The sequence below is a fragment of the Triticum aestivum genome, chromosome 5A, assembly GCF_018294505.1.
Source record: "Triticum aestivum cultivar Chinese Spring chromosome 5A, IWGSC CS RefSeq v2.1, whole genome shotgun sequence".
Taxonomy (NCBI): Eukaryota; Viridiplantae; Streptophyta; class Magnoliopsida; order Poales; family Poaceae; genus Triticum; species Triticum aestivum.
This window is the reverse complement of record NC_057806.1, coordinates 686689258-686761346: the sequence shown is the minus strand read 5'-3', so window position 1 is coordinate 686761346 and position 72089 is coordinate 686689258. Positions and strand designations below refer to the sequence as shown.

The 72089-nt window shown below is 45.8% G+C and overlaps 2 protein-coding genes across 2 annotated transcripts; one reads left to right on the top strand and one right to left on the bottom strand.

The window, feature by feature from the left end:
• Positions 1 to 49317: 49317 nt before the first annotated feature.
• On the top strand, positions 49318 to 52237 carry LOC123105998 (riboflavin biosynthesis protein PYRD, chloroplastic; the record flags this gene model as incomplete). The annotated part of the gene is made up of 3 exons (XM_044528193.1): positions 49318 to 50070; positions 50740 to 51038; positions 51448 to 52237. Coding segments are annotated over 3 exons (1641 nt in total), but the record flags the coding sequence as incomplete, so codon positions are not given.
• Positions 52238 to 53544: 1307 nt separating this feature from the next.
• Positions 53545 to 54566, bottom strand: LOC123105997 (xyloglucan endotransglucosylase/hydrolase protein 31). The gene has a single exon (XM_044528192.1). The coding sequence runs from the start codon at positions 54428 to 54430 to the stop codon at positions 53687 to 53689; it is 744 nt and encodes a 247-aa protein (XP_044384127.1). The 5' UTR covers positions 54431 to 54566; the 3' UTR covers positions 53545 to 53686.
• Between the last annotated feature and the right edge of the window lie 17523 nt (positions 54567 to 72089).

Here is a 72089-nt window from a genome sequence, read left to right as displayed (position 1 = left end):
TAGTATTTGGAAGACCGAGTTCGGGGCGCTATCCATGCCTTGGCCGGACAAAGCCGGTTCCTCGCTCGAAGCAGCATAAGCCTTTAAGGACTCGAAAAACCTCTCGAACAGCGACCAGTCTCTCGCCTCATCATGACAGTCTGTTTTAGCTTTCTCCACTAAGGTGCTCGGCCCAGCTCAACTGGGGCACAATCGCAGTGGTTCTCCTAGTGCTACCTTAGCCGATATAGCAGAACGTAAGGCACCAAAACATAGGAGCCGGGCAAACCCAACTATTGACCCAAATCATGATTCGGAGCCGATGCATATAGTGCTATAAGTTCGGGGTGCCGCACTTGTGAAAGTGGACGGACTTCTCACGCCATATTGATGGGTACTGAAGCCCCTGGCGTATTTTGCCGTACCACAGTGTACGGATGCAACATGTTATGAATAAACATATATATAAAAAGAGGGTAATGCAAAAAATAGACAAAAAGCTATGCATTGTTTATAGAAAGGCTGCTATGAAAGCGGAACGATACAAATAGTGCGATAAGAAAAATAAATTGGACTATTTAACATGTCCTGGCCGGGGGCAGGCCGCTGAATTGTATTAAAAAATAGGTATACTGCTCACAATAGAGACCACCTGGGAGTTCCATAATGCGGCGTGGCTTGTGTGCTTCCCTGGATCTTGCATCGTTTGTGCGGCAGTTGAATTGCCGAACGGGTCGTCCGACGTATGGAGTCCTGAGAGTAAGAGAAAAAAGAAGGAATCCGGCAGCCCCTGGTGCGGTTTAAGCCGTATTTCAGGCGTGCCGTGATAGTGCCCCTTCCCCTATGCCCATGGTATTTCAAGAGCGTAGTTATGTACGCGAAGCGCTGGTTTCGCTATATCGCGAGGGCTAGGGTTGGGGCCGCATTGCTACGCTAGCTCGGAACGTTCCAGGCGGTCTTGTTGTAGGGTACTCCGGGCGCGCTTGACAGTGTCCGGCTTTTTGAAGGCCGAACTGGAGAACTGCCTAGAGAGGCTGCTTTGTACTTCTGCTGTGAGCACTGCCGTGTGCTCCTCCGTTCGGAGGGAGCGTTCAGTGTTCCCATTGACCGTGATTACTCCCCTAGGGCCTGGCATCTTGAGCTTAAGGTATGCATAGTGTGGCACCGCGTTGAATTTTGCGAATGCGGTTCGCCCGAGCAGTGCGTGATAGCCACTACGGAACGGGACTATGTCGAAGATTAACTCCTCGCTTCAGAAGTTATCCGGAGATCCGAAGACCACTTCCAGTGTAACTGAGCCTGTACAGTTGGCTTCTACACCTGGTATGACGCCTTTAAAGGTCGTTTTGGTGGGCTTGATCCTCGAGGGATCTATGCCCATCTTTCGCGCTGTATCCTGGTAAAGCAGGTTCAGGCTGCTGCCGCCGTCCATGAGGACTCTTGTGAGATGAAATCCGTCAATGATTGGGTCTAGAACCAATGCGGCAAAGCCGCCGTGATGGATGCTAGTGGGGTGGTCCCTTCGATCTAAGGTGATCGGGCATGAGGACCATGGGTTGAACTTTGGGGCGACCGGCTCCATCGCATATACGTCCTGTAACGCACGCTTCCGCTCCCTCTTGGGGATGTGGGTTGCGCATATCATGTTCACCGTCCGCACTTGCGGAGGAAATCCCTTCTGTCCACTATTGTTCGGCGGCCTGGGCTCCTCCTCATCGTCGCTATGCAGCCCCTTGTCTTTGTTTTCGTCTCTTAACTTTCCTGCCTGCTTGAACACCCAACAATCCCTGTTGGTGTGATTGGCTGGCTTTTAGGGGGTGCCATGTATCTGGCACAAGCGGTCGAGTATTCGGTCCAAACTGGACGGGCCCTGAGTTTTTCTTTTGAATGGCTGTTTCCGTTGACCGGATTTGTAGCCTCGGAATCCGGCATTAACTGCCGTATCCTCGTTGCAGTCGCTGTTAACGCGGCGCTTTTGTTTGTTCTGACGCGACCTGTCACTTTTGTCCTTGGTATTTTAATTACCAGTGTTCTTGGTTAAGTTATTACTGCGAGCTAGCCAGCTGTCTTCTCCCGCGCAAAAGCGGGTCATGAGTGTCGTGAGGGATGCCATAGATTTCGGCTTTTCCTGTCCCAGGTGCCGGGCCAGCCACTCCTCACGGATATTATGCTTGAAGGCCGCTAAGGCCTCTGTGTCCGGACAGTCGACTATCTGGTTTTTCTTTGTTAGGAACCGTGTCCAGAATTGCCTGGCCGATTCTTCTGGCTGCTGAATTATGTGGCTTAGGTCATCGGCGTCCGGTGGTCGCACATAAGTTCCCTGGAAGTTGTTAAGGAATGCGGTTTCCAGGTACTCCTAGGAACCGATTGAGTTTGCTGGCAAGCTGTTAAGCCAATGCCGGGCCGGTCCCTTAAGTTTGAGTGGGAGGTATTTGATGGCGTGTAGATCATCGCTGCGGGCCATGTGGATATGAAGGAGATAATCCTCGATCCATACCGCAGGATCTGTTGTGCCATCGTACGATTCGATGTTTACGGGTTTGAAGCCCTCAGGGATTTTATGATCCATTACTTCATCTGTGAAGCATAGTGGGTGTGCGGCGCCTCTGTATTGAGCTATATCATGACGCAGCTCGAAGGAGCTTTGTCTGTTGAGTTCGGCCCGGCCGGATTCATTGCGTCCGGAGTGACGATCACCGTCACGTGCCGTGGGGCGCCTACGCGATCCATAGATCGATCTTGTTTGCCTTGCCTTGTCCTCCAAGGTGTCGCGCAGGTCGGGCGCATTTTCCCGTGCCTTAGTATGCTTGACACGGTGCCGGGGCATGGCTTGAGTGGAGGGCCAAGAGGCCTCTCTGTCGTGGCCACGAGGTGGCCGGTCGGCCATGTCATGCGCTAGTGATGTAGGTGCTTCCTCCTCTAGTCGGGGTAGCAGCCTGCGCTTTGGGTAACTCTTGGAGGGGCGTTCGAGTTCATACTCTTTGGCCGCAAGGACTTCAGTCCATCTGTCAGCTAGCAAATCCTGATCAGCTCTAAGATGTTGCCGCTTTTTCTTGAGGCTGCTTGCCATGGCCATGAGCCTGCGTTTAAAATGCTCTTGTTCAGCAAGGTCCTCTGGCACAACGAACTCGTCGTCGTCGAGGCTTGCCTCGTCTTCGGAGGGAGGCGTATAATTATCGTCCTCAACCTCTTGGTTCGCCGCCCTCTCGTGAGGGTTGGCTTCTCTGTCCTCCTATGCCGAATTTTGCTGGAGGGGGTGTTCTTCGGCGCTATCCGGAGTAGTATTATCTCCTGTGCCGGAATCACCATTTTGGCTTTGGCGGGACTTAGAGCGGCGCAGCTGACGCCGGTGCTTGGGCTGTTTCTTAGAGGTATCGTCCACTGCTGTTCCATCGCCATCTCCATCCTTTGGAGTGTCCACCATATATATGTCATATGACGAGGTGGCCTTCCAACGCCCTACAGGTGCTGGTTCTTGTTCGTCTCCTGCATCGTCGTCCATGCCGTCGATGTCTTCGGAGTCGAAGTCAAGCATGTCGGTTAAGTCGTCGACAATGGCTACGAAGTGGGTGGTGGGTGGGTTTTGAATTTCTTCATCGTCCGTATCCCAACCTTGCTGACCGTAGTTCGGCCAGGGCTCTCCTGATAAAGAGAGAGACTTTAGAGAATTCAGGATGTCGCCAAAGGGCGAGTGCTGAAAGATGTCCGCGGCGGTGAACTCCATTATCGGCTCCCAATCGGATTCGATCGGCGGGGGTGCGGGGGGCTTGGAGTTCGGAGAGGAATCCGGCTCCTCGGAGTCACGGGCCATGCGGAGTGCGGGGCTGGAGTTCGGCTCGATCGCCTCTGAGATCGCAGCCCCTGAGGCAGCGTCCAACCGCTGATCCTCGATTGGCGCAGTGCGCTCCGAATCAATGGTCGGAACCGATGCGTGTGTGGCCTCCAAGGCGCTGTTCGGCAGCAGAGCTATATCATGCCCATCGAGACAGTGTGGAACGCTTGGCTATGGCTCGAATCCGTCAAAGATCAAGTCCCCACGGATGTCAGCCGTGTAGTTTAGGCTTCCAAACCTGACCTGATGGCCAGGGGCGTAACTTTCGATCTGCTCAAGGTGACCAAGCGAGTTGGCCCGCAGTGCGAAGCCGCCGAAGACGAAGATCTGTCCGGGGAGAAAAGTCTCACCCTGGACTGCATCGTGGTTGATGATCGAAGAAGCCATCGGGCCTGAAAGTGACGACACAGAGGAACTCTCAATGAAAGCACCAATGTCAGTGTCAAAACCGGCGGATCTCGGGTAGGGGGTCCCGAACTGTGCGTCTAGGCTGGATGGTAACAGGAGACAAGGGACACAATGTTTTACCCAGGTTCGGGCCCTCTTGATGGAGGTAAAACCCTACGTCCTACTTGATTAATATTGATGATATGGGTAGTACAAGAGTAGATCTACCACGAGATCAAGGAGGCTAAACCCTAGAAGCTAGCCTATGGTATGATTGTTGTATGATGAAGTTGTCCTACGGACTAAAACCCTCCGGTTTATATAGACACCGGAGAGGGTTAGGGTTACACAAAGTCGGTTACAATGGTAGGAGATCTTGAATATCCGCATCGCCAAGCTTGCCTTCCACGTCAAGGAAAGGTGATTATATGGTTGAACACTTGAGTGATTATATGGCTAGTGTTAAAGGTGAACTTAAACTTATTAATAAACATGCTTCTATGGTTACCACTCAAGTAGAACAAGTACTTAAAGCTCAGAATGATTTGCTCAATGAATTGAATAGTAAAAATAATGACTTTGCTGTTAGAGTTGCAACTAGAGGAGGTAAAGTGACTCAGGAACCTTTGTATCCCGAGGGCCACCCTAAAAGAATTGAGCAAGATTCTCAGCGAACTAATGTAGATGCACCTAGTCCTTCTAAAAGGAAGAAAAAGGAAAATGATAGGACTTTGCATGCTTCTAGTGTACCTGTTGTAGACACTCCTGAGAATCCCAATGCTATTTCTATTTCTGATGCTGAAACACAATCTGGTAATGAACATGAACCTAGTGATAATGTTAATGATGATGTTCATGTTGATGCTCAACCTAGCAATAATAATGACACTACTAGAAAAAGGGCTATAGATGGGATTGACACTAATGACGCACCAGACAAGCGGTACACCATTAGTATATACTAATGGCGCACCACCTTCTGATACGCCATTAGAGTTGAAACTACTAATGGCGCACCTGGCCCCGGGTGCGCCATTAGTATCAAATTTTTTTTAACTAGTGCACCTGTCCAAACATACTAATGGCGCATCCAGACACAGTGCGCCATTACTAGTTGTAACTAGTAATGGCGCACCTGCCAGAAAGTGCGCCACTAATGTTGTTTTTTTATTATATTTTTTATTCCCTTTTTTGCAAAACTACTAATGGCACACTGTTCCACCGTGCGCCATTACTAGTTTAAACTAGTAATGGCGCACTGTGGGACAGTGCGCCATTAGTATTTTTTTTGCAAAACTACTAATGGCGCACCACCAAGAGGTGCGCCGTTAGTAACCTGGATTACTAATGGCGCATTTAGAGTTGGTGCGCCATTAGTAAGTGGGCAGCAACAAGATATTTTGGACAGCCTCTCCTACCCACACTCACTTTCTCCCCACTTCATTCTCTCCACCTCCTCCTTGTCTCGGGTGCCTCCTCTTTTTCACCTCATTTCCACCATAGATTCATTCAATTTAAGTGGTTAAATTACCTTGTTTTGATAGGTAAGTAAGGGGGGAAGCTATATTTATGTTGTTCTCCCTACAACAATGTGCACGTGCACTTTTTATGGCCTAGCTAGATCTATGTATGTTCGTGGTGTTGCATATGTTTGTGGTGTTGCATATGTGTTTGTGTTTGGAGGTGTACCGGTATTTGAAATTCGATAGTTGCCAATATTTTGCCGGAATGTTGATTCATTTCCGTTTCGGCGAGAATTTTGGCATTAAGCATTCTTTTTGGTCCTATTTTTAGGGAAAGTCATGCCAAATTTTTTCTTGGTTCTAAAATATCGTTTTGCTCTACCCCGCAGGCGACCATGGTCCGCATGATGACCGAAGGCATCGTGAATAGGTTTTTGAGGTCCGCGAAGGCCGAGATGCTTCAAAAGAACGAGACGGAGATAAGATGTCCGTGTCGAAGATGCAAGCTGAAGAGCCTTATTGCGGACCCGGAATCCGGGCAGGTGCGGGACCACCTGCTCTTGCATGGTTTCATGGATGGCTATCGGTGGCAAGGTGATGAAGATGACTACAAAGTAGTCCATGGGGGCCGGGCAAGAAATGAGGAAGGGCAGCAAGACAACCACCGCGGCTCGGGCGGGCGAGAAGACGAAGAATCCCAGGAGATGATCACGACGGTGATGCTGTACACAGTCATCATGTAGAAGATGCAGGACATGATGATGAGGAAGATGCCGGAGCAGACGACGGGCATGATCATGAAGATGATGATGCCGGCGGAGCAGACGACGCTGGACCATCGATGGGCTGGGTGCAGGACCCTCATATTCAAGAGCTGCTTCTCAAGCAGACGGATAACGCAAGAGCTGCCGCCCGAGAGAAAGCCAAGATGGATCAACTTGAGTTAGACGCGGTTACTCCATTGTATGAAGGATGCAGGCCCGAGGATACCCGCCTGAAAGTAACGCTCATGGCTCTGGAGATGAAGGTAAAACACAAAATGACCGACGCATGCTTCGACGAGAACATGTCATTCTGGCACGAACGTCTTCCCAAGGGGAACAAGTGCCCGACCAGTTTGGAGGAGGCGAAGAAAATCGTGTGTCCTCTGGATTTACCGCACGTGAAATACCATGTGTGCATGAACAATTGCATCATTTATCGGGACGAGCACGCGGAGTCTACCATATGTCCGGTGTGCGGCGTCACTCGATACAAGAAGAGGAAGAAAGCTCCTCGAAAAGTGGTGTGGTACTTTCCGATCACTCCTCGTCTGCAGCGGTATTTCGCGGACCCTAAGGTAGCAAAGCTCCTGCGTTGGCACGCGGATAGGGAGGAGAAGAAGCGAGAAGATGACGCAAATGATCCGGAGATAGATAAAAAAGACAAGATGCTGAGTCACCCTAAGGATGCGAGCCAGTGGCAAGCGTTGAACTTCGAAGACCCAGAATTTGGGAACGATCCAAGGAACATCGTGCTGGGCGCGAGCACCGATGGAGTCAATCCGTTTGGCAGCCAGAGAAGCACACATAGCACCTGGCCTGTGTTTGTGTGGATGTACAACCTTCCCCCCTGGTTGTGCATGAAGAGGAAGTACATTCACATGAGTATGCTAATTGAAGGACCGAAACAACCAGGGAACGACATCAATCTGTATCTGGGGCTGCTGAAAGAGGAGCTTGACACGCTGTGGAAAACGCCAGCCAATACGTGGGACGCCGCAGAGAAAGAATATTTCCCTATGAGAGCCGCGCTGCTCACGACGGTGCACGACTATCTCAGTTACGGATATGTCGCGGGGCAGGTGGTCCACGGATTTTCTGGATGCGTCAGGTGCATGGATGACACAACGTATCGCCAGCTAGATAGAGATCCCGGGTCTTTGAAAACCGTGTTCATGGGACATCGAAGGTGGCTTCGCGACGATGACCCGTGGAGAAAACGCAAGGATCTGTTCGATGGTGAAACCGAACCCAGAGGACGCCCGCGTACGAGGAGCGGCGAGGAAATAGACGAGCTGTTGAAAAATTGGAAAGACTGCCCACTGCCGGGAAAGAAGCAAAAGGCGCCAGAGCCGGGAAAGAAGCGAAAGGCGCCAGAGCCGCTGCTGAAGGTATGGAAAACGAGGTCTGTTTTCTGGGACTTGCCGTACTGGAAGATCCACCGTGTGCCTCACAGCCTTGATGTCATGCATATCACGAAGAACGTGTGCGAGAGTCTGCTTGGTACCCTGCTCAACATGCCAGAGAGGACCAAAGATGGGCCGAAAGCAAGGGCAGACTTGAAATCAATGGGCATCAGGCAGGAGCTTCACGCTATATATGATGATGATGATGATGATGATGATGATGATGAGGCGAAGCAGGACACGGAAAGTCGTCGCAAAGGCAAAAAGGCCAAGAAGACCGGAAATGACTACCCTCCCGCGTGCTTCACTCTAAGTCAGGAGGAGATCGAGCAGTTTTTCACCTGCCTCGTAGGAGTAAAACTTCCTTACGGTTACGCGGGGAAGATAAGCAGATACCTAGACCCAGCGAAGCTGAAGTTCAGCGGGATGAAGTCTCACGACTGTCACGTGCTGATGACGCAGATACTTCCAGTTGCAATCCGTGGGATCATGGACGCGCACGTCCGTGAAACCCTATTTGGCCTATGCAACTTTTTCGACGTCATCTCTCGGAAGTCTGTTGGCGTGAGGCAACTCAGAAGGCTACAGGAAGAGATCGTGGTGATACTATGCGAGCTTGAGATGTACTTCCCGCCCGCATTCTTCGACGTTATGGTGCATCTGCTGGTCCATATCGTGGACGATATCATCCAACTCGGGCCGACGTTCCTGCACAGCATGATGCCGTTCGAAAGGATGAATGGTGTCATCAAAGGATACGTTCGCAACATGTCACGTCCAGAGGGAAGCATAGCCAGGGGCTTTCTGACCGAAGAGTGCATCTCCTACTGCACGAATTATCTAGGCATCGAGAACCCCGTTGGTCTGCCCGTCAACAGGCACCTCGGCAGGCTCGCTGGATGGGGTCACCGTGAGGGTCGCCGCGAAATGCATGTCGACTTCGAGGGTCGACTCGCCGACTTTGAAAGAGCAAACCTAGTCGCGCTACAACACATAGACGTGGTCGATCCTTGGGTGGTACAGCACAAAACCTTTATTAAGAAGACGTACAATGACCGAGGCCAACAGAGGACGGACGGAGATATACTCAAAGAGCACAACTCATGTTTCACGCGTTGGTTCAAGCAGAAGCTTCTGTCGTACCCTTTACATGAGGATTCTTCCGCGGAAGAACAACTCATATTCGCCTTGTCACAGGGCGCCGAGCACAACCTGATGACCTATGAGGCATACGATATCAACGGCTACACATTCTACACCGAGGCCAAGGACATGAAGAGCGATGGTTATCAGAACTCTGGGGTAACGATGGAATCCTACACCGGTAACGACAAGGACAGATACTACGGAAGGATCGAGGAGATCTGGGAGCTGAGCTACGCTGGAGAGAAGGTCCCGATGTTCCGTGTCAGATGGGCCAAGAGCGTCCTAAAAGAAGACCGGTATTTCACCACCATGGTTATACCCGAAGCCAAATCCAAGACCGCGGGCGCAAACGTCACCGCGAAAAATGAGCCATGGGTACTGGCTTCCCAAGTGGACCAATGCTTCTTCATTACCGACCCGTCAAAGCCCAGTCGTGTTGTCGTGAGGAGAGGCAAAAGGAAGATCATCGGAATGGATGGAGTAGCCAATGAGCAAGACTTCGACAAGTACGGCGACCCGAGGATCGAACATGACGACGATGATGAAGTAGCAGCATACACCACAAGAAGAAGCAGGACCACCCTACCTAAAGGACGTCCGTTCCACAGAAGAACTCCATTTGCGAAAAAGAAGGGCAAGAAGATTGTGAACAGATAGCTAGCTAAGATCGATTGTATTTAAATCGTAGCCTTCATTTCTCGATTGTATTTCATGGGCACTTTTTGAACTATCATGAATATTTTTAAATTTCATGGACACTCGATCTCGATCCCCCTCCATCTCGATCGCTATCCCACCTCGCCAGATCCGGTCCCCCTCGCCGCCGAGCACCCCCCGGTCCACCGGCCGCCGCCGCCGACCCCCCGCACCCTCGATTCCCCTACTCAACCGCCGCGCCGACCCCCCGCACCCCTCCCCTACTCAACCGCCGCCGCCGACCCCCCGCACCCCGCGCACCCTCCCCCGCTCCACCGGCATTACTGTTTGATGATATTTTTAAAAAATATTACTGTCTTATAAAAAAATATTACTGTACTGTCTTATAAAAAATATTACTGTTATGATTTAAACAAGTTTAAAAAATTATTACTGTCTTATAAAAAAAATACTAATGGCGCACCACGGTGAGGTGCGCCATTAGTATGGATGTACTTATGGCGCACCGAGGGGTGGTGCGCCATTAGTATTGTGCCATTGCTATAAGAAAAAAAATACTAATGGCGCACCACGGTGAGGTGCGCCATTAGTATGGATGTACTTATGGCGCACCGAGGGGTGGTGCGCCATTAGTATTGTGCCCGGCCCCATCCATATTCCCTCCCCGGCCCTCCCTATCCCCTCTCTCTCCCTCGCCCTCGCCCTCGATCCCCTTCCCCTCTCCTCTCCGACGCCGCTGCCCCGCCGCCTCGACGCCCGACGCCGCCCCGACGCCCGACGCCGCTGCCCCGCCGCTGCCCCGCCCTGCCCCGACGCCGCCTCGACGCCTCGACGCCCCGCCTCCCTCCTCCGCTCCTTCTCCTCCCAGGTAACCCCCGCTTCCCCGCCCCTCTCTCACGCGCCGTTCCTCTGCCTCGCCGCGCCGTTTCTATGATCGGTGCTGTTGGGTGTAATGAGCAGGGGAGGCTGAGGAGGTCCAAGAACGGCCGCTCGTCGCGGCTGGTGGTGCGCGCGGACGCCAAGGAAATCGCCTACGACCAGAAGTCCTCACTGCGCCGTCCCCGACGCCCTAGCCGCCCCGACACCCCGCCGCCCCGGTGCCTCGGTGAGCTTCCCCCTGTTTAGGATGTTAGTTTACTCGTAGATTTTGTCTCGGTGGTCCCTTAATTGCCGGCCTCACTTCAGGCATCGAGCAACATCAACTTCCCCCCAACACAGTTACCATTTTTTAACTGTACATGGTTGTTCTCTCTGAAAAACACTAGTAGGCCTTGGAAGCGGTTGTGTATAATTCAGCAGTTACATAGTTTATAGTTTCTGAATTTCTCAAATCTGGTTCTTTCTGTTTGTGTTTTGACTGTTACGTATAGTTTCAGCAGCTAGTCATTGCGATTAAGGAATATACTTTGAGAAGAACAAACACCAGTTATAAACATTGTTTCATTGCGTCGTCAATGACGGGTGAGATGGCAGCACCCATGGAGTTCATTTGGTTCAATTTCTATAGTGCAGTTAAGAGTATTAGTGCTTACCGTTATTGAGTAAAAAAAGGAAAAGACAAGCAATGTGAAAGAATCAGATTACGTGTGGTAGAGAGAAGTTCCTTCATTTTTTTCTAAGTGCACTGCAGTACTTGTTCCTTTGTGCACCATAAGTAAAACTAGCTAATTTTATGAAAATGTATCATGTCACTGTCCGTGACTCTCTCTTTTTAAGTCCACATTCTGTTGGTGGCTCGGTTAACTCCTAGGGTTTTAGCAGTTATGTATAAAAAACATAGAAAAGCCCGGCGGAATTAACTTTGGATTTTCTGCATTTAACTAAAAAACCCATAAAGAGTACAGTTCATTATTGAATAAAATGAAATGGCAGTTTATTTAGAAATTTGGAGCAGTTGTTCTATGGTTTTTTTAGCACAAAAAGTCTGATTATATAAGCAAAAACAATTGTTAGCTTTTAGATGTTGTGGTGGTTCACTTGGGGGTATGTGTAGCAGTTAGCAAAAACAGAGGACTAAAGTGCTCTGTTTTGGCAAACCAGTGCATGCATGCCTGTTTCCCAGTGCTGTTTGGAGCTATGTTCAGAGACACTTGGGGGTATGTGTTTCACTTGGGGGTATGTTTCACAGTGCATGCATGTTCTGCTCTGTGAACTGCTATGTGGTGCTGCTCATGGATGATGGTAGGAATTTATGCAAATATTCAGAGACACAAAATATTGAAGTTGCTGTAACTGATTACTTTCCCAAGTGAGAAAAATACATTCTATTAAAAACTACCTTTCCTGAAACTACCTTTCCTATAAAAACTACCTTTCCTGAATAATGCCATTTTTTATTTTTACTAGCATGTTACCATTAAAATAGTGGTGAAAGTATTGCTTGTTACTTAGAGTAGTATAAAAGACATTTTGGACCAAAACAAGTTTCTGGTATAGTTAGAAGACGCCTGACCCATTGCTTGAGCCTTGTATTGCAAGTTGATGAAATTCGATTTGTTAGTGACTAGCTAGCTCTGGATGCTACCATTGTATTTGCATAGAGGAAATATTGATGGCCTATCTGTCCTGCATATTGTGCTTTGGATGTGCTTTGGCCTGATTGTTCACAGCAATATATATATACTGTGGTAATACTAGTGTAGGCTTGTATAGTTGTATAGTTTCAGATGTCTCCTGTTCTGGGTCATGGACTTTGTGCCATGGCCACATTGGTTTTCTGTTTGGCCTCAATTTGGCTGACAAATGATGGTCTACTAGCTGGTCTACTAGCTGGCAAGATGTTTGGCAGAAGTTCGGAATTGTTATGCAGTGTTGTGTTCAGTTTTGGCAGGAGTTCAGAACTGTTAGGCAAAGGTCATGTCTCCGACCATCGTGTCGTGATGATCTTGCTCTGTTCTTGCTCCTATTATAATTGCAGAGGCCTTGAGTATTTTCCATGTTGTGATGGAGGCCTTTTTTGCCTTGTCCACCCGAGAGGCCCTTGAGTTTGCTGGAATGTCGATTAACTTCCGTTCCGGCAAATTCGGGTACTCCATATGTCCTATTTTCAGCAAAGGTCATGCTGAAATTTTCCGTGAATTTTAGCATGACTTTGCTAAAAATAGGACATATGGGGTACTTGTGACTAATGCATGGGCCGGGGTATCTTAGTAGTTAATTAAGTAGGATCAAGTGCCCCGGCGTACTTGTGACTAATGCATGGCTTTTAGGGTGCCTCGGTGTCGATAAAAACCGAAATGATGAAAGCTTAGGCTTTTAGGGTGCCTCGGCGTCGAAAAACCCTCAATGATAAAAGCTTAGCTTTTAGGATGCCTCGGTGTCGACAAACCCTAAATGATGAGACCATGATCTTGTTCCTTGACAATAACCAACTTTTTGACCAAACTTTGTTCCTATTTATAGAGAAACATGGCCAACAACGATGAGGCCGGGGGTTCGGGCGGCAAGAAATTCTGGGAGCTGTCCCAGGAGATGGAGGAACAACCTCACTTGTATGAGGACGCCGCCTTCCCCACCGATCCTGAGACCACTGATGGTACCGCCGAGGATGACCCCACTGATGCCACCACTGATGGTGCCGCCGAGGATGCCACCACTGATGATGGCGGCGCACGCACAGATGGCAGCCAACCGAAGAGGCAACGGAAGGACCGGCGCCCGACCGTGCTCCGCACCCTCAAGGAGGAAGTTACTGAAGTGGACTCCGACGGGAATCCAACGGCGCCCGAACGAATAGTCAAGGGGTACTCGCTTCAGCTCGGGTGCATTCTCCGGAGCACCGTCTCGATCAACACCGAGAACCTGAGGCATCCTGACCGAGGGAATTTGCGCAACCTCCTCTTCACGAAGCTGCACGAACGATACAAGTTCCCCGCTGAATTTGAAAACACAAGCCTCAAAGGGAATAAAGTGAACAATGCTGCCCTCACGAAGATGAGCAAGGCCCTGTCTACTTGGAAAAGCAATGTGAAGAGAATGATCGAGAAAGGTGAGAGTTATGAGAAGATCAAGGAGAAAAATCCTTCGATCACCGAAGATGACTACAACGACTTCAAGATCAATTGCTCGAGCACCGCAAACTCCGAATCAAGTAAGTGGGGGAAAGAAATGCGGGAGCTGAACTTAGGGGAACACACACTCGGTCCCGGCGGTTACAGAGTGGCGGAGCCTATATGGGACAAGGAGGAGGCGGACCGTGCCGAGCAAGGCCTACCGCCCCTCTTCGATAAATACGGTGACAAGCAGACCAGGAACTTTGTCAGGGCCCGGTACAAGAAGGACCCGAAAACAAAGGAGCTTACCACGGATCCGAAGACCAGGGCGCTTGAGCTTGTTCTGGTAAGGAATACACCCCCGCGTAATTAGCTCCATATGGTTGCATTCTAATTAATGAAGCCAAATTTCTAAATGGTTCACATTCCTTCCGCAGGCGACTGAAAGCAGTAGCGCGGGGTCGACTAAGAGCAACCCTTGGGACACCACTCTAAATAGGGGTTGAATGTAATGAAGAACAAGGATAAGCTCAGTAAGCCGACGTCAGCTGGTCGTGTGGCCGGCAAAGGCTTGTCGACAAAATGGTCGTCATACTATAACACTGGTGGGCGAAAGGAGAAAAAGACCAGCTCGGAAAGCCAGGCGCGCGAGGTTCAAGAACTCAGGGTACAGGTGGCGCGGATTCCGGAGATTGTCCAAGAGCAAGTGCAACAACAACTCGGAGCGACGATCACCGCCATTGTGCTTACCTTGATCCAGGGGATTAGTGCGTGGATTGCGGGCGGCCAACAGGGGCCGCCCCGATTCCTAGCTTCACGGCCAGCAACTCGCAGAACGCGATGGCGGGCCATTGGTGTCTCCGGCGGAGGCGGCATTGGTGTCTCCGACGCCGGCACGGGAGCTTAATGCACCCGGGTGTACGTCGGCCGGCACCTCTGCAGCAAGCGGCCCCTCCGTCCAACTGCACGCCCGCCGTTGGCGGTGCCTCGACATTAGCCGAGCTCGACGCCATCATCACGGTAACTAATTAAGCCTCTCTCGGCCGAGGACTTCATCTCCTTGCCTTTGACTGGGCATCCCTGACGCCCTACATGTTTTCGCAGGGCGCCGCCGACGTTCCGTGCACTCTCCTGCACTTCGTGAACAACGAGTTGGTCGATGTCGCCAAGGGCAAAATCGTTCAACCGGGCAACCCCTTGTTCCACGGTACCCAGATGCCACCCAACTTGTTTAGGGTTCAACTGGTTCGGGTGCTGCCAGGCTGCGACGAGTTGTTACCTCCGATTCGACCCGTCGGGGCCGACGATGATGACGTGATGACCCTCAGCGCCTGCCTGAGCTGGCCCCTGCTTTGGCCGAAGAGCCAGATTCGTTTGGGGGCGGGGGACACCACCCCAAAGACAACACCGCCAGTCGTGCCGGCGCCAAGTCGGCCCCATGGCAAGACCGCCGCAACGGTGCCGGACATCCCTATGCCACTGGATCCAAACATGCATATGGCACAGGATCAGAACGACGACGACGACGATACATTTGCCAACGTCGATCAGTACTTTGCCGATCATGGGTACGGTGGCGACTTCATGGGGCCTCCTTCTCAAGAACCCAACCCAACAAAAGACGTGCGCGATCTAGCTGGTACCGCGGAGAAGCCAAGTTGCAACAGGCGTCGTCTGCAGTTCAGCTCTCAGGAGACGCCTCCAGCTGCCGACTTCACCGAGCCTCAGATAGGCGAGGTGCGAAATATGATCAGCCCCAACACACTCAAGAAGGCGGTCTGTGAGCAGAACTCGGTCCCATTACAGGAGAAGAAGAAGGCACGCAAAAGAAAGACTAACAAGGGTGCGGGCCAGCCGGCACCGAGTACGATCCGTGCTCAGGACGGGCCACCTTCACCTGAGGATATCTCGAGGAGGGTGCATGTGGCGGGTAGGCCGATGCTACCGAGAAATATGCTCGATGCTGCAACCGGTGCTATGCGGAGTCTGCATGACAGTGTTCTTTCTTTGGAGAAGCGGCGTCTCGGAGAGAAGGATGTGGCATACCCGGTTTTCGCGGCCAAGGTGCCAGAGGGCAAGGGCTTTGTGGATAACTCCATCGGGGGTACGATCGTCCTGCGGTTTGATGACATCCACGCTATGTTGAACCTTCATCCGCTGCACTACACCTTCGTTCGGCTATTTTCGCTGAGTATGGAGATGCGGATCATTCGCGACAAGACCCCGGACATCGTGATAGTCGACCCCTTCTACATGCGTGCCAAGATCTTGGGCAGCGCTGGGGACCGGCAAGTCGCGAGTTCTTACCTCGAAGGCGTCATTCTGGCAAACCAAGATAAGGATAACTTCCTCGTGCCTTACTTTCCCGAGTAAGTCCTCCCCTCAACCGCCCCGTAACATATGAATTCTTAGATTTCGATCGTTTTTCTTTTAACATTCCGTGTTTTCTGCAGTGACACATGTTGCACGCTCATCCTCCTAAGCCCCAAATATTCCATGGCCACGTATTTCGACCCGGACCGTCAGTCGAACATAGACTACACAAATGTCAAGAAGGTTCTTGATGATGTTCTCCCCGGCTACGTCAAATCTGGAGGCACCTTCACCAGGCCTATTCATAAGTACGGCAAGCACGTGTTCTCCCACAATACGACGTTCTGCTGCGTCAAGCAGCCGCCTGGCGGTCAGAAGGGTGCCTACTACGCCATCCATCACATGCGGGCGATCGTACGGGACCATCATCAACTTCTGCTACCGAGTAGACTCAAAGATTGGGCCGCGAGCGTGTCGGCAATCCAGGACGCGGACATCAGACAAGAATTCTTTCGCATCCAGTCGGAGTTTGCGGAAATCATCCATCAAGATGTCCTTCGTACCGCGGGGCAGTTCTACCTCAGAAATCAACCATCCAACAGTGACATCGACACAATCCTACAAATGCAGGCTGACAACGCCCGTTCTTTCATGACTCCCACGATAGACGGCGGCTTCATCCACGCTCCGGTCCCTTGAGTCGAGTCGAAAGTAGTGATGCTGTGTCTAGTTCTGAAACATCGATTGGCTCATGTTGTAATTAAACTTTAATGAACTTGTAGTATGTCTCTTTGGTTTCGAGAGTCGTTCAACTTAAGATGTAATCGATGCTATTAATGTCTTGCTTTTCTCTTCCGATCGTTCTGTTGCATACTTATATATTGCTTATGTATTGTCTGTGAATTGGTACTAACGTTTCGTTTGGCTACTGCATAGCGATGCCGTGGTATGTCGTGTACAAGGGTAAGGTTCCCGGAGTCTACGACGACTGGGAGGAGTGTCGGAGACAGGTTCACCGATTCAGCGATAACAGTTACAAAGGGTACGCCACTAGGGCCGAGGCCAAATCTAGATACGCCCGCTATCTACCGGGAGAGGGGAGGGAGCGTTGGAGGAACTGAATGAAGACGAGTTTCATCGTGATGATGCTCATCGTGATGACCGCAGCTCTCTTCTATGTGATGGTAGTTTAGATGATCGATATCGAGTTGTAATGTGAAGACAAACTCGCGGTCTCGAGACTTGTAATATAATGTTCTATCTTTGTTCGGTGTTTTCAATTCGGAGACTAATATGATGACTTGTATTCGAAGTCTAAAATGATGAATTGTATTCAGAGACTAATCTTCTATTGTATTCGATGAATCTGTTGTTGATGTGTGCTGTCTATATTTTGTCCAATTATACATTTTGTAACCTGTGCAAAAAACAGAAAATAAAAAAATAAAAAAACCCTAATATTCATACTAATGGCGCATCACATCATAGTGCGCCATTAGTATGCCAAAGGATACTAATGGCGCATCATTAAACAGTGCGCCATTAGTATGCCGAAGTTACTAATGACGCATCTTGCTGTCGTGCGCCATTAGTATGCCAAAGCACCTGGGTATACATGGCCCCCTGGGAGGCATACTAATGGCGCACTGTTGTATATACTAATGGCGCATCGGTTGTGCGCCATTAGTATACCAGATACTAATGGCGCACCTGTGGTGCGCCATTAGTAAAATATACTAATGGCGTGCTACTAATGGCGCACCACTAATGCGCCATTAATGGCCAAATTAGGTGCGCCATTAGTAGGCCTTTTCCTAGTAGTGTGATGTAGAAATTGAACCTTCTGTTGATCTTGATAACCCACAATCAAAGAATCAACATTATGATAAGAGAGACTTTGTTGCTAGGAAGCACGGTAAAGAAAGAGAACCATGGGTTCAGAAACCCATGCCTTTTCCTCCTAAACCATCCAAGAAAAAGGATGATGAGGATTTTGAGCGCTTTGCTGAAATGATTAGACCTATCTTTTTGCGTATGCGTTTGACTGATATGCTTAAAATGAATCCTTATGCTAAATATATGAAAGAAATAGTTACTAATAAAAGAAAGATTCCGGAAGCTGAAATTTCCACCATGCTTGCTAATTATACTTTTAAGGGTGGAATACCAAAGAAACTTGGAGATCCAGGAGTACCAACTATACCATGCTCCATTAAAAGAAACTATGTTAAAACTTCTTTATATGATCTTGGAGCCGGTGTTAGTGTTATGCTTCTCTCTTTATATCGTAGACTTGATTTGAATAAGCTGACACCTACTGAAATATCTTTGCAAATGGCTGATAAATCAACTACTATACCTGTCGGTATTTGTGAGGATGTGCCTATTGTGGTTGCAAACGTTACTATTTTAACAGACTTTGTTATTCTTGATATTCTCGAGGACGATAGTATGTCTATTATTCTTGGAAGACCCTTTTTGAATATGAAGGGGCTGTTATTGATTTCACTAAAGGCAATGTCACTTTTCCTGTTAATGGTAATGAGCATACGGTACATTTTCTGAGGAAACAACCTCAAGTCCAGAGTATCAATTCTATTGGAAAAATTTCAACAATTACTATTGGAGGTTTTGAATTTCCTCTTCCTACTGTCAAAAAGAAATATGACATTCTTATTGTTGGGGACATGCATATCCCCGTTGAGGTAACCTAGTGTTATTCGAAAATTCTCCGGTTTCATGTTATTCGAAATGAGTTTATTAACAAGACCTGATCAACCTTGTTAGTGGATTCCTTTTGATGAGCATGAGATGGATGAATTTAGAAAACACAACTCTCTGTACCCTCTTTTTACTTTCTATTATTTATATTAAATAATGCAAAAATAGTATTTTTCTGTTTGTTTTCTGAATTATCTATGCAATAAAAAATACCCCAAAAATAAAAGTTCTCCAAATGCCCTGAAATTTAAATATGATTTTTCTAGAATATTTGAGAATATCTGGCACTGAGAACACAACATGGGGAGCAAGCACCTGGCCACGAGGATCCAGGGCGTGCCCCTTGCCTCATGGGCCCATGGTGGCTCCCCTCCACTTATTCTAGCCACCACACACTCCTTCCTCCCAAAAAAAATCGCCAACTAGCTCAAACATGAGTTCAAGCTCATCTTGCTGCCATTTTCGATCTCCTAGCTCAAAGCTCCATTCACTAAACTGCTTTGGGGGGTTGTTCTTTGGTATGTGACTCCTCCAATGGTCCAATTAGTTTTTGTTCTAGTGCTTTATTCATTGCAAATTTTTGCTGCTTAGGTGACCCTGTTCTTGAGCTTGCATGTCAAATTTATATGGTCAAAAGTAGTTTTAATGCTTGAAATAGTCTCTAGGCACTTGTGGGAGTAGTTGCTATCAATTTTGTTGAGTTCGGTTCACTTTTAATTTGAAGTTACTAAAAATTTCAAAAAAAAATCAGAGGAAGAAATATGTTTAGGAAAACGTACCAAGGTGGTTCTTCAAGAAAGCAAGGATCAAGGCCCGCAATACGTGATGCGGACGAGGAACCACCAAGAGAAGCTCAAGTGCGGTCTTGTGAATGGCCGTCAGACGATTTCATGGTTCGAGCGGGAATTAAGGAGAAATTTGATGCATATGTGCGTAATGCTGAACTCGAGGGCTTCATTCTAGATAAGTGCCCTCAATACTATCACCTAACTGATTCCTTTGTAAAAAGGTTCAAATTTTCATCTTCACGTAATTCTCACCCTGTCCTATTTGATCTTTATGATAAATCTTATACCATAGACTTAGAAGATTTTAATACTGCCTGCAAACTCCCACAATGGGGTAGTGCTAGTGAACCTAGCAAATCTTAGCTTAGAAATTTTCTTGCTAGTATTACAGTGGGGGAATCGAGAGATATAACACAAGCCACTATAGGGAGCATTCATTTTCCTGCTATACATTATTTTGCTCTTTTCGTAGGAAGGTGCATAAACGGTAAAGATGAAGCATGTCACATGTGTGTACCTAATTTTAGTGTTCTCAGGAGCGCTGTTTTAGGAGATAGACAATATAACTTGGGGGCCATTGTTGCACGTAGGTTGCATAATAATCGTATTCATGGAGATTTCTTTGGTGGAATTTATGCAACTCGTATTGCTATCTTTCTTGAGATACCCATACTTGGATATGATATTGAGTTGCCTCTTCTTTATTTATATTATGAGGCTATGGTTCGTCATCAGTTTGTTGAGAGGAACGATCAGTTCCTCCAGTACTGACTAATCTTTGACAGACGACACACCTATCACGTCGCTCTCCCTGCCCCTACTTTCTTTGACTTTCAGGCAAAGGGGAGATATTTTATAACCAGGGAGGAGGCGACCAAGTAATAAAGAAGGGCGGAGACAGCTCGCCTCCAAGCTGTAGCTCATCAGGCAATTGCTGCTGCATCTCAGTACGACCCCAACTACAACTTTGGATATCCGCCAGGCCAGCCGTGGCCATAGATCAACTTAGGCTAAAAGCCTAAGCTTGGGGGAGTACGTATTTCTCACCGACATTACATTCATGCTCACACAATCATGCTAGTTGTCGGTGCTCATACTTTTTCATTGTGATATCCATGCTAGTTTATTTCCCTTTTTATGCTTCCTTCTTGTGTGTTCGATAAACCTTAAGAAAAACAAAAAATATTAGTTGTAGATTTTAGTTAGTTTACTTTTCATGCTGTAGTAGTAGTTATTAAAAAGAAAACCCAAAAAGATTTCTCGTTCTTCTTTTGCTTGTTGGGAGCTTTCCCGTGTAAATAATTTTGTTTCTTTTCTTTGGGGGTCGAGAGGAGAAAACCATGATGAAAATGTTGAGTGGCTCTTATATGCATTATTGTTGATCTAACAAAGAGCCCATATTACCTTGCCTTCTCTCTTGAATTGAATGCTTGCATATTCCAGCTTAGTCCAATGCACGTGCACTATTATTATTATCCATACTATTCGGTTGTGCAAGTGAAAGGCAATAATGATGATTATATGATGAACTTATTGAGATGAGAAAAGCTGGTATGAACCCGACCTCTCTTGTTTTTGTAAATATGTTTAGTTCATCGTTCCTGATTCGGCCTATTATGAAAGAAACATATTTGCAATGACAATTAGAGATTGTAGTTGCTTGATAACCCGCAAGTATAGGGGATCGCAACAGTTTTCGAGGGTAAAGTACCCAACCCAAATTTATTGATTCGACACAAGGGGAGCCAAAGAATACTCTCAAGTATGAGCAGCTGAGATGTCAATTCAACCACACCTGGAAACTTAATATCTGCAGCAAAGTATTTAGTAGCAAAGTAATATGATAGTAGTGATAACTGTAACAAAAGGTAACGGTAGTAAAAGCAATGTTTTTGGTATTTTGTAGTGATGATAGTAATAGCAACGGGAAAGTAAATAAGCGAAGAACAATATATGGAAAGCTCATAGGCAATGTATCGGTGATGGAGAATTATGCCCGATGCGGTTCATCATGTAACCGTCATAACCTAGGGTGACACAGAACTAGCTCCAGTTCGTCAATGTAATGTAGGCATGTATTCTACCTATAGTAATTCATGCTTATGGAAAAGAACTTGCATAACATCTTTTGTCCTCCCCTCCTGTGGCAGCGGGGTCCTTACGGAAACTAAGGGATATTAAGGCCTCCTTTTAATAGAGTACCAGAACAAAGCATTAACACATAGTGAATACATGAACTCCTCAAACTACGGTCATCACCAGTAAGTATCCGGATTATTGTCACTTCGGGGTTAACGGATCATAACACATAATAGGTGACTATAGACTTGCAAGATAGGATCAAGAACACTCATATATTGATGAAAACATAATAGGTTCAGATCTAAAATCATGGCACTCGGGACCTAGTGACAAGCATTAAGCATAGCAAAGTCATAGCAACATCAATCTCAGAACATAGTGGACACTAGGGATCAAACCCTAACAAAACTAACTCGATTACATGATAGATCCCATCCAACCCATCACCGTCCAGCAAGCCTACGATGGAATTACTCACGCACGGCGGTGAGCATCATTAAATTGGTGATGGAGGATGGTTGATGATGACGATGGCGACGGATTCCCCTCTCCGGAGCCCCGAACGGACTCCAGATCAGCCCTCTCGAGAGGTTTTAGGGCTTGGCGGCGGCTTCGTATCGTAAAACGCGATGATTTCTTCTCTCTGATTTTTTCTCCCCGAAACTCAATATATGGAGTTGGAGTTGGAGTCGGAGAGGCAACAGGGGGCCCACGAGGTAGGGGGGCGCGCCCTAGGGGGGCAGGCGCGCCCCCACCCTCATGGAGAGGTGGTGGGCCCCCTGGCCTTCATCTTTTGCAGGTATTTTTCTTATTTTCCGAAAAGTGGCTCCGTGAAGTTTCAGGTCATTCTGAGAACGTTTGTTTCTGCACATAAATAACACCATGGTAATTCTGCTGAAAACAGCATCAGTATGGGTTAGTTCCATTCAAATCATGCAAGTTAGAGTCCAAAACAAGGGCAAAAGTGTTTGGAAAAGTAGATACGACGGAGACGTATCAACTCCCCCAAGCTTAAACCTTTGCTTGTCCTCAAGCAATTCAGTTGATAAACTGAAAGTGATAAAGAAAAACTTTACAAACTCTGTTTGCTCTTGTTGTTGTAAATATGTAAAGCCAGCATTCAAGTTTTCAGCAAAGATTATAACTAACCACATTCACAATAACGTATAGGTCTCAAGTTTACTCATATCAATAGCATAATCAACTAGCGAGCCATAATAATAAATCTCGGATGACAACACTTTCTCAAAACAATCATAATATGATATAACAAGATGGTATCTTGCTAGCCCTTTTTGAGACCGCAAAACATAAATACAGAGCACCTTTAAAGACCAAGGACTGACTAGACATTGTAATTCATGGTAAAAGAGATCCAGTCAAGTCATACTCAATGTAAACTAATAGTAATGAATGCAAATTACAGCGGTGCTCTCCAACTGGTGCTTTTTAATAAGAGGATGATGACTCAGCATAAAAGTAAATAGATAGGCTCTTCGCAGAGGGAAGCAGGGATTTGTAGAGGTGCCAGAGCTCAGTTTTGAAACAGAGGTGAATAATATTTTGAGCGGTATACTTTCATTGTCAACATAACAACCAAGAGATGGCGATATCTTCCATGCTACACACATTATAGGTGATTCCCAAACAGAATGGTAAAGTTTATACTCCCCCTTCCACCAACAAGCATCAATCCATGGCTTGCTCGAAACAACGAGTGCCTCCAACTAACAAGAGTCCCAGGGGGAGTTTTGTTTGCAATTATTTTGATTTAGTTTGCATAAAGCATGGGACTGGGCATCCCGGTGACCAACCATTTATCTCGTGAGTGAGGAGCGGAGTCCACTCCTCTTGAGAATAACCCGCCTAACATGGAAGATACAGACAGCCCTAGTTGATACATGAGCTATTCGAGGATACAAAACAGGATATTTATTTGAAGGTTAGAGTTTGGCACATACAAATTTACTTAGAATGGCAGGTAGATACCGTATATAGGTAGGTATAGTGGACTCATGTGGAATAACTTTGGGGTTTAAGGAGTTTGGATGCACAAGCAGTATTCCCGCTTAGTACAGGTGAAGGCTAGCAAAAGACTGGGAAGCGACCAACTAGAGAGCGACAACAGTCATGAACATGCATTAAAATTAATCAACATCGAATGCAAGCATGAGTAGGATATAATCCACCATGAACATAAATATCATGAAGGCTATGTTGATTTTGATTCAACTACATGCGTGAACATGCGCCAAGTCAAGTCACTTAAATCATTCAGAGGAGGATACCACCCTATCATACCACATCATAACTATCTCAATAGCATGTTGGCATGCAAGGTAAACCATTATAACTCATAGCTAATCAAGCATGGCATAAGAAACTATGATCTCTAGTTGCCATTGCAAACATGTTTATTCATAATAGGCTGAATCAGGAACGATGTACTAATCATATTTACAAAAACAAAAGAGGTCGAGTTCATACCAGCTTTTCTCATCTCAGCCAGTCCATCATATAACATCATAATTTCCTTTCATTTGCACGATCGAATGATGTAAATAATAATAATAGTGCACGTGCATTGGACTAAGCTGGAATCTGCAGGCATTCAATAAACAGGAGAAGACAAGGCAATATGGGCTCTTTTGTCAGGTAAACAATAATGCATATAAGAGCCACATCAAAAATTTAATTATGGTCTTCTTCTATCGACCCCCAAGGAAAAGAAAAGAAATAAAACTATTTACACAGGAAAGCTCCCAACAAGTAAAAGAAGAACAAGAAATCTTTTTGAGTTTTCTTTTTAATTACTACTACAAGCATGGAAGGTAAATTAATTAAAAGCTACAACTAATTTTTTTTGGTTTTTCTTAAGGTTTATTAAACACACAAGAAGAAAGCATAAAAAGGAAAATAAACTAGTGGATGATACAATGAAAAAGTATGAGCACCGACATCTAGCAATGAGTGTGTGAACATAAATGTAATGTTGGTGGGAAATACGTACTCCCCCAAGCTTAGGCTTTTGGCTTAAGTTAGTCTATGGCCACGGCTGGCCTGGCGGATATCCATCATAATAGTTGGGGTCGTACCGCGATGCAGCGGCTATCGCCTGCTGAGCTGCAGTGTGGCGACGAGCGGCCTCCGCTCTCCTCTCGTACTCATATGCCTCCTCTCTGGTAATGGTATATCTTCCTCTTGCCTGATAATCAAAGAAGGCAGGAGCATGGAGAGTAATACGGACAACACGACATCTGTCAAAGATTAGTCGATACTAAAGAGGTGATTCGTTCCTCTCGACAAACTGGTGGTGAACCATAGCACTAAAATCTAGATAAGCAGGAGGTAATTCAATATCATCTTCGCGTATGGCTATACCAAGAAAATTAGCTATGCGGGTTGCATAAATTCCACCAAAGAAATCTCCATTAAGTCTATTAAGATGCAACCTACGTGCAACAATGGCTCCCAAATTATATGATTTGTCTCCTAACACATCACTCCTAAGAATACTAAGATCTGAGACACACATGTGACATGCTTCATCTTTACCATTAATGCATCTACCTATAAAAAGAGCAAAATAATGTATAGCAGGAAAGTGAATGCTCCCTATGGTGGCTTGTGTTATATCCCTAGATTCTCCCACAGTTATGCTAGCAAGAAAATCTCTAAATTCAGATTTGCGAGGATCCCTTTATACTACCCCATTGTGGAAGTTTGCAAGCAGTGGTAAAATCCTCTAAGTCCATAGTGTAAGATTTATCATAAAGATCAAACATGACAGTTGGAGAATTACGTGAAGTTGAAAATTCAAACCTCCTCATAAAGGTACTGGTGAGGTTGTGATATTGGCTGCACTTCTCTTCCTCGAAGCTCACAAGATCAGCGTTACGCAAATATGCATTGAATTCTTCCTTAATTCCCGCTCGATCCATAAAGTTCTCAGAGGGCCATTCACAAGGACGCACTGGAGCGTCTCTTGGTGGCTCGTCATCAGCATCACGCATTGCAAGCCTGGGTCCTTGCTTCCTTGAAGAACCACCTTGGAACATTTTCCTAAGCATATTTTTTCCTCTGAAAAATTATGAATTTTTTTAGTAACTTCAAAATAAAGGTAAACCGAACTCAATAATGTTGGTAGAAACTACTCCTACAAGTGTCTAGAGCCTATATCATGCATCAAAACTACTTGGAACCATATAAATTTGACATGCAAACTCAAGAACAGGGTCACCTAAGCAGCAAAAATTTGCAATGAATAAAGCACTAGAACAAAAACTAATTGGACCAATGGAGGAGTCACATACCATGGAACAATCTCCCTAAGCAGTTTTGTGAGAGGTGCTTTGAGCAAGGAGATCGAAAATGGCAGCAAAATGAGCTAGAACTCGTGCTTGAGCTGGATATTCGTGTTTGTGGGAGGAAGATGAAGTTTGTGGGTGCAGGAATAAGTGGAGGAGGGCCACCGTGGGCCCACGAGGCAGGGGGCACGCCCAGGGGGTAGGGCGCGCCCTCCACCCTCGTGGGCAGGTGGTTGACCCCCCTGCTGTGTCCTTAGTGCCAAATATTCTCAAATATTCTGGAAAAAATCATATTTAAATTTCAGGGCATTTGGAGAACTTTTATTTTTGAGGTATTTTTATATTGCACGGATAATCAGATAATAGACAAAAAAATATTTATTTTTATTTTATTTAATATAAATAACAGAAAGTAAAAGTGGGGTACAAAAGGTTGTGCCTTCTAGTTTCATCCATCTCATGATCATCAAAAGGAATCCACTAACAAGGTTGATCAAGTCTTGTTAACGAACCCATTCCGAATAACACGGAACCGAAGAAATTTCGAATAACACTATGTTACCTCAACGGGGATATGCACATGCCCAATAATAAGAAATCATATTTCTTCTTGACAGTAGGAAGAGGAAATTCAAAACCTCCAAATATAATCGATGGCATTTTTCCAATAGAGTCGATCCTATGAACTTGAGGTTGTTTCCTCGGAAAGTGTACCGTATGCTCATTACCATTAACATGAAAAGTGACATTGCCTTTAGTGCAATCAATAACATCCCCTGCAGTATTCAAAAAGGGTCTTCCAAGAATAATAGACATACTATTGTCCTCGGGAATATCAATAATAACAAAGTCCGTTAAAATAGTAACGTTTGCAACTACAACAGGCACATCCTCAATAATACCGATAGGTATAGCAGTTGATTTATCAGCCATTTGCAAAGATATTTCAGTAGGTGTCAACTTATTCAAATCAAGTCTACGATATAAAGAGAGAGGCATAACACTAACACCGGCTCCAAGATCACATAAAGCAGTTTTAACATAGTTTCTTTTAATGGAGCATGGTATAGCTGGTACACCGGGATCTCCAAGTTTCTTTGGTATTCCACCCTTAAAAGTATAATTAGCAAGCATGGTGGAAATTTCAGCTTCTGGTATCTTTATTTTATTTGTAATAATATCTTTCATGTACTTAGCATAAGGATTGATTTTGAGCATATCAGTTAATCGCATACGCAAAAAGATAGGTCTAATCATTTCGGCAAAGCGCTCAAAATCCTCATCATCCTTTTTCTTAGATGGTTTGGGAGGAAAAGGCATGGGTTTCTGAACCCAAGGCTCTCTTTCTTTACCATGTTTCTTAGCAACAAAGTCTTTCTTATCATAACGTTGGTTCTTTGATTGTGGGTTATCAAGATCAACAGCAGGTTCAATTTCTATGTCATTATCATTACTAGGTTGAGCATCATTATGAACATTATCATTAACATTACCACTGGTTTCAGGTTCATTACTAGATTGTGTTTCAGCATCAGAAATAGAAATATCATTTGGATTCTCAGGTGTTTCAGTAATAGGTTCACTAGAAGCATGCAAAGTCCTATCATTTTTCTTTTTCTTCTTTTTAGAAGAACTAGGTACATCTATGTCATTTCTCTGAGAATCTTGCTCAATTCTCTTAGGGTGGCCTTCAGGATACAAAGGTTCATGAGTCATTCTACCAGTTCTAGTAGCCACTCTAACATCATTATCATTATCTTTACTATTCAATTCATTGAGCAAATCATTTTGAGCTTTAAGTACTTGTTCTACTTGAGTGGTAACCATAGAAGCATGTTTACTAATAAGTTTAAGTTCACCTTTAACATTAGCCATATAATCACCCAAGTGTTCAAGCATATTTGAATTGTATTTCAATTGTCTACCAAAATAAGCATTAAAATCTTCTTGCTTAGCCATAAATTTATCAAACTCATCTAAGCATGGGCTAGCAAATTTAGTAAATGGGATTACAGCTTTATCATATCTATAGAGAGAATTTACCTTTACTACCTGTGTCGGGTTATCAAGACCATGAGTTTCTTCAATAGGTAATGGATTAAGATTATATGTTTCTTCAACAGGCGGTAAATTAAGACCATGTATTTCTTCAATAGGAGGTAAATTCTTAACTTCTTCAGCTTTAATACCTTTTTCTTTCGTAGATTTCTTTGCCCCTTGCATATCTTCCGGACTGAGAAATAGAATACCCCTCATCTTCGGAGTTGGTTTAGGAATAGGCTCAGGAATTGGCTCCGGAGGTGTCCAATTATTTTCATTTGTCAACATATTATTCAATAGAATTTCAGCTTCATCTGGTGTTCTTTCCCTGAAAATAGAATCAGCACAACTATCCAGGTAATCTCTGGAGGCATCAGTTAGTCCATTATAAAAGATATCAAATATTTCATTTTTCTTAAGAGCATGATCAGGCAAAGCATTAAGTAATTGGAGAATGGGACTAACATATTGATCCAGTGCCCAGTGCCAGTTCCTGTCTGTTGCATGTTTTTGATTTCGCAGAATATCCATATCAAACAGAGTCCAAACGGGATAAAAACAGACGGAGCTTATTTTTGGAAAATATGGAAAATTCGGAAGGAAAATCAACACGAACCAGTGCCCGAGGTGGTCACGAGGCAGGGGGCACGCCCCTACCCTTGTGAGCCCACCGTAAAGCGGTTGACGCTCTTCTTTTTCCGCAAGTAAGCTAATATTCGGAAAAAAATCACGGCGAAGGTTTCAGGCCAATCGGAGTTACGGATCTCCATATATATACGAAACGATGAAACAGAGCCAGCACAGAACGCAGAAACAGAGAGAGAGAGAGAGAGAGAGAGAGAGAGAGAGAGAGAGAGAGAGAGAGAGAGAGAGAGAGACAAATCCAATCTCGGAGGGGCTCTCGCCCCTCCCTTGCCATGGAGGCCATGGACCAGAGGGGAAACCCTTCTCCCATCTAGGGAAGAGGTCAAGGAAGAAGAAGAAGGAGGGGGGGCTCTCTCCCCCTTGCTTCCGGTGGCACCGGAGTGCTACCGGGGGCCATCATCATCACCGCGATCTACACCAACACCTCCTCCATCTTCACCAACATCTCCATCACTTTCTCCCCTCTATCTACAGTGGTCCACTCCCCCGCAACCCGCTGTACCCTCTACTTGAACATGGTGCTTTATGCTTCATATTATTATCCAGTGATGTGTTTCCATCCTATCATGTCTGAGTAGATTTTCGTTGTCCTATCGGTGGTTGATGAATTGCTATGATTGATTTAATTTTCTTGTGGTTATGTTGCTGTCCTTTGGTGCCCATCATATGATTGCGCGCGTGGATCACACCCTATGGTTAGTTGTATGTTGATAGGACTATGTATTGGAGGGCAAGAGTGGCAGAAGCTTCAACCTAGCATAGAAATTGATGCATACGGGATTGAAGGGGGACCAATATATCTTAATGCTATGGTTGGGTTTTACCTTAATGAACATTAGTAATTGCGGATGCTTGCTAATAGTTCCAATCATACATGCATAGAATTCCAAGTCAGGGATGACATGCTAGCAGTGGCCTCTCCCACATAATACTTGCTATCGGTCTAGTAAAGTAGTTAATTGCTTAGGGGCAATTTCGCAACTCCTACCACCACTTTTCCACACTCTCTATATTTACTTTATTGTTTCTTAATCTAAACAGCCCCTACTTTTTATTTACATAATCTTTATTATCTTGCAAACCTATCCAACAACACCTACAAAGTACTTCTAGTTTCATACTTGTTCTAGGTAAAGAAAACGTCAAGCGTGCGTAGAGTTGTATCGGTGGTCGATAGAACTTGAGGGAATATTTGTTATACCTTTAGCTCCTCGTTGGGTTCGACACTCTTACTTATCGAAAACTGTTGTGATCCCCTACACTTGTGGGTTATCAAGACCTTTTTCTGGCGCCGTTGCCGGGGAGCAATAGCGTGGGGTGAATATTCTCGTGTGTTCTTATTTGCTTTATCACTAAGTAATTTTTATTTGCTGTTCTTAGTTGTCCTTTATCTTTAGTTATGGATATGGAACACGAAATACCCAAAAAAATAGGTGTACTTTCTGCTCATGGAGATGGGGAACCTCCTAAAACCCTGGATGCTGGTTATGTGAAAGATATTATGTACTACTTTAATAATCCTGAGAAAACCCCATTCAATTATGTAATGGGAGTAACGTTGGATCAACGCGAATACTTTAGGGATTATCGCTTGACACAAAAGGGAAACTATTATGGGATCAAATTTATATATTGAAGTGGTATGCTAGACAACTATGCTCGGAATATGATTATACTTATTGCTCTAGGATGAATTCTCCACACCTCCCCTTTTCATGCAAATTTAATGATAATGAAACCTTGGCTTCTTATGCTAGAGGTATATATGATTACTATGATGTGGAACAAATAGAAGAATTTGTTGCTTTTATGGGTGCTTATGAAATTGAATCTATGTTTAAAGAGTTTGATGATATTGATGATGCTTGTTATAGATCTGAAAATTTAGCTATCCTCAAATATTGCTATGAGAATTATGAATACAATTATGAAATTAATGCACTTATTAAGAAAGTCTCCGCTGTCCAAGAAGAGACTAATATTTTGCAGGAATCTCTGGAAGAAGAAGTTGATGACACTGTGAGCTCATTGGATGAAAAAGATGAGGAGGAGAGCGAAGAACAAAAGGAGGAAGAGCGGATTGATCACCCATTCCCACCTTCTAATGAGAGTATCTCTTCAACTCATACATTGTTTAATTCCCCTTCGTGCTTACCGAAGTATGATTGCTATGATGACTGTTATGATCCCGTTGATTCTTTTGAAATATCCCTTTTTTGATGATGCTTGCTATGCTTATGGCCAAGATGCCAATATGAATTATTCTTATGGAGATGAACTTGCTATAGTTCCTTATGTTAAACATGAAATTGTTGCTATTGCACCCACGCATGATAGTCCTATTATATTTTTGAATTCTCCCGATTATACTATATCCGAGAAGTTTGCACTTATTAAGGATTATATTGATGGGTTGCCTTTTACCGTTGCACATGATGATTTCGATAAATATAATATGCATGTGCTTGCTGCTCCTACTTGCAATTATTATGAGAGAGGAACTATATCTCCACCTCTCTATGTTTCCAACATGATAAAATTGCAAGAAACTGTTTATACTATGCATTGGCCTTTACTAGGTGTGCATGAATTGTTCTTTTATGACATGCCGATGCATAGAAAGAGAGTTAGACTGTGCCATTGCTTGATATATGTTGCTTTGTGCTCACTACTAAATGCCAAATCATTGTTAATTAAAATTGGCTTTGATATACCTTGGGATCCGGGTGGATCCATTACTTGAGCACTATATGCCTAGCTTAATGGCTTTAAAGAAAGCACTGCCAGGGAGACAACCCGGAAGGTTTAGAGATTCATTTATTTCTGTTGACTTCTTTCATATAGTTTAAAAACAACAAAAATAAAGAGGGGAACCCAAAGCTTTTTCAAAAAGAAAAGCGAAAGTGAGAAAGACTAGCATTGTTGAAGTGGGAGAGCTCCTCGAACTTTGTTCATGCTCACTAAAACTTTGTGAATCTTGATTACAGAAACTTTTCAACAAATATAATTACCCCCTTTTACAATTCCATTGTATTATAAAAATAATGTGCTAAGGTTTGCCTTTAGGATGTATACATTTGCTTGATGGATTGTACGGTGCAGGACATAAACTTTGGCTGTAGTGAATGATTTTACATTTTTAGCTGGCACGTCAAATAGTTCTGATTCTTTTTGCACTGTATTCCTATACAAATTGTTTATTTTTCGTAATTTTGGTAGAATTTTTCAAGTATCATAAGTATGGTGAATGTTCAGATTATTATAGACTGTTCTGTTTTAGACATATTCGGTTTTTGATGCATAGTTTGCTTGTTTTGATGAAACTATCAATTTATATTAGTGGATTAAGCCATGAAAAAGTTATATTACAATAGACACAATGCAAAAACAAAATATCAATTGGTTTGCAATAGTACTTAGAGTAGTGATTTGCTTTATTATACTAACGGATCTTACCGAGTTTTTTGTTGAAATTTTGTGTGGATGAAGTGTTCGATGATTGAGAAGGTCTCGATGTGAGAAGAAGGAAGAGAGGCAAGAGCTCAAGCTTGGGTATGCCCGAGGCACCCCAAGTAAATATTCAAGGAGACTCAAGCGTCTAAGATTGGGGATGCTGGGGAGGCATCCCCTCTTTCTTCAACAAATATCGGTATGTTTTCGGATTCGTTTCGTTCATGCGATATGTGCAAGTCTTGGAGGGTCTTTTGCATTTAGGTTTTTATTTTTCTTTTTATGCACCATGCTGGTATGAGATGGTCCTTGGTTGATTTATATAATGCTCTTTGCACTTCACTTATATCTTTTGAGTATGGCTTTATAAAATGCTTCATGTGCTTCACTTATATCATTTGAAGTTTGGATTGCCTGTTTCTCTTCACTTAGGCAACCGCCATTTGTAGAATGCTCTTTTGCTTCACTTATACTTGTTAGAGCGTGGGCATATCTTTTGTAGAAAGAATTAAACTCTCTTTCTTCACTTATATCTATTTAGAGAGAGGACAGGAACTGGTCACTCACATGGTTAGTCATAAAATCCTACATAAACTTGTAGATCGCTGAATATGATATGTTTGATCCCTTGCAATAGTTTTGCGATATAAAGATGGTGATATTAGAGTCATGCTAGTGGGTAGTTGGGGATTAGTAGAAATACTTGTGTTGAGGTTTGTGATTCCCGTAGAATGCACGTATGGTGAACCGTTATGTGATGAAGTCGGAGCATGAGGTATTTATTGATTGTCTTCCTTATGAGTGGCGGTCGGGGACGAGCGATGGTCTTTTCCTACCAATCTATCCCCCTAGGAGCATGCGCGTAGTACTTTGTTTCGATGACTAATAGATTTTGCAATAAGTATGTGAGTTCTTTATGACTAATGTTGAGTCCATGGATTATACGCACTCTCACCCTTCCACCATTGCTAGCCTCTCTAGTACCACGCAACTTTCACCGGTACCATAAACCCACCATATACCTTCCTCAAAACAGCCACCATACCTACCTATCATGGCATTTTCATAGCCATTCCGAGATATATTGCCATGCAACTTCCATCATCATCATTATCATGACTTGAGCATTCATTGTCATATTGCTTTGCATGATCGTAAGATAGCTAGATTGATTTTTTCATGGCTTGTCCGTTTTTTATGTCATTGCTACGCTAGATCATTGCACATCTCGGTACACCGCCGGAGGCATTCATATAGAGTCATATCTTTGTTCTAGTATTGAGTTGTAATATTGAGTTGTAAGTAAATAAAAGTGTGATGATCATTATTAGAGCATTGCCCCAGTGAGGAAAGGATGATGGATACTATGATTCCCCCATAAGTCGGGATGAGACTCCAGACTTTACAAAAAAATAAAAGAGGCCAAAGAAGCCCAAATAAAAAAAGGCCAATGAAGCCCACCAAAAAAATAATAATAAAAAATGAGAGAAAAAGAGAGAAGGGGCGGTGCTACTATCCTTTTTCCACACTTGTGCTTCAAAGTAGCACCATGTTCTTCATATAGAGAGTCTCTTGAGTTATCACTTTCATATACTAGTGGGAATTTTCATTATAGAACTTGGCTTGTATATTCCGATGATGGGCTTCCTCAAATGCCCGAGGTCTTCATGAGCAAGCAAGTTGGATGCACAACCACTTAGTTTCAGTTAGAGCTTTCATACACTTATAGCTCTAGTGCATCCGTTGCATGGCAATCCCTACTCACTCACATTGATATCTATTGATGGGCATCTCCATAGCCCGTTGATACGCCTAGTTGATGTGAGACTATCTTCTCCTTTTTGTCTCCTCCACCATCATATTCTATTCCACCTATAGTGCTATGTCCATAACTCACGCTCATGTATTGCGTGAAAGTTGAAAAGGTTTGCGAACGTCAAAAGTATGAAACAATTGCTTGGCTTGTCATCGGGGTTGTGCATGATTTGAATATTTTGTGTGGTGAAGATGGAGCATAGCCAGACTATATGATTTTGTAGGGATAACTTTCTTTGTCCATGTTATTTTGAAAATACATGATTGCTTTATTAGTATGCTTGAAGTATTATTATCTTAATGTCAAAGGATAGACTATTGCTTTGAATCACTCCTGTCTTAATATTCATGCCATGATTAGACATATGATCAAGATTATGCTAGGTAGCATTCCACATCAAAAATTATCTTTTTTATCATTTACCTACTCGAGGACGAGCAGGAATTAAGCTTGGAAATGCTGATACGTCTCTGTCGTATCCATAATTTTTGATTGTTCCATGCCAATATTATTCAACTTTCATATACTTTTTGGCAACTTTTTATATTATTTTTGGGACTAACATATTGATCCAGTGCCCAGTGCCAGTTCCCGTCTGTTGCATGTTTTTGGTTTCGCAGAATATCCATATCAAACGGAGTCCAAACGGGATAAAAACGGATGGAGCTTATTTTTGGAAAATATGGAAAATTCAGAAGGAAAATCAACGCGAACCAGTGCCCGAGGTGGTCACGAGGCAGGGGGCGCCCCCCAGGGCACGCCCCTACCCTCGTGAGCCCACCGTAAGGCGGTTGACGCTCTTCTTTTTCCGCAAGAAAGCTAACATTCGGAAAAAAATCACGGCGAAGGTTTCAGGCCAATCGGAGTTATGGATCTCCATATATATACGAAACGGTGAAACAGAGCCAGCATAGAACGCAGAAACAGAGAGAGACAGAGAGACAGATCCAATCTCGGAGGGGCTCTCGCTCCTCCCTTTCCATGGAGGCCATGGACCAGAGGGGAAACCCTTCTTCCATCTAGGGAGGAGGTCAAGGAAGAAGAAGAAGGAGGGGGGCTCTCTCCCCCTCGCTTCCGGTGGCACCAGAGTGCCACTTGGGGCCATCATCATCACCGCGATCTACACCAACACCTCCGCCATCTTCACCAACATCTCCATCACCTTTCCCCCTCTATCTACAGCGGTCCACTCTCCCGCAATCCGTTGTACCCTCTACTTGAACATGGTGCTTTATGCTTCATATTATTATCCAATGATGTGTTGCCATCCTATGATGTCTGAGTAGATTTTCATTGTCCTATCGGTGGTTGATGAATTGCTATGATTGATTTAATTTGCTTGTGGTTATGTTGCTGTCCTTTGGTGCCCATCATATGAGCGTGCGCGTGGATCACACCATAGGGTTAGTTGTATGTTGATAGTACTATGTATTGGAGGGCAAGAGTGACAGAAGCTTCAACCTAGCATAGAAATTTATGCATACATGATTGAAGGGGGACCAATATACCTTAATGCTATGGTTGGGTTTTACCTTAATGAACATTAGTAGTTGCGGATGCTTGCTAATAGTTCCAATCATAAGTGCATAGAATTCCAAGTAATGGATGACATGCTAGCAGTGGCCTCTCCCACATAATACTTGCTATCGGTCTAGTAAAGTAGTCAATTTCTTAAGGGACAATTTCACAACTCCTACCGCCACTTTTCCACACTCGCTATATTTACTTTAGTTGCTTCTTTACCTTAACAACCCCCAATTTTATTTTCGTGCTCTTTACTTTCTTGCAAGCCTTTCCGAAAACACCTACAAAGTACTTCTAGTTTCATACTTGTTCTAGGTAAAGCGAACGTCAAGCGTGCGTAGAGTTGTATCGGTGGTCGAAGAACTTGAGGGAATGTTTGTCCTACCTTTATCTCCTCGTTGGGTTCGACACTCTTACTTATCGAAAACTGTTGCGATCCCCTATACTTGTGGGTTATCAAGAGTCCTCGAGTGATAAAAAAGATAATTTTTGATGTGGAATGCTACCTAGCATAATCTTGATCACATATCTAATCATGGCATGAATATTAAGACACGAGTGATTCAAAGGAATATTCTATCATTTGACATAAAAACAATAATACTTCAAGCCTACTAATAAATCAATCATGTCTTTTCAAAATAACATGGCCAAAGAAAGTTATCCCTACAAAATCATATAGTCTGGCTTTGCTCCATCTTCACCACAAAAAATATTCACATCATGCACAACCCCGATGACAAGCCAAACAATTGTTTCATACTTTTGACGTTCTCAAACCTTTTCAACTTTCACGCAGTACATGAGCGTGAGCCATGGACATAGCACTATAGGTGGAATAGAATATGATGGTGGAGAAGACAAGAAGGAGAAGATAGTCTCACATCAACTAGGCGTATCAACGGGCTATGGAGATGCCCATCAATAGATATCAATGTGAGTGAGTAGGGATTGCCATGTAACGGATGCACTAGAGCTATAAGTGTATGAAAGCTCTAATTGAAACTAAGTGGGTGTGCATCCAACTTGCTTGCTCATGAAGACCTCGGGCATTTGAGGAAGCCCATCATCGGAATATACAAGCCAAGTTCTATAATGAAAATTCCCACTAGTATATGAAAGTGATAACTCAAGAGACTCTCTATATGAAGAACATGGTGCTACTTTGAAGCACAGGTGTGGAAAAAGGATAGTAGCACCGCCCCTTCTCTCTTTTTCTCTCATTTTTTATTTTTTTATTTTTATTTTTTTATCTTTTGGTGGGCTTCTTTGGCCTCTTTTTTTATTTGGGCTTCTTTGGCCTCTTTTAATTTTTTGTAAAGTACGGAGTCTCATCCCGACTTATGGGGGAATCATAGTCTCCATCATCCTTTCCTCACTGGGGCAATGCTCTAATAATGATGATCATCACACTTTTATTTACTTACAACTCAATATTACAACTCAATGTCTAGAACAAAGTATGACTATATCGATGCCTCCGGCGGTGTACCGGGATGTGCAATGATCTAGCGTAGCGATGACATCAAAAAAACGGACAAGCCATGAAAACATCATGCTAGCTATCTTACGATCATGCAAAGCAATATGACAATGAATGCTCAAGTCATGTATATGATGATGATGGAAGTTGCATGGCAATATATCTCGGAATGGCTATGGAAATGCCATAATAGGTAGGTATGGTGGCTGTTTTGAGGAAGGTATATGGTGGGTTTATGGTACCGGTGGAAGTTGCGCGGTACTAGAGAGGCTAGCAATGATGGAAGGGTGAGAGTGCGTATAATCCATGGACTCAACATTAGTCATAAAGAACTCACATACTTATTGCAAAAATCTATTAGTCATCAAAACAAAGTACTACGCGCATGCTCCTAGGGGGATAGATTAGTAGGAAAAGACCATCGCTCGTCCCCAACCGCCACTCATAAGGAAGACAATCAATAAATAAATCATGCTCCGACTTTGTTACATAACGGTTCACCATACGTGCATGCTATGGGAATCACAAACCTCAACACAAGTATTTCTACAATCCACAACTACCCACTAGCATGACTCTAATATCACCATCTTTATATCGCAAAACTATTGCAAGAAATCAAACATATCATATTCAGTGATCTACAAGTTTTATGTAGGATTTTATGACTAACCATGTGAATGACCAGTTCCTGTCACCTCTCCAAATAGATATAAGTGAAGCAAGAGAGTTTAATTCTTTCTACAAAAGATATGCCCGTGCTCTAACAAATCTAAGTGAAGCAAAAGAGCATTCTACAAATGGCCGTCTTCTATTTAAAGAGAAACAGGCAATCCAAACTTCAAATGATATAAGCGAAGCACATGAAGCATTCTATAAAGCCATACTCAAAAGATATAAGTGAAGTGCAATAGAGCATTCTATACATCAACCAAGGACTATCTCATACCAGCATGGTGCATAAAATAAAAATGAAAACTAAATGCAAAAGACGCTCCAAGATTGCACATATCGCATGAACGAAACGAATCCGAAAACATACCGATACTTGTTGAAGAAAGAGGGGATGCCTTCCGGGTAATCCCCAAGCTTAGACGGTTGAGTCTCCTTGAATATTTACTTGGGGTGCCTTGGGCATCCCCAAGCTTGAGCTCTTGCCTCACTTCCTTCTTCTCACATCGAGACCTTCTCGATCATCGAACATTTTATCCACACAAAACTTCAACAGAAAACTCGGTAAGATCCGTTAGTATAATAAAGCAAATCACTACTCTAAGTACTGTTGCAAACCAATTCATATTTTGTTTTTGCATTGTGTCTACTGTAATATAACTTTTCATGGCTTAATCCACTGATATGAATCGATAGTTTCATCAAAACAAGCAAACTATGCATCAAACACAGAATCTGTCTAAATCAGAACAGTCTGTAATAATCTGAACATTCACCATACTTATGATACTTGAAAAATTCTACCAAAATTAGGAAAAATAAAAAAAATTATAGGAAGATACTGCAAAAGGAATCAGAACCATTTGACGTTCTAGCTAAAAATGTAAAATCGCGCACTACAACCAAAGTTTCTGTCCTGCACCGTACAAACCATCAAGCAAATGTGAACATCCTAAAGGCAAACCTTGGCACATTATTTTATAATACAATGGAATTGTACAAGGGGATAATTATTTTTATTGAAAAGTTTCTGTAATCAAGATTCACAAAGTTTCCGTGAGCATGAACAAAGTTCAAGGCTAGCTCCCACTTCAACAATGCTTGTCTTTCTCACTTTCGCTTTCCTTTTTGAAAAAGTTTTGGGTTCCCCTCTTTATTTTTGTTGTTTTTAAACTATATGAAAGCAATCAACAGAAATGAATGACTCCCTAAAACTTCAGGGTTGTCTCCCTGGCAGCGCTTTCTTTAAAGCCATTAAGCTAGGCGTATAGTGCTCAAGTAAAGAATCCACCCGGATCCCAAGGTATATCAAAGCCAATTTTAATTAACAATGATTTTTAATTTAGTAGTGAGCACAAATTAACATATATCATACAACAACGAAGTCTAACTCTCTTCCTATGCATCGGCATGTCATAAAAGAACAATTCATGCACACATAGTAAAGGCCAATGCATAGTATAAACAATTTCTTGCAATTTTGTTGTATTGGAAACATAGAGAGGTGGAGATATAGTTCCTCTCTCATAATAATTGCAAGGAGGAGCAGCAAGCACATGCATATTATATTCATCAAAATCATCATGTGCAACGGTAAAAGGCAACCCATCAATATAATCCTTAATTAGTGCAAACTTCTCTGATATAGTGTAGTCGGGAGAATTCAAAAAGATAATAGGACTATCATGCGTGGGTGCAATAGCAACAACTTCATGTTTAACATAAGGAACTATATCAAGTTCATCTCCATAAGCATAATTCATATTGGCATCTTGGCCACAAGCATAGCAAGCATCATCAAAAAGGGATATTTCAAAAGAATCAACAGGATCATAACAATTATCATAGCATTCATCCTTCGGTAAGCATGAAGGGAAATTAAACAATGTATGAGTTGAAGAGTTACTCTCATTAGAAGGTGGTCACGGGTGATCAATCCGCTCTTCCTCCTTTTTACTCTCATTAGAAGGTGGTCACGGGTGATCAATCCGCTCTTCCTCCTTTTGTTCTTCGCTCTTCTCCTCATCTTTTCATCCAATGAGCTCACAGTTTCATCAATTTCTTCTTCCATAGACTCCTACAAAATATTAATCTCTTCTTGGACAGCGGAGACTTTCTCAATAAGTGCATTAATTTCATAATTGTATTCATAATTCTCATAACAATATTTAAGGATAGCTAAATTTTCAGGTCTATAAACTGAATCATCAAAATCTGCAAACTCTTTAAACAGAGATTCAATTTCATAAGAACCCATAAAGCACCAAATTCTTCTATTTGTTCCACATCATAGTAATCAAATATACCATTAGCATAAGAAGCTAAGGTTTTATTATCATTAAATTTGCATAAAAAGGGAAGGTGTGGAGCCTTCATCCTAGAGCAACAAGTATAATCATAACTCAAGCATACTTGCCGAGCATACCACTTCAATATATGAATTTGATCCCATAATAGTTTCCCTTTTTGTGTCAAGCGGTAATCCCTAAAGTATTCATGTTGATCCAACGTTACTCCCATTACATAATTGAATGGGGTTTTCTCAGGATTATTAAAGTAGTACATAATATCTTTCACATAACCAGCATCGAGGGTTTTAGGAGGTTCCCCATCTCCATGAGCAGAAAGTACACCTAATTTTTTTGGTATTTCGTGTTCCATATCCATAACTGAAGATAAAGAACAACTAAGAACAACAAATAAAAATTACTTAGTGATAAAGAAAACAAGCACACACGAGAATATTCACCCCACGCTATTGCTCCTCGGCAACGGCGCCAGAAAAAGGTCTTGATAACCCACAAGTATAGGGGATCGCAACAGTTTTCAATAAGTAAGAGTGTCGAACCGAACGAGGAGCTAAAGGAAGAACAAATATTCCCTCAAGTTCTATCGACCACCGATACAACTCCACGCACGCTAGATGTTCGCTTTACCTAGAACAAGTATGAAACTAGAAGTACTCTGTAGGTATTGTTGGATAGGTTTGCAAGATAATAAAGATTACATAAATAAAAAGCAGGGGCTGTTTAGATTAAGAAACAATAAAGTAAATATAGCGAGTGTGGAAAAGTGGTGGTAGGAGTTGCGAAATTGCCCCTAAGCAATTTACTACTTTACTAGACCGATAGCAAGTATTATGTGGGAGAGGCCATTGCTAGCATGTCATCCCTGACTTGGAATTCTATGCACTTATGATTGGAACTATTAGCAAGAATCCGCAACTACTAATGTTCATTAAGGTAAACCCAACCATAGCATTAAGATATATTGGCCCCCCTTCAATCCCGTATGCATCAATTTCTATGCTAGGTCGAAGCTTCTGCCACTCTTGCCCTCCAATACATAGTCCTATCAACGTACAACTAACCCTAGGGTGTGATCCACACGCGCAATCATATGATGGGAACCAAAGGACAGCAACATAACCACAAGCAAATTAAATCAATCATAGCAATTCATCAACCACCGATAGGACAACAAAAATCTACTCAAACATCATAGGATGGCAACACATCATTGGATAATAATATGAAGCATAAAGCACCATGTTCAAGTAGAGGGTACAACGGGTTGCGGGAGAGTGGACCGCTGTAGATAGAGGGGGGAAAGTGATGGAGATGTTGGTGAAGATGGCGGAGGTGTTGGTGTAGATCGCGGTGATGATGATGGCCCCCGGTGGCACTCCAGTGCCACCGGAAGAGAGGAGGAGAGAGCTCCCCTCATTCTTCTTCTTCCTTGACCTCCTCCCTAGATGGGAGAAGGGTTTCCCCTCTGGTCCATGGCCTCCATGGCAAGGGAGGGGCGAGAGCCCCTCCGAGATTGGATCTGTCTCTCTTTCTCTCTCTATTTCTGCGTTCCCATATTCTTCCCTTTCACCGTTTCTTATATTCCCAGAGATCTGTAACTCCGATTGGGCTGAAATCTTGACACGATCTCTATCCGGAAATTAGCTTTCTTGCGGCGAAAGAAGGGCATCAACCGCCTTACGGGGTGGCCACGAGGGTCAGGGGCGCGCCTTCCTCCCCGGGGCGCGCCCCCTACCTCGTGGGGCCCTCGAGCATCGTCTCACGTGGATTCTTCTTCCCAAAAATCATATATATTCCAAAAAAAATCTCCATCAGTTTTTATTCCGTTTGGACTCCGTTTGATATGGATATTCTACGAAACAAAAAACATGCAACAAACAGGAACTGGCACTAGGCACTGGATCAATATGTTAGTCCCAAAAAAAGTATAAAAAGTTGCCAAAAGTATATGAAAGTTGAATAATATTGGCATGGAACAATAAAAAATTATAGATACGACGGAGATGTATCATACGCACACAACTAGGATCAAGAGAATTAAACCATATCTTAGCATCACCCTTTAATGAGAACGGAAATATTTTAAGGATATAAAAGTAACGAGTTCTCTCATCTTTAGTGAACAGGGTGGCTATATCATTCAATTTAGTAAGATGTGCCACAACAGTTTCAGATTCATAACCATGAAAAGGATCAGATTCAACCAAAGTAATTATATCAGGATCAACAGAGAATTTGTAATCCTTATCGGTAACAAAGATAGGTGAAGTAGCAAAAGCAGGGTCAGGTTTCATTCTAGCATTTAGAGATTGCTTACTCCATTTAGCTAATAATCTTTTGAGTTCATTTCTATTTTTGCAAGCTAGAATAGCTAAAGAAGCTTCTTGATCAAAAACATAACCCTTAGGAATAACAAGTGATTCTTCATCATCACTTTCATCAGTATCATCAGATTCAATATTTTCAATCTCTCTAGCCCTAGCAAGTTGTTCATCAAGAAAATCACTAAGTGGCACAGTAGTATCAGGCATAGATGTTGTTTCATCATAAGTATCATGCATAGCAGAAGTGGCATCATCAATAACATGCGACAAATCAGAACGAATAGCAGAAGCAGGTGTAGGTGTCGCAAGCTTACTCATAACAGAAGGTGAATCAAGTGCAGAGCTAGATGGCAGTTCCTTACCTCCCCTCGTAGTTGAGGGATAGATCTTGGTTTTTGGATCTCTCAAGTTCTTCATAATGATAAGCAGATATATATCCCAAGTGACTCAAAGAATAGAGCTATGCTCCCCGACAACGACGCCAAAAAATAGTCTTGATAACCCGTAAGTATAGGGGATCGCAACAGTTTTCGAGGGTAAAGTATTCAACCCAAATTTATTGATTCGACACAAGGGGAGCCAAAGAATACTCTCAAGTATTAGCAGCTGAGTTGTCAATTCAACCACACCTGGAAACTTAATATATGCAGCAAAGTATTTAGTAGCAAAGTAATATGATAGTAGTGATAACGGTAACAAAAGGTAACGGTAGTAAAAGCAATGTTTTTGGTATTTTGTAGTGATGATAGCAATAGCAACGGGAAAGTAAATAAGCAAAGAACAATATATGGAAATCTCATAGGCAATGGATCGGTGATGGAGAATTATGCCGGATGCGGTTCATCATGTAACAGTCCTAACCTAGGGTAACACAGAACTAGCTCCAGTTCGTCAATGTAATGTAGGCATGTATTCCGAATATAGTCATCGTGCTTATGGAAAAGAACTTGCATAACATCTTTTGTCCTACCCTCCCGTGGCAGTGGGGTCCTTACGGAAACTAAGGGATATTAAGGCCTCCTTTTAATAGAGTACCAGAACAAAGCATTAACACATAGTGAATACATGAACTCCTCAAACTACGGTCATCACCGGTAAGCATCTCGATTATTGTCACTTCGGGGTTAACGGATCATAAGACATAATAGGTGACTATAGACTTGCAAGATAGGATCAAGAACACTCATATATTGATGAAAACATAATAGGTTCAGATCTGAAATCATGGCACTCGGGCCCCAGTGACAAGCATTAAGCATAGCAAAGTCATAGCAACATCAATCTCAGAACATAGTGGACACTAGGGATCAAACCCTAACAAACTAACTCGATTACATGATAGATCCCATCCAACCCATCACCGTCCAGCAAGCCTACGATGGAGTTACTCACGCACGGCGGTGAGCATCATGAAATTGGTGATGGAGGATGGTTGATGATGACGATGGCGACGGATTCCCCTCTCCGGAGCCCCGAACGGACTCTAGATCAGCCCTCCGAGAGGGTTTAGGGATTGGCGGCGGCTCCGTATCGTAAAACGTGATGATTTCTTCTCTTTGATTTTTTTCTCCCTGAAACTCAATATATGGAGTTGGAGTTGGAGTCAGAGAGGTAACAGGGGGCCCACGAGGTAGGAGGGCACGCCCTAGGGGGGCAGGCGTGGCCCCCACCCTCGTGGAGAGGTGGTGGCCCCCTGGCCTTCATCTTTTACAGGTATTTTTCTTATTTTCTGACAAGTGGCTCCGTGAAGTTTCAGGTCATTCCGAGAACGTTTGTTTCTGCACATAAATAATACCATGGTAATTCTGCTGAAAACAACGCCAGTCCGGGTTAGTTCCATTCAAATCATGCAAGTTAGAGTCCAAAACAAGGGCAAAAATGTTTGGAAAAGTAGATACGACGGAGACGTATCATTGCTTATGCCATGCTTAATTAGCTAGGAGTTTATAATGGTTTACCTTGCGTGCTAACATGCTATTAAAATGGTTGTGATGTGGTATGATAGGGTGGTATCCTCTTTTGAACGATTCGAGTGGCTTGACTTGGCACATTTTCACGCATGTAGTTGAAAAAAATCAACATAGCCTCTACGATATTTATATTCATGGTGCATTATATCCTACTCATGCTTGCATTCGGTGTAGATTAATTTTAATGCATGTTCATAACTGTTGTCGCTCTCTAGCTGGTCGCTTCCCAGTCTTTTTCTAGCCTTCACTTGTACTAAGTGGGAATACTGCTTGTGCATCCAATTCCATAAACCCCAAAGTTGTTCCATATGAGTCCACCATACCTACCTATATACGGTATCTACCTGCCGTTCCAAGTAAATTTCTATGTGCCAAACTCTGAACCTTCAAATAAACATTCTGTTTTGTATGCTCGAACAACTCATGTATCAACTAGGGCTGTCTGTATCTTCCATGCTAGGCGGGTTATTCTCAAGAGGAGTGGACTCTGCTCTTCACTCACAAGAAAATGGCTGGTCACCGGGATGCCCAGTCCCATGCTTTATGCAAATCAAATCAAAATAACTACAAACAAAACTCCCACGGGACCCTTGTTAGTTGGAGGCACTCATTGTTTCGAGCAAACCATGGATTGATGCTTGTTGGTGGAGGGAGAGTATAAACTTTACCATTCTGTTTGGGAACTGCCTATAATGTGCGTAGCATGGAAGATATCGAGATCTCTCGGTTGTTATGTTGACAATGAAAGTATACCGCTCAAAATATTATTCATATCTATTTCAAAACCGAGCTCTGGCACCTCTTCAAATCCCTGCTTCCCTCTACGAAGGGCCTATCTATTTACTTTTATGTTGAGTCATCATCCTCTTATTAAAAAGCACCAGTTGGAGAGCACCGCTGCATTTGCATCCATTACTGTTAGTTTACATTGAGTATGACTTGACTGGATCTCTTTTACCATGAATTACAATGTCTAGTCAGTCCTTGATCTTTAAAGGTGCTCTGCATTTATGTTTTGCGGTCTCAGAAAGGGCTAGCGAGGTACCATCTTGTCATATCATATCATGATTGTTTTGAGAAAGTGTTGTCATCCGAGATTTATTATTATTGCTCGCTAGTTGATTATGCCATTGATATGAGTAAACATGAGACCTAAGTGTTATTGTGAATATGGTTAGTTCATAATCTTTGCTGAAAACCTGAATGCTGGCTTTACATATTTACCACAACAAGAGCAAACAGAGTTTGTAAAAGTTTTTCTTTATCACTTTCAGTTTACCAACTGAATTGCTTGAGGACAAGCAAAGGATTAAGCTTGGGGGAGTTGATACGTCTCCGTCGTATCTACTTTTCCAAACACTTTTGACCTTGTTTTGGACTCTAACTTGCATGATTTGAATGGAATTAACCCGGACTGACGCTGTTTTCAACAGAATTGCCATGGTGTTATTTTTGTGTGCAGAAATAAAAGTTCTCGGAATGACCTGAAAATCAACGGAGAATTATTTTGGAATATATAAAAAATACTGGAAGAAAGATCCACGCTAGGTGGGCCACACCCTGTCCACGAGGGTGGGGGCGTGCCCTACCCCCTGGGTGCCCCCTGCCTCGTGGGCCCCATGACGCTCCACCGACCTCAACATTGACTCCATATATTCACTTTCGGGGAGAAAAAAAATCAGGGAGAAGGATTCATCGCATTTTACGATACGGAGCCGCCATCACCAATTTCATGATGCTCACCGCCGTGCGTGAGTAATTCCATCGTAGGCTCAATTGACGGTGATGGGTTGGATGAGATTTATCATGTAATCGAGTTAGTTTTGTTAGGGTTTAATCCCTAGTATCCACTATGTTCTGAGATTGATGTTGCTATGACTTTGCTATGCTTAATGCTTGTCACTAGGGCCTGAGTGCCATGATTTCAGATCTAAACCTATTATGTTTTCATCAATATATGAGAGTTCTTGATCCTGTCTTGCAAGTCTATAGCCACCTATTATGTGTTATGATCCGTTAACCCCGAAGTGACAATAATCGGGATACTTACCGTTGATGACCGTAGTTTGAGGAGTTCATGTATTCACTATGTGTTAATTCTTTGGTCCGGTACTCTATTAAAAGGTGGCCTTAATATCCCTTAGTTTCCACTAGGACCCCGCTGCCACGGGAGAGTAGGACAAAAGATGTCATGCAAGTTCTTTTCCATAAGCACGTATGACTATATTCGGAATACATGCCTACATTACATTGATGAACTGGAGCTAGTTCTGTGTCACCCTAGGTTATGACTGTTACATGATCGATTGCATCCGGCATAATTCTCCATCACCGATCCAATGCCTACGAGCTTTTCATATATTGTTCTTCGCTTATTTAGTTTTTCGTTGCTACTGTTACAATCACTACAAAACTCAAAAATATTACTTTTGCTACCGTTACCTTTTGCTATCGTTACCACTACTATCATATTACTTTGCTACTAAATACTTTGCTGCAGATATTAAGTTTCTAGGTGTGGTTGAATTGACAACTCAGCTGCTAATACTTGAGAATATTCTTTGGCTCCCCTTGTGCTGAATTAATAAATTTGGGTTGAATACTCTATCCTCGAAAACTGTTCCGATCCCCTATACTTGTGGGTTATCAGAGGCGGCGGCGGATGTCGGCGAGGTGGAGTCGCATTCTGCAACGCCCTGTATGGCACATCAATCCAGGCACCACAACCACATCGTGGTGGACGTCGGCGGCTCGTCCCCGGAGGGATTCGCCGCCGATCTGACATCCACCGACACCGTTCGTGTTCCGGTCTCCGATGATAAAGAGTAGGACTTGGGAGACGGCGGTGCCTTGAGTCCCGTGAGCTGGCTCGTGTCCCATGCCCTACCCTACCTTGTCACCGACCGGACCAACACTCTGAGGGGCGTAACCAGCCGCTGGACATGGCCAGGGTGGAGCTGGGCGGGCGGGAGCGGAACCAGACGAAGCTCCCATTAAAGATCTTTTTGTTGGATGTATCAATATGAATTTGAGGTTTCTAATTTGAGGTATCCGGATGTGTAATGCATTTTTTGAGGGGCGACCGGTCACTGTTCGCGGACACGTCCGGGCGCATCCGCGAGCATTTGAGGGGTCGGATTTGCCAAGTCCGACTGTAGATACTCTTACCAACTCAAATTTGAGGAGTTAAGAAGCCACAGACTCTCGCTAAACTTAGCTCTCTAATTGTTTTTTCTTTAGATCACCAGTTCATACAAAAGGCATTTAGAGCATTTATAGCCAGATGCCTCAAACCATCACTCATACGCCCGCGGACGCGCCCGATCAGTGACTAGACATGAGAGAGAAGGAAAAACGTGACCCAACCGGACCCTTCATATCATCCCTATATGACTGGGCTATCCGTGAACCCTCATATCCATCTCAAATATGGGGATCATATGAGGGCTTGTGGACGCGCTCGGGCATTCCGCCACATCGGACGCGGTCGCACCCCGTACCACCTTTTCTCTTTCTTTATACATTCTTCTATTTCTCTCTCTTCATCTCCACCAATCACATGCATGTGACCGGGCATATGCGAAGAAAATGAGGAGTGTGGTTGCGTGGACGGATAAATAGGGGCTCAAAACGGGCACGCCCGGTCATTAACCGGGCGCGTCCGCGAGCGTTTAAGAGTTCATATTTGCTCTGTCCCGTTGTAGATGCTCTTAGCATACATGGTATCTATAACAGAACCCTTAAATTTGAACTTCTTAAATGTCTTCTTAAACCTTAACTCCTCCAATTTGAAGAGTTAAAAAAACATGGATCTAACCCAGCCCCTAAAATTTAGCTCCCTTATTTTTTAAAAGAAGTCTGACATGAGTAACCCTCAAATTACATCACTAGTTCACCCAAAAAAAGTCTTGAGTACGCTGCAACAAGCAATTGATGTACCACAATAGACACCATTTGCGTAGGGAGGCTCACGAAAACTTTATTTGGTAGATCAAGATAAGCGCCACCGCATAATAACCCTCCCCCTGCCGCAAAGGAAAAAAGAGCTCCATCTAGTATCCCCACCCCCAAAGCTTCATGGTGGAAGAGTAGTGGGACAACGACCTACCGGCGGAGGTAGGGCGACTACATGGCGCACCCGAAAAATCTTCTTTCTAGGGTTTAGAGAGGAGATAGTGGTTTGATGGATCGTAGATAAGTAAAGTTAACCAACCAATATAGTATAGAATTTGAAGCTCATATCTTGCAAATGGGAAATAAGACCAGTAGGGGGAGCATCCCCTACATTTTTTAATTAAAAGGAGAACGTAAGACACAACGTGCGAGTCGAGGCAAGTCGAGGCTCGAACCAGCGTCAGCTAAGAGACACCACTGCGCTTTGGCCATTGGGCCAGGAGCCCGGAAGATTGACGCCTTTTCGCTCTATTAAGGTTCAGAAGGGTCGGGCCACCCCCAAATGCAACTCTTCGCCTAGTTGGTACAACACGGTAGAATCCTCGCGGCGGAGAATTTTGCAATCCGTCGATAGCCACACAATCTGATCTGTCATCTCTTTCTTGCATTCATTGAGACTTTCGCTCACCTATGTCGAGATTGCGCCTTCTCCCAGGAGGTATGGAGGATTGTCAATGCTGCCAAGGAGATGACCATGCCAAGCCCGTCTAACGCTGATTCTTCCATAAACCCGTGGTGGGTTGGGTTCCTCGCGAGTGCCTCCGAGCGGAGCGTGAGGGAGCGTAGTGAGATCATGACATACTTGCTCTGGAACATTTGGAAGGAGAGGAACTGTCGTGTATTCACCGACAAGAGGATGACCTATCGAGAAGTGGCTAACCAAGCCTTTGGCGGATATTTGCTTACACAGATCTAGTTGTTTTCTCTTTTCACGAGTAGTTCGCATGCCGTTTAATTAAAAGGCAACACTCATGTGAGTTTTCTCGAACAAAATCTTGCAAATTGTGAAAATAAAAAGTCTTCTTTTCTTCACGGGGAAGTGAAATATCTTCTGAGAGTGCAATGGACATTTAAAAAAAATGCATTGCCTTTTAGTAAAATTTAGAAGATATACTCCCTCGTTTCAGAATGTAAGGTGTATTGATTTTCGTGCAAGTCAACCAGTTGAAAGTTTGACCAACATTATAGAACAAAATAGAAACATCTGCAATACCTAATAGATAAAATATTGAACTACCTTCCATGATCGATCAAATGATATAAATTTCATATTGTGGATATTGATATATTTTTCTCTCATTTTCCGTCTTTGGGCCCACCTGTCAAAATACCCCCGAGTCATTTTTTCTCCTATGCTGCGGTTCGGCCGGTCGGGTGCGCTCGGGTGAGGAAGGGAACAGAGTCTCCTTCCTCTGCGCGCCGCGCCGCGCCGCCCCTCACCGTCGAGCCCGCTGCCGCGCGACTCCTCCTGCCAAGCTGCGCCGCGCCCCTCCCCGTCGGCATCGGAGCCGCGCCGGGATTCCTTATCCCCCCAGGACCGCGCGACGCCGCCTCCCCGTCTCCGGCCGCCGCGGCCTGAGCAGCTCCGCGCGGCGGCGAGACCTCGCCGGTGTTGCCTCGCAAGCCGGCCACGCCAACCGCGACAGCTGCACGCAGGCAGTCGAGGCAGCTTACAGGGAATCCAAAAGCCAGGCTCGGCGCCCCCACATCTCGCTGGATTGGCTGGCCTCCTCTCTTCGGTCTGACATGATCTCCTCCTCGCTCTTCTCGCGCCCCCGCCTCGCCCCGCGCCCCGCATCCGCCGCGGCCTCCCCCTGCCGCGCCCGCCTCGCGGTCGGCAGCGGCGGCGCGCGCGGGCTCGCGGCCGGCGTGCGGTGCCAGGCGCAGGCGGGGGACATGGACGCGCACTACATGCGGCGGTGCGTCAAGCTGGCGTGGACGGCAGCCGGGCACACCAGCCCCAACCCCATGGTGGGCTGCGTCATCGTCAGCGAAGGCCAAGTCGTCGGCGAGGGATTCCACCCCAAAGCCGGGCAGCCCCACGCCGAGGTCACCCCTCTCACCCTTCTTCTTCTCAATTTGATGCTCACTCTTTTTGGACTACCAAGGATTTGTCGGATGATGTTTATTGCAAGCCTGTGAATTGAACAACCATCTACCAGTAGCCTGGCCTGTTAGCAGTTCACAATCTTCATATGATCCCTAATTTCACATATATTTTACTCATTCAGGAAAAACCAGCGCTACATTAAGCAGTACTGTTCCAATACTGCATTATGTCATAAATTGTTCACTTCTACTGCAGCTGTCCAGCAGATGATAGATACATCTAACACCAAACAAATATTTAGGAAATATCACTTGTAGCCAGTATGTCAACAGTATGCAGTAGTTTTCAGTCATACACAACAATATGATCTCAGCTAATGCTATTATGAAGAAATAAATTGAAAAATGTCTTACATTATGAGACGGAGGGAGTACTATTTAGGAAATATCACCTGTAGCCAGTATGCCAACAGTATGCAGTGGTTTTCAGTCATACACAACAATAACCAGCACCTATGTAGTATTCGGCTATTACCCTATTACGTATAGGTAGCAGAACCTATGTTTTTTGCTTGCATAAGAACTTGGGCCACTAAAGTACAATGGTGCTGATAATTTCATAGGCTCGTAGCCAAGTATGGTGTTGCTAATATGTGGCTCTATCTGCAGGTATTTGCTTTGAGGGACGCAGGGCATTTAGCAGAGAATGCAACAGCTTATGTGAGTCTGGAGCCCTGCAACCACTACGGGAGAACCCCTCCCTGCACTGAAGCACTCATCAAAGCCAAAGTTAAGGAGGTTGTGGTGGGGATGACTGACCCAAATCCTATTGTAGCATCCAAAGGGATTGAAAAACTCAGAAATGCCGGCATAGATGTAAGGGTTGGCGTGGAGGAAGCATTATGTCTCAGATTAAATGAGGCTTACATTCACCGTATGCTTACTGGGAAGGCCTTTGCAACTTTGAGGTAAATATCCAACTACAAGTATCTTCCTAGGATTCTAGTATTTTTGCTAATTTATAATTATAGGTGTCCGGAGAAGGGTCCGACCACTTTGGGTCTATTGTACGCAGCCTTTCCCTACATTTCTGCAAGAGGCTGATTCCAGGACTTGAACCCGTGACCTCTTGGTCACAAGGCAGCAGCTTTACCACTGCGCCAAGGCTCCCCTTCAAATCTAAGTTGCACAGCATGTTCAAAATTTGTGTTTCACATCTGTGGTTAAAAAACGTAGGGTGCTCATTGCTTCAGCCATTTTAGTATAGTAATGTTTAATGTTTATAGTTTGTACTGTTGCATATCAGGTGCGTTGGTTCTTTTTGTCTGAATATGATGTGTGCTGCTGCTGATGTTTTATCTGTTACACTGAAACCAGAACTACACTCTCGATGAACGGAACTGTCATAAATCAAATTGGGAGCGGAGCTGATCAACCAGGAGGATACTACTCGCAACTAGCGAAAGAATACGACGGAGTTATAATTTCAAGCGACATGGCCAAGGCGACTACCTTACCAATATCATGCGAGGCTGGCGCAAAGCAGCCTCTTTACATCATCATAGCGCAGGGAGAAGGTTCCAAAGTACACATCCCGTTTCTCAATGAAGAGTCTGCATCTAACGCCATAGTCCTGGCTGATAGTCCCGTCGCCGTGGAGCCATCGGGAGTCAGCGTCTCGGTCCTCGACCAGATGAACCTAGAGTCCATCCTCCGACTTCTCGCGGATCGAGGGTTGTGCAGTGTGCTGGTTGATTTCCGAGATGCCGGAGGCGTCCTGGTGCCGCTGCTGAGCAAGTTTCAAGAGGACAAGCTGGTGCAGAAGGTTGTTGTGGAGCTCTCACCTGTCTGGGTGGTGAGCCCAGGGCCGAGCGACCTGGCGTTTGGTGGCAGCCAGTCGTTTCCACTCAAGAACGTGGAGCACAAGGAGGTGAATGGAACTTTGCTGCTTGAGGGATATTTGTAGCATCTTATCTTTTCTGTCTGAGGATTTGTGGCCTCCTGTTGTAAACACCGAGCCATGTGAACTTAAGCCTGAACCCGCGTCCGCTTTGGAGTCGCACTACACCGCTTTATAGTTTCACTTGGAGTAATGAGCGGTCAAACCCGACTATGTGCAAGCTCGACTCCATCTTTTGCAATGTCGAGTGGGACATTAAGTTTGACACCCACATTCTCCATGCACTTTCAAGCTCCCTGTCTGACCATTGCCCGATTCTCCTTGCTGATGAGAGGGGCCCTGGATGCCCTTGCAGTTTCAAGTCTGAAAACTTTTGGACAAGGATTCTGGGATTTATGGATATTACGCAGCATGTTTGGCAGGAACCATCCACCCACCTTGAGCCATGCCAAATCTTGTTAGCTCAAGAAAGCAAGCTTGCATCTCTCCAAGTGGAGCAAGGGGCTCTTCTCCAAAGGTAGGCTTCAACTCCACGCCGCCTTGTTGATCATCCTTCAACTCGACATCACCCAAGAATCGGACCTCTCTCTCCCGACGAGCAGGATCTGAGGGCTAGGCTTAAGAGGAGGGTTACGGGCCTTGCCGTATTGGAAAGGGCACGCAAGAAGCGTTGATAACATCAAGGAGGGTGATGCCAACACAAAAAATCTCACCTTGGAGTCAATAGGAGACGACGAAAAAGCACATCCATAGGCTAAAGCATAACAATGGTTGGGTAATTGATCACTTGGTGAAGGAAACTATTGTCCACAGTTATTTTTCCAATGCCATTGGTAGGGGTCATGCAACAACCCAAGATTTTAATTGGGAGAACCCAAATTTGGGGCACACAGACCTAAAGGGCATTGACGAACCATTCACGAGGAGGAGGTCAAGAGTGCCGTGGACCAAATGTCGAGTGACAAGGCACCCAGCCCAGATGGCTTCACCAGCGCTTTCAGTGCTATAAAATATGGCGGCATTAACACATCTCATTCAAGAGGGGGAGAATGAAGATACCAGGAACATTATTCGTAGTAGGCATGCTTGTTTGTGGGAAGGAGATACTCCCTCTGTTTTTATTTACTCTGCATATTATAGTTGACTGAAGTCAAACTTCATAAAGTTTGACCAAATTTATATGAAAGAATATAAATATTTACGATAACAATTTTATATGATGCGAAAGTGCGCTCAATAATGAATCTAATGGTATTGATTTGTAATTGTACATGTTAATATTTTTGTCTATAAATTTTGTCAAAGTTTATATAGTTTGACTTTGACCAAAGCTAATATGCGAAGTAAATAAAAACGGAGGGAGTACGTTTTTTTTTCCGAATAGGGAAGGAGATACGTTAGCTATGTTGATGAAGACCATCATCGTATTAACCACACGTATTTTATGTGGTCCATGTATTTTGCACTAATAATATTATGGGTTCAATCTCTCTTTTTTGACAGTTATGGGTTCAATCTCTGTTATTATAGGAGTATTGTCTAAACGTACTATGCAACATTAAGAAAAACAAGTGTTCAAATGAACTGTGTGTGTTTCATTGTTTTTCCTCCACGGCAAATAATTCATGAATCTTTTATTGCAGCGCTCATGACCAAGATAGTATAGCTAATTCCACATGGCTGGTGGCACGATCAGAGGCGGGACAACGCCGACATCTAATCTTTACCAGCTTCGGCATCAACCTCCTCCTCCCCCGCAGCACCGGCCTCATCTCCGGCGTTCGCATCATCCTGACATTCTTCTTCCTCTCCCACAACGGGCACCCTGACGTCTCTGTAGCTGCAGACGTAGGGCGCGTCGCGGCCATGGTACGTGCCGGTCCACCTCCCCTCGTCGACGTCGCTCGCGTCCCACAAGGAGGCGTACAGGTACATGGGCTTCTCCGGCCACGGCTCCCCCTCGCGCCGCTCCTCCCGCCGGATCACCTCCCCGTCGACGCGCCACTCCACGGCCTCGGCGCTCCACGCGACGGCGTAGTGGTGGAACCCGTCCGAGGAGTCGAAGGGGAGTTGGTGGACCATCTCCCTGCCGCCGCCCCCCGCCACGAACAAGTTGGTCTGCACGGCGCGCTTGTCGTTGCCGAGGAACTCGAAGTCGATCTCGTCCATGTCGCTGGAGCCCTCCAGCGACGACAGGTAGAGGTTGTAGTTGAGCCCCGCGGTGTCTCCGGCGGGGGCGCGGACCGCGGCGGCCACGGCGCAGCCCGGCAGGAAGCGGCCGCGCGACCGCCAGCGCGCCCCGCCGCGGTGGTCGTAGGTGACGTGGATCTCGCCGGACGCCGGCGCGTGGTGGCAGGCGTCCGGCGTGTAGTCCACGGCGATGCGCTCCAGCGGCTCCGTGCCCTCAGGGCGCAGGTGCTCGTGCTGGTCGTCCGGCGTGACCTCGCACTCCGACGCCATGGCGGATCGGAGGATGGGAGAGCGCAGGAGCGGGGTCGAGGTGGTGGGGTTTTAAGAAGGAATGCAGCTTGAGGCTCAAGTTCTCATGGCTGAGTGTTTACAACAGGAGGCCACGAATCCTCAGACAGAGAAGATAAGATGCTACAAATATCCCTCAAGCAGCAAAGTTCCATTCACCTCCTTGTGCTCCACATTCTTGAGTGCAAACGACTGGCTGCCACCAAACGCCAGGTCGCTCGGCCCTGGGCTCACCATCCATACAGGTGAGAGCTCCATGACAACCTTCTGCACCAGCTTGTGTTGAGTAAATAGGCAATTTCTTGATTAAATTAATCCACGAGTAAATCACTAGCATGGCATTGACACAAATAAACGCATACTGATATTCAGCCAAGCTAGCACATACTACGCTAATTGTAGAAAGATCAACGTAACGCTACCATGGCTAAAACACAAAACAGTAGGAGCGGGATAAACGAGTTATACCCTCCAGTAGGCCATGCAAAGACCGTGGCTTTGGTGGCTGTAGCGGCGTCCTCGGCAGCCTTCTTGTCGGCTTCAGCTTTCTCGGCGGCGGCACGTTTGGCGTCGGTGGACATGGTGATGATGAAGGCGACGCGGACGTAGAGGAAGTAGATGATCGGAAGCGAGCAGTCGCGTAATCGCTGCCCAAAAACCTATTCGCCCCTCACCCCGTACATGAACCAGAAGGACGTGGTTTCGGAGACCTGCTCTCCCGTCGACCGTGTACGCGGCGGACGGAATGGAGTCACCGGCGACAGCAGCAGCAAGGGAACGACAGTGGGCGTGCGCATGGGAGCAGATGTGATCCGTTCGTGGCGGCTAGGTTTAGGAGACACCGCACACATGTATAGGCGCAGCCGCGTGGAGAGACGTGGCCTCGTCCCACGTCCGAGTCCGTGACAGCCCACGATCCGACATCTCAGATCGTGGCCCAGCTGTCAGAGAACTCTTCGTTAGTGACTGGCAAAAATAAATGCGTAGGTGTGAGCTCGGCTCGGCTCAGCTCAATCCCGCAACCCGCGGCACGTCGTGACGAGGCGTGGCGTGGCGAGGCGGGCGGCGGAAGAGCAGTGCGCGAGAGCCTCTTCTCTTCTCAAGCTCCAATAGCATGTAGAAGAGAAACCCTTATAAGGAGGTCCAACTCCTTTTCCACTTCCGGGGTGGGACTAAACTTCCCACTACACCTAGTGCCATATAACCCACATGGGCCCTTAAAGATTTTTCAGAAATTGCTATATGGGCCTAGAGCCCATCTCAAATTTCAGCAATCCCCCACCAGATCTCGAGGGCCCATTGCGTCCTCTGTTCCAATTACTGTTTCGATATACCAGTGTTTCAGTGAAGACTTGTTAAGGTTGAGCTTCACCTAGAGCAAGTAGTTACACTCCTTCACAACTGAACAATGGACTATGCCTTGAATTGTCAGTTTGGCCTAAAGAAGTTTCACCACATGTCTTACTAGTACTAGGCTGCCGAAGGCTGAACCCTCGGGTGGAGCATATAAGTCACACTCCTGGCCTATTCATGAGCTTACTAGAGATCACCCCAATCTCATAGACTGTGACCAGCAGTCGGGCTCATATAGGTGTGTTCCTCCAAAGATCGCTCTGTAGGATAGCATCTTGCTTATATAAGCTTTGGAACACATTAAGACAGTAGTCATCCTACCATACGGTGTCGAGAGTATTGCATCTCCAACGGAGTGGGTTAGTATAGTTACTCTCCTCAGTTCACCACTGGCTTGTTTTCCCAGGTCCTAATTCACGGGATCTCCGATCACATAGGTTGGGTTACTACCATGGCAACTCATGTGGGTCTCATACCCATCTCCCTCGATGCATTATCTGTCACTACACGTGATAGCCCTTTCGTAAAGGGATCTTCCAGATTCTTAGCCGTATGGACATACTCCAACGCTATCACTCCGGAGTTTCTTAATTTTCTGACAGCCTTTAATCTCATTCTTTTGTGTTTGTTGGACTTCATGTTGTCCTTTGAACTTTTCACCTTGGTGATGACAGTCTGATTATCGCAGTTCATAAGGATAGCCGGAACCGGTTTACCAACCATTGGCAAGTCCATCAAAAGATCTCGAAGCCATCCTGCTTCGACACCAGATGTGTCTAATGCTGTTAATTCTGCTTCCATTGTCGATCTCGTTAAGATCATTTGCTTGCAAGACTTCCAGGAAACAGCGCCACCTCCAAGAGTAAACATATACCTAGTTGTGGCCTTCATCTCATCAGCATCAGAGATCCAATTTGCATCACTATACCCTTCAAGTACCGACAGGTATCCGGTATAGTGAAGTCCATAGTTCATAGTACCTTTCAGATAGCGCATAACTCTTTCAACAGCATGCCAATGTACATCACCCGGTTTGGAAACAAAGCGGCTCAGTTTGCTCATAGCAAACGCGATGTTAGGCCTCGTTGTGCTCGCTAGGTACATCAATGAACCAATGATTTGAGAGTATCTCAATTGATCTATAGCCGTGCCTTTGGACTTTTGAATCAACACGCTAGGATCATATGGTGTTTGAGATGGTGTGCAGTTTGAATATCCAAAACGACTCAACACCTTCTCAACATAGTGGGATTGCAGAAGTGTAATCCCACCCTCATTATCTCTTAGTAGCTTGATGTTCAAGATAACATCAGCCACACCAAGGTCTTTCATCTCAAATTTCTGAGACAGAAACAACTTGACCTCCTCAATAACTTTGAGGTTGGTTCCGAATATTAGTATGTCATCAACATACAAGCACAGTGTCGGTGTCAAAACCGGCGGATCTCGGGTTGGGGGTCCCGAACTGTGCGTCTAAGGCGGATGGTAACCGGAGGCAGGGGACATGATGTTTTACCCAGGTTCGGGCCCTCTTGATGTAGGTAAAACCCCATGTCCTGCTTGATTATTCTTGATAATATGAGTAGTACAAGAGTTGATCTACCACGAGATCTGAGAGGCTAAACCCTAGAAGCTAGCCTATGGTATGATTGTCTGTTGTCCTACGGACTAAAACCCTCCGGTTTATATAGACACCGAAGGGGGCTAGGGTTACACAGAGTCGGTTACAAGGAAGGAGATCTACATATCCGTATTGCCAAGCTTGCCTTCCACGCCAAGGAGAGTCCCATCCGGACACGGGACGAAATCTTCAATCTTGTATATTCATAGTCCAATAGTCCGGCCAAAGGATATAATCCGGCTGTCTGGACACCCCCTAATCCAGGACTCCCTCAGTAGCCCCTGAACCAGGCTTGAATGACGATAAGTCCGGCGCGCAGATTGTCTTCGGCATTGAAAGGCGGGTTCCTCCTCCGAATACTTCATAGAAGATCTTGAACACGAGGATCGTGTCCGGCTCTGCAAAACAAGTTCCACATACCACCGTAGAGAGAATAATATTTCCACAAATCTGATCTGCTAACGTACCCCATAGTGTGACATCACACCATAGCCAGGTCTTTATTCGAATCGTTTTTCATAACCTATCTCAGCGTGTTTTGCGAGGCGGTTCTCTTGGCATGTCTTGTCGAAGCAGAGATCGTGTCCCCTTATTACGGGATTCCCATCAATACGGACGTGGGTAACCCAACCACGCCATCAATTACGGCGCTTGGGGGATAAGTGAGTTTTACTAGGCTGGTGGGGGCTCATAGTTTCGTCCGCCCTTATAAAGGGATAAGGTTTCACCTTTTTCTACCCATGCCTTCTTCCTCATTGCTCATCCATTCTCGCGCACTCGAGCTCCAGCGCCCAAGTCCACATCCTTCTCCTCAACTCTCTCCAAACATGGCCGGAGCGGGAGGCAAGTGGATGGTCTCCTCTGTCACGGAGGGACACATCAAAAAACTACGCGGGGCCGGATACTTAGCCGCGGATATCACGCACCGGCTGCCAGCCGCGGGGCAGATCATCCCTACCCCGAAACCTCACGAAAGGGTGGTTTTCCTCCCCCACTTCGTTCGCGGACTGGGGTTTCCCCTCCATCCATTCGTCCGCGGCCTTATGTTCAATTATGGGCTGGACTTTCATGATCTGGCCCCAAATTTCATCCTCAACATCTCGGCGTTCATTGTCGTGTGCGAGGCTTTCCTCCGCATCCGGCCCCACTTCGGCCTGTGGCTGAAGACCTTCAATATCAAGTCGAAGGTAGTAGGCGGCCAACAAGCGGAATGCGGCGGAGCCATGGTGGGCAAAATGCCCAATGTTACGTGGCTCGAGGGCTCCTTCATGGAGACCATAAAGGGGTGGCAATCGGGGCGGTTCTACATCACCGAGCCGCGTGACACCAACTGGGTGGCGGCCCCCGAGTTTTGATCCGGAATCCCCACGTGGGTCACTTCCTGGAAGGAGAAGGGCCTGTCCTGGGGTTCATCGGTGGAGCTGGACGGACTCCAGAAGTGTATTCGGAACATGATAAGCAAGAAACTTAAACTTGTCAACATAGTCCAGGTCATGCTCTTCCGCCGGATCCTCCCGTGTCAACAACGGGCTTTCAACTTATGGGACTTCGACCCGGCCCAGCACCAGACTCTACGCGAGATCTTCGACACGATGCATAAGGACGTCTGGAAGGTGCTGTTCAAGGGCACCGAGGTCCCTCCTTCTCTTACCGAGGACCGCGGGCTAAGCGCGAAGCGCCCTGTGAATTCGGTAAGTTCTGTACATCTGGTAGGTATTTATTTCCCATAGCTTAACCATGTGCAGGGTCTGAGCTCCCATGCCTTTGATAGGACTGGGTGGATACATCGGAGTAGATTAACTATCCGGCCCCTCTGCCCGAAGACCCTGCGGACGCTCTCCTGATGAAGATGCGGACTCCGGCTCCTTATGAGGTGCCGGAGAAGACTAAGAAGAAGGCCAAGGGAACCCGAAAGAGTTCCCGACGCCAGGTGATATCGGACTCACCGTCCGATAACTCCGAGACACACTCCTCCGCGAAAATGAGGAGGAGGAAGACGAAGACTCTCCCCCTCCAGCCGGGGGAGACAAGAAAAGGAAGGCCGCCCCCACTGAGGAGGCCGAAGGGTCCAAGAAGGGAAGGACTCTCCTTCCAGACTATTCCACCACCGCCGCCGACGGTGAAGACGAGTGGTTACTAAGGGCCAAGCCCCTGGCGAAGTCGTAAGTATTCGGATACCAGAGTAACTCATAGCATAATTTTATTGCACTGCTTCTCCTAGCGTCGAATATGATCATGCAGTCCGTCCCGAGCCCGTATCGACGTATCCTCGTCGGACGGCTCCTTGGACTCGTCGGATATGGATAGTGATACACTTCCGACCGCCTCCTCTCCTCGCCCTACGGACGATGTCGAGGTATTGTCTCAAGGGGCACCAAGCCGGGGGGAGACAGTCCCGGAGGCGCCTCAAGGAGACCTTCCGGACTCCAGGCGCGAAGGGAGCAAGACTCCCAAGGGCTCCAAGTTTGGACCCCAGCCGAACGCCGCGCCGGAACCTCCAGTGGTTCTGGACTCGGGCAGGCGGCCCCCTTCCAAGAGGGGCAAGCCGCCTGTGCTGGTGACCTTTGTCCATCCAGAGGCACCGGACAACTTGCTGGGAGCGCCTCGCGGCGCTTCCATCGATGAAAAGCACCGCACTATTATGGGTGCGGTGATCAAGAAGGTTCAGTCCGCCAAGAGCGGACTGACTGAATCCTGTGCTAGCCTTCTGACAGGCTTTGAGGTAAGTATTTAAAATATAGGAAAAATATTACCGCATAGATAGTAGCCCCTGATGCTCTGTTTGGTGTTCACAAAGAAAAGCCGAATAGAAGATCAAATAATATCTGCAGGAGTCTAATATAAGTATGTCTATATGCGTATGCAGGCTTCGCTGCTAACCTCTGCCGCACTGACTGCGGAGGTCACTGCACTGAGGCAGAACCTCGAGCGGTCCGAGAAAGAGCTCGGTCTTGCCAAGAGGCAGCTCGAGGAGAACAAAGGTAAGTAATGCCTTGTCCATATATATATATATATATATATATATATATATATATATATATATATATATATATATATATATATATATATAAGATGCGGTTGCAAAATGATAGGATCATCATGGATGTGCCAGGGGCCACGACCGAAGTGGCGACCCTGAAGCAAGCGCTGTCTGAGGCCGAAAACAACGCGGCCAAGGAGCGCACCGAGTGGAAAAAACAAGAGGCGCGGGTGGGCGAGGTGCAACAAGAGCTCCAGGCTCTCGTGAAGAAGCACGAGGCCTTGGAGCTTGACTCGAAGACACGAGAGTCCGAGCTTGCCGCGGCCCTCGAGGGCACAAAGCATGCCAAGGCTGAAGCCCAAAAGTCCCTCCAGGAAATTGAGGCGATGAGGAAGATAGAGGCGGGTAAGGCATTCAATATGCAAAGCAAGCATGTGAAAGTAAATTACTTGTTACTCACCTGAGTCCGGAGCTCTCCAGGAGCATTCGCAGATTTGCCCCGCAGCGTGTCGGATGCCGCGAAGTATCACCAGGCCGAGGAGGGAAGCTCGACGGAGAAGTTGTTTTGGTCTCAGTATACTGGGACCGAACACCCGATGCCTGTGAGGGACCAGCTGAAGCAACTGGTCGAGCTGCACAAGGCGGCCGAACAGGCCGTGAGGGGCCTTATAGTTCGGATGTGGCCTGGCGACTCCCTTCCCAACAGCTACTTCAGCCTGGTGAGGCGGCTTGTGGATGCGTGCCCATGGCTGGAAGTCATAAAGGGGTCCGTCTGCATCGAAGGTGCACGCCGGGCTTTTGCCCGTGCGAAGGTGCACTGGGCAAAGATGGACACCGAGAAGCTGGTGAAGGAGGGGCCGCCGCAGGGCAAGGAGCATCGCCACCCTGAAATGCATTATGAGGGTGTCCTGAAGGGTGCCCGTCTTGTGGCGGAGGAGTGTGTGAAGGATGTAATTTTTGAATGAACTTGCTCGTTTGATCCTATATTATGAAAACTTGTTCATGTGCGCTATGCAACGCTTGTTTGAATTTAAAATATTACCTTCTGTGCGGCTGTTTATCAAATCTGAGAGATGGCCAGTCGTCGGCTTCTGCCCCCATGCCACGAGTGCTGGGGTGTTCGGGATAAATCTGAGCACTCTTTTTCCCATTGTTGGGTCCTTCGAGGGAGGTGCTTAGCACAACAAACAAGGCAATCGGACTATAATGCTTTATCACTCTCACTTAGCCATAGAAGTCTACAATTTTAAATTTTGGCGAAGCCCCTAGTATTGGGAAGGCCGAATTCGGGGTGCTATACATGCCTACGCCGGACAAAGCCGACTCCTCGCCCTAAGCGGCATAAGTCTTTAGGGACTCGAGACCTCTCGAACAGTGACCAGCTCTCGCCTTATCATGATAGTCATTTTTAGCTTTCTCTACTGAGGTGCTTAGCCCAGATGAACCGGGGCACAATCGCAGTAGTTCTCCCAGTGCTACCTTAGCTGATATAGCGGAACGTAAGATACCAAAACATGGGAGCCGGGCAAACCCAACTATTGACCCAAGACATGATTCGGAGCTGATGCATGTAATGCTATAAGTTCAAGGTGCCGCACTGTTGAAAGTGTTCGGACTTCTCATGCCGTATTATGGGGTACGCTTAAGCCCCTGGCATATTGGCCATACCAAAGTATATGTTCATTCACAACATTCAGCACCCCTACACTTTGTTTATTCCTGGGAGTTCCGTGGTGCGACATAGCTTTCTGCCTCCTTGGTTGTTGCATCGTGTGTCCGGCAATCGTACCACCGGACGGGGTTTCCAGAGATTGAAGTCCTGAAAGAGAGAAAAATAACAAAGTGGGAAGCCCCTACTGCGGTTGAGCCACGTCTTGGGGCGTGCCGTAGTCGTGCCCCCCTCCCCACCTGTGCCCATGGTATTTTCAATGTGTAATTATGTACGCGTGGCACGGATTTCGCAGTTTGGCTGGGACTGGGGTGGGGGCCGCATTGCTATGCGGGCTAGGAACATGCTAGGCGGTCTTGTTGCCGATTACTCCGGGCGCGCTTGAAGGTGTCCAGGTCATTAATCACCGAACTGGTGGATTGCCTTAAGAGGCTGCTTTGCACTTCTGCTGCGAGGGCCGCAGTGTGCTCCTCCGTGCGGAGAGAGCGCTCAGTGTTTCCATTGACTGTGATGACCCCCCGAGGTCCTGGCATCTTGAGCTTGAGATATGCATAGTGCGGTACCGCATTGAATCTCGCAAATGCGGTTCGCCCGAGCAGTGCATGATAGCCACTGCGGAACGGGACTATATCGAAGATTAACTCCTCGCTTCGGAAGTTATCTGGGGATCCGAAGACCACTTCCAGTGGGACTGAGCCTGTACAATGGGCCTCTACACTTGGTATGATGCCTTTGAATGTCGTTTTTGTGGGTTTGATCCTTGAGGGGTCTATACCCATTTTGCACACTGTGTCCTGATAAAGCAGGTTCAGGCTACTGCCGCCGTCCAGAAGGACTCGAGTGAGGTGAAATCTTCGATGATTGGGTCTAGGACCAGTGCGGCGAATCCGCCATGACAGATTCTAGTGGGATGGTCCCTGCGATCGAAGGTGATCGGACAGGAGGACCATGGGTTGAACTTTGGGGCGACTGGCTCCAACGCATATACATCCCTTAACGCACGCTTCCGCTCCCTCTTGGGGATGTGGGTTGCGTATATCATGTTCACCGTCCGCACTTGTGGGGGCAACCTCTTCTGTCCTCTGGTGTTCGGCTACCGGGGCTCCTCCTCGTCATCACCATGTAGCCCCTTATCTTTGTTTTCGGCTTTTAACTTGCCGGCCTTCTTGAACACCCAACATTCCCTGTTGGTGTGGTTGGCTGGCTTGTCGGGGGTGCCATGTATTTGGCCCAAGCGATTGAGTATACGGTCCAAACTGGATAGGCCCGGAGTGCTTCCTTTGAATGGCTTTTTCCGTTGACCGGGTTTAGAGCCTCTGAATCCGGCATTGACTGCCGTATCCTCGGTATTGTCGCTATTGACGTGACGCTTATGTTTGTTGCGACGTGACCTGCCATTGCTATCCTTGGTATCTGAAGTACCGTGGTTCTTTGATATGTTATTGTTGCGAGCCAGCCAGCTGTCTTCTCCCACGCAAAAGCGGGTCATGAGTGTCGTGAGGGCTGTCATAGATTTCGACTTTTCCTGGCCAAGGTGCCGGGCGAGCCACTCGTCGCGGATGTTGTGCTTAAAAGCTGCTAGTGCCTCTACATCCGGACAGTCGATGATTTGATTTTTATTTGTCAGGAACCGTGTCCAGAATTGCCTGGCCGATTCCTTTGGCTGCTGAATTATGTGGCTCAAGTCATCGGCATCTGGTGGTCGCACATAAGTGCCCTGGAAGTTGTCGAGGAATGCGGCTTCCAGATCTTCCCAACAGCCGATGGATTCTGCTGGCAGGCTGTTGAGCCAATGCCGAGCTGGTCCTTTGAGCTTGAGTGGGAGGTATTTGATGGCATGTAGATCGTCACCGCGGGCCATGTGGATGTGCAGGAGGAAGTCCTCGATCCACACCGCAGGATCTATTGTGCCATCATATGATTCGATATTTACAGGTTTGAAACCTTCTGGGATTTGGTGATCCATTACTTCGTCTGTGAAGCATATGGGGTGTGCGGCGCCTCTATAGTGGGCTATGTCGCGACGCAGCTCGAATGAGTCTTATCCGCTGTGTTCGGCCCGGCCGGATTTACTTTTACTGTATCCAGCGGGACGGTTATCGTCTCGCGTAGTGGCGCGCCCTCGTGATCCGTAGATCGATCTTGCGTGTTTTGCTTTGTCCTCCAATACGTCTCGCAGGTCTAGCGTGTTTCCCCGTGCCTTGTCATTTTTATTTGGGTGTCGTCGGGGTGCGGGCTGAGTTTTTGGCTGAAATGCCTCTCTGTCGCGGCCACGAGGTGGCCGATCAGCCGCGTCATATGCTAGAGATGTAGGTTTTAATGCTTCCTCCTCCAGTCGGGGTAGCAACCTGCGCTTTGGGTAACTCTTGGAGGGGCGTTCAAGTTCATATTCCTCGGCCGCAAGGACTTCATTCCATCTGTCAGCTAGAAAATCTTGATCAGCTTGAAGCTGCTGCTACTTTTTCTTAAGGCTATTTGCCATGGCTATAAGCCGGCGCTTGAAGCGCTCTTGATTGGCGGGATCCTCTGGCACAACAAATTCGTCGTCATCGAGGCTTGCCTCGTCTTCGGAGGGAGGCATGTTATTATCATCCTCCGCCGCTCCATCTGCCGCTCTCTCGGGAGGGCTGGCTTCTCCATCCTCCTGCTCTAAATCTTGATTGAGGGGATTGTTGTTGTCTTCGGCACTGTCCGGAGTGCTATTATCTCCTGTGCCGGTGTCACCGCTTTTGCTTTGGCGAGACTTAGAGCGGCACCGCTGACGTCGGCGCTTGGGTTGCTTCTTGGAGGGGTCATCCTCCGCTATCTCGTCGCCATTGCCTTCTTTGGGTGTGTCCACCATGTATATATCATATGATGAGGTGGCTGTCCAATGCCCTGTGGGCAGTGGTTCCTCTTTGTCTCCCGCATCGTCGTACATACCGTCGATGTCTTCGGAGTCGAAGTCGACCATGTCGGTCAAATTGTCGACAGTGGCTACTAAGTGGGTGGTGGGTGGGCGGCGAATTTCTTCGTCATCTGCATCCCAATCCTGCCAAACATAGTTCAGCCAAGACTCTCCTGACAAGGAGAGAGACCTTAATGAGTTCAGTATGTCGCCGAAAGGCGAGTTCTGAAAGATATCCGCGGAGGTGAACTCCATGATCGGCGCCCAGTCGGATTCAATAGGCACGGGCGCAGGCGGTTCGGGGTCCGTGACCGGGGGAGAATCCGGCAGTTCGGCGTCACGGCTCCCGTGAAGGGTAAGGTCGATACTCGGCTCGATCTCCGCTGAGAATACGACCTCCGTGGCGGGGTCTACCCACTAGTCCATGGATGGCGCAATTGGCTCCGAATTGAGGGTCGGAGCGGTTGCCGGTGCGGTGTCCTGAACACTGTCCTATTGTAGAGCTAAATCATGCTCATCGTGACCGTGCGACGCACTCGGCAGGGGCTTGAATCCGTCGAAGATCAAGTCTCCGCGGATGTTGGCCGTGTAGTTTAAGCTTCCAAACCTGACCTGGTGGCCAGGGGCGTAACTCTCGATTTGCTCCAGATGGCCAAGCGAGTTGGCCCGCAATGCGAAGCCGCCGAATACAAAGATGTGTCCGCGGAGAAAAGTCTCACCCTGGACTGCATCGCTATCGATGATCGAAGGAGCCATCAAGCCTAACGGTGACAACACAGAGGAACTCTCAATGAAAGCACCAATGTTGGTTTCAAAACTGGCGGATCTCGTGTAGGGGGTCCCAAACTGTGCGTCTAAGGCGGATGGTAACAGGAGGCAGGGGACACGATGTTTTACCCAGGTTCGGGCCCTCTTGATGGAGGTAAAACCCTACGACCTGCATGATTACTCTTGATAATATGAGTAGTACAAGAGTTGATCTACCACGAGATCTGAGAGGCTAAACCCTAGAAGCTAGCCTATGGTATGATTGTCTGTTGTCCTATGGACTAAAACCCTCCGGTTTATATAGACACCGGAGGGGGCTAGGGTTACACAGAGTCGGTTACAAGGAAGGAGATCTACATATCCGTATTGCCAAGCTCGCCTTCCACGCCAAGGAGAGTCCCATCCGGACACGGGACGAAGTCTTCAATCTTGTATCTTCATAGTCCAACAGTCCGGCCAAAGGATATAATCTGGCTGTCCAGACACCCCCCAATCCAGGACTCCCGCACACAGTATAACTTCTTCGCCCCCACCATGGAGATAGTATACACATTTGTCAGCCTCACTAACAATGAAACCAACAGATATCAGAGTTGTATTAAACTTATCATGCCATTGCTTAGGTGCTTTCTTCAGGCCATATAAAGATTTCAGCAACCTACACACCTTTCTTTCCTGACCATCTATCACAAAGCCATCTGGCTGTTGCATATATATTTCCTCATTTAGCTCTCCATTCAGAAAAGCTGTCTTAACATCCATCTAGTGGACGAGAAGACCATGCGAGGCCGCCAAGGAGAGTAATACTCTAATGGTGGTCAGTCTAGCCACAAGTGAATAAGTATCAAAGAAATCTTCCTCTTCTTTCTGGTCATAACCCTTGGCCACAAGCCTAGCCTTGTACTTTTCAATCATACCATCGGGCCTAAGATTCTTTTTGAACACCCACTTACATCCCAATGGTTTGCAACCATAGGGACGCTCAGTGATCTCCCATGTCCCGTTAGCCATGATGGAATCCATCTCGCTATGGACCGCATCCTTCCAGTAGTCAGCTTCTGGAGAGGCATACGCTTCTGAAAGAGAAGTAGGAGTATCATCCACAAGGTACACGAAGAAATCAACACCAAAGGTCTTTGCAGTCCTTTTTCTCTTGCCCCTACCAAGGGTTTCCTCGTCATCCTCCTCGGGATTTTCATCATGTGTTTGTTCATAATATTCCATAGGGATGGCAGGTTCAGGAGTCTCCTCAGATTTCTGTCTAGAAGTGCTTTGCATATCTCTCATAGCAAAAACATTCTCGAAGAATGTAGCATCCTTAGACTCCATAATTGTACCGACCTTCTGATTAGGTACCTCAGATTTCACTACTAGAAATCTATAGCCAACGCTGTTCTTAGCGTAGCCCAAATTAACGCAGTCCACAGTCTTTGGTCCAAGCTTACGCTTTTTGGGGAGCGTCACATTGACTTTCGCCAAACAGCCCCAAGTACGCAAGTACGAGAGTGTTGTCCTTCTCTTTGCCCATTTCTCATAGGGAGTGATCTCATTATCCTTTGTCGGAACTTTATTCAGGACATGACATGCCGTCAATATAGCCTCCTCCACCATGCCTTGGATAAACCCGATGTATCTAACATGGCGTTAACCAAATCAGTTAGAGTATGGTTTTTCCGCTCAGCAACCCCATTGGACTAGGGTGAATAGGGAGGCGTCCTCTCATGAATAATGCCATGTTCCACACAAAAGGAATCAAACTCACTCGAGAAGTACTCTCCACCACGATCTGACCGGACTCGTTTAATTTTCTTTTCAAGTTGATTCTTAACTTGTGCCTTATAGATTTTAAAGTAGTGTAGAGCCTCATCTTTAGTATTTAACAGATACACATAGCAATATCTAGTGGAATCATCTATCAATGTCATGAAGTATTTCTTTCCACCTTTAGTCAACACACCATTCATCTCACAAAGATCAGAATGTATGAGTTGTAATGGTGCCAAGTGTCTCTCCTCCGCAGCCTTGTGAGGCTTGCGAGGTTGCTTAGCTTGCACACATGAAAGGCACTTAGAACCTTTGGCTAAAGTAAAACTCAGGATTAAAACTAACTTGGCTAGCCGCATCATAACACCGAAACTAATGTGACAAAGACGTGAATGCCAAACTTCAGATTCATTAACATTCGAATGAACATGGTTCACGACTTTATTACAAAAATCTGCGAGGCAAAGGCGGAACATCCCTCCGCTCTCATAACCTTTTCCAACAAAGAGTCCATATTTCGTAACAACTAATTTATTAGACTCGAAAACCATCTTAAACCCTTCTCTACATAGAAGGGAGCCACTAACGAGGTTCTTCTTGATGGAGGGGACATGCTGCACATTCTTCAGCTACACAATCCTTCCCGAAGTAAACTTCAGATCAACCGTGCCAACACCATGAACAGAAGCACTCGCGCCATTCCCCATCAATACGGACCCGTGGCCTGTGACCTGGTAAGAAGTGAACAATGAAATGTCAGCACACACATGTACACCTGCACCTGTGTCCACCCACCAATCGGTGGGCTGAAACACTGAAAAGGCAGTAAATAAATTACCATACCTAGGTGCACCATTCTCATTATTGTCCACAATCATGTTGACGGACTTGGAGTCCTATCCTGACTTCTTGTACTTGTTTGGGCACTTGTTGGCCCAATGTTCAACTGAACCACAAGTAAAGCAGCCCTCATCCTTCTTGTTCTTCTTGAAGGTCTTCTTACCCTTCTTCTTAAAGTCTGTATTGTGTTGGACACCGTTCTTTCCCTTGGGCTTGTGGGAGTTGAAGTTCTTCTGGTTCACCATGTTGGCGACAGAAGTCCCTTCGGCCCCTTTTCTGTGCGAGTCCTTTGCCCTTGAATTCTGCTCAACACTCAGATGGCCAATGACATCCTCCACAGAGAATTCACACCTACGATGTTTCAGAGTGGTGGCAAAGTTCCTCCAGGAATTAGGGAGCTTAGCGATTATGCAACCCGCGACAAACTTGCCCGGTAACTCGCACTTAAGAAGTTCAAGCTCCTTAACAATGCATATTATCTCATGAGCCTGCTCCAATACAGGACGGTTTTCAACCATCTTGTAATCATGGAATTGCTCTATAATATACATCTCGCTCCCGGCATCGGCGGCCCCGAACTTAGATTCGAGCGCCTCCCACAAGTCCTTGGCGACATGCACATGTAAATATGCGTCGACCAATTTATCTCCGAGCACGCTAAGAACTGCTCTGAGGAAGAAAACGGTGGCCTCCTTGAACGCCTTCTCCTGTTCAGGAGCAATCGTTCCCGTGGAGACACCGGTGACCCAGAGCACGTTAATAGCCGTGAGCCATAAAGTGGTCTTAGTCTGCCAACGCTTAAAATACGAACTGGTAAACTTATCCGGTTTCAATGCAGTGGCAAAGCCACTTGCCGAAAAATTCCTACACATAATAGGTTTTTGGATTGTTGAGTAAATAGGCAATTTCCCGATTAAATTAATCCACGAGTAAATCACTAGCATGGCACTGACACAAATAAACGCATACTGATATTCAGTCAAGCTAGCACATACTACGCTAATTGCAGAAAGACCTACGTATAACGCTAGCATGGCTAAAATAGAAAATAGTAGGAGCGGGATAAACGAGTTATACCCTCCAGTAGGCCATGCAGAGGCCGCGGCTTTGGTGGCACCAGTGGCGTCCTCGGCGGCCTTCTTGTCCGCTTCAGCTTGCTCGGCGGCGGCACGTTCGACGTCGGTGGACATGGTGATGATAAAGGCGACGCGGACGTAGAGTGATGACCCACAAGTATAGGGGATCTATCGTAGTCATTTCGATAAGTAAGAGTGTCGAACCCAACGAGGAGCAGAAGGAAATGATAAGTAGTTTTCAGCAAGGTATTCTCTGCAAGTACTGAAATAAGTGGTAACAGATAGTTTTGTGGTAAGATAGATTGTAACGAGCAACAAGTAAAAAAAGTAAATAAAGTGCAGCAAGGTGGCCCAATCCTTTTGTAGCAAAGGACAAGCCGGAACAAACTCTTATAATAGGAAAAGCGCTCCCGCGGACACATGGGAATATCGTCAAGCTAGTTTTCATCACGTTCATATGATTCGCATTCGATACTTTGATAATTTGATATGTGGGTGGACCGGTGCTTGGGTGCTATTCTTACTTGAACAAGCATCCCACTTATGATTAACCTCTATTGCAAGCATCCGCAACTACAACAAAAAGTATTAAGGTAAACCTAACCATAGCATGAAACATGTGGATCCAAATCAGCCCCTTACGAAGCAACGCATAAACTAGGGTTTAAGCTTCTGTCACTCTAGCAACCCATCATCTACTTATTACTTCCCAATGCCTTCCTCTAGGCCCAAATAATGGTGAAGTGTTATGTAGTCGACGTTCACATAACACCACTAGAGGCTAGACAACATAGATCTTATCAAAATATCAAACGAATACCAAATTCACATGACTACTAATAGCAAGACTTCTCCCTTGTCCTCAGGAACAAACGTAACTACTCACAAAGTATATTCATGTTCATAATCAGAGGGGTAATAATATGCATATAGGATCTGAACATATGATCTTCCACCAATTAAACCAGCTAGCATCATCTACAAGGAGTAATCAACACTACTAGCAACCTACTAGCACCAATCCCGGACTTTGAGACAAGAATTGGATACAAGAGATGAACTAGGGTTTGGAGATGAGATGGTGCTGGTGAAGTTGTTGATGGAGATTGCCCTCTCCCGATGAGAGGAGCGTTGGTGATGATGATGGTGACGATTTCCCCCTCCCGGAGGGAAGTATCCCCGGCAGAACAGCTCTGCCGGAGCTCTAGATTGGATCCACCAAGGTTCCGCCTCGTGGCGGCGGAGTCTCGTCCCGAAAAGTTCCTTCTTGTTTTTTTCTTATTGAAAGACTTCATATAGGAGAAGATGGACATCGGAGAGCCACCAGGGGGCCCACGAGGTAGGGGGGCGCGCCCTAGGGGGGTGCGCCCTAGGGGGGCGCGCCCCCCACCCTCGTGAGCAGGGTGTGGGCCCCCTGGCCTTCATCTTTGGTGAGGATTTTTCTTTATTTGTTTTAAGATGTTCCGTGGAGTTTCAGGACTTTTGGAGTTGCACAGAATAGGTCTCTAATATTCGCTCCTTTTCCAGCCCAGAATTCGAGCTGCCGGCATTCTCCCTCCTTATGTAAACCTTGTAAAATAAGAGAGAATAGCCATAAGTATTGTGACATAAAGTGAAATAACAGTCCATAATGCGATAAATATCGATATAAAAGCATGATGCAAAATGGACGTATCAACTCCCCCAAGCTTAGACCTCGCTTGTCCTCAAGCGAAAAGCCGATAACAATAAATATGTCCTCATGTTTAGAGGTAGAGGCGTCGATAAATATAAAATACGGACATGAAGGCATCATGGTTATTCTCATAACAGCAACATATATAGATTTTGTCATATGATTACTTATGTTCAAGTGATGATCTATTCACAATGCAAAAGTATAAATCATAAACCTTATTGGGCTCCAATAAACTATATTCTCAGTCATTGAAGCAATTGCAATTTATCATAACATCGGAAAGAGTCTATGTCAGAGCTAAAAAGCAAGTCCACATACTCAACTATCATTTAGTCCTCCATAATTGCTAACACTCATGCAATACTTGTGGTTACGAAGTTTTAATCAGACATAGAGAAAGATAGGGGCTTATAGTTTTGCCCCACAACCTTTTACCTCAAGGGTAATGTCAACAATAACGGTTCATGCTCCCCTACATCCATATATATATATATATATATATATATATATATATATATATATATATGGAACAATTGTATTCGTGCCCCTAGTTGGGTCACGCTCGACTGATTTGCCCCTATTTTTTCAACAATTGCGGTTTTGCCCAGCTCACTTCACTCGCCTTGTGTTTTTGCCCTTCCGGGGCGGTTCCGACCAATCACGGTTCGCCACATGGCGACTGCTCACTGGCTGGAACCGCCCCAGAAGGGAAAAAACACAAGGCGAGTGAAGTGAGTTGGGCAAAACCGCAATTGTTGAAAAAATAGGGGCAAATCCGTCGAGCGTGACCCAACTAGGGGCACGAATACAAAAATCCCTATATATATATCATGTTCTTTCCAACATGCTGAGCTTGCCAAAGGATAAAATGAAAAAGAAAAGGTGAAGATCACCATGACTCTTGCATAAGGTAGAAGATAATAATAAAGGATAGGCCCTTCGCAGAGGGAAGTAGAGGTTACCATGCGCTTTTATGGTTGGATGCATAAAATCTCAATGCGAAAG

Coding starts and splice junctions, on each gene's coding strand:
- LOC123105997 (XM_044528192.1), bottom strand. CDS start 54,430: ATGGCGTCGGAGTGCGAGGTCACGCCGGACGACCAGCACGAGCACCTG.